Source organism: Dysidea avara, chromosome 2, assembly GCF_963678975.1.
Source record: "Dysidea avara chromosome 2, odDysAvar1.4, whole genome shotgun sequence".
In the NCBI taxonomy this organism is placed as follows: Eukaryota; Metazoa; Porifera; class Demospongiae; order Dictyoceratida; family Dysideidae; genus Dysidea; species Dysidea avara.
The window spans coordinates 17,926,459-17,998,547 of NC_089273.1; the positions used below are offsets into that span (position 1 = coordinate 17,926,459).

General features: G+C 37.8%; 1 protein-coding gene and 7 long non-coding RNA genes across 13 annotated transcripts; 2 read left to right on the top strand and 6 right to left on the bottom strand.

Annotated features, from left to right (window-relative positions):
- Positions 1–572: 572 nt before the first annotated feature.
- On the bottom strand, positions 573–4,223 carry LOC136246741 (uncharacterized). Its single transcript, XR_010696797.1, has 5 exons — positions 4,103–4,223; positions 3,101–3,209; positions 2,937–3,033; positions 2,364–2,548; positions 573–880 (listed from the first exon to the last, which is right to left on the bottom strand). It is a non-coding gene; the product is annotated as an uncharacterized lncRNA (long non-coding RNA).
- A 2,112-nt stretch (positions 4,224–6,335) lies between these two features.
- On the bottom strand, positions 6,336–15,231 carry LOC136246742 (uncharacterized). The gene is made up of 3 exons (XR_010696798.1): positions 15,119–15,231; positions 8,474–8,604; positions 6,336–6,552 (listed from the first exon to the last, which is right to left on the bottom strand). It is a non-coding gene; the product is annotated as an uncharacterized lncRNA (long non-coding RNA).
- An 11,832-nt stretch (positions 15,232–27,063) lies between these two features.
- Positions 27,064–27,641, bottom strand: LOC136246734 (uncharacterized protein C05D11.13-like). Of its 2 annotated transcripts, XM_066038298.1 has the most exons (4): positions 27,569–27,641; positions 27,381–27,500; positions 27,177–27,326; positions 27,064–27,109 (listed from the first exon to the last, which is right to left on the bottom strand). In XM_066038298.1, exons 2-4 carry the CDS (start codon positions 27,488–27,490, stop codon positions 27,079–27,081), a joined length of 291 nt encoding a protein of 96 aa, XP_065894370.1. In that variant the 5' UTR covers positions 27,491–27,500; positions 27,569–27,641; the 3' UTR covers positions 27,064–27,078. The 2 variants fall into 2 exon arrangements, with proteins under 2 accessions (XP_065894370.1, XP_065894369.1); XM_066038297.1 differs by having other exon boundaries at positions 27,381–27,635.
- A 285-nt stretch (positions 27,642–27,926) lies between these two features.
- LOC136246736 (uncharacterized) lies at positions 27,927–31,020 on the bottom strand. 2 transcript variants are annotated; one of them, XR_010696788.1, is made up of 3 exons: positions 28,930–31,020; positions 28,389–28,875; positions 27,927–28,325 (listed from the first exon to the last, which is right to left on the bottom strand). It is a non-coding gene; the product is annotated as an uncharacterized lncRNA (long non-coding RNA). The 2 variants fall into 2 exon arrangements; XR_010696787.1 differs by having other exon boundaries at positions 28,389–31,020.
- A 19,654-nt stretch (positions 31,021–50,674) lies between these two features.
- Positions 50,675–56,401, top strand: LOC136246730 (uncharacterized). Of its 2 annotated transcripts, XR_010696781.1 has the most exons (6): positions 50,675–50,935; positions 52,380–52,444; positions 54,549–54,595; positions 54,643–54,704; positions 56,022–56,080; positions 56,143–56,401. It is a non-coding gene; the product is annotated as an uncharacterized lncRNA (long non-coding RNA). The 2 variants fall into 2 exon arrangements; XR_010696780.1 differs by lacking the exon at positions 50,675–50,935 and having other exon boundaries at positions 51,719–52,444.
- Positions 56,402–59,584: 3,183 nt separating this feature from the next.
- LOC136246731 (uncharacterized) lies at positions 59,585–66,436 on the bottom strand. Of its 2 annotated transcripts, none has more exons than XR_010696783.1 (6): positions 66,159–66,436; positions 63,246–63,310; positions 61,155–61,198; positions 61,046–61,107; positions 59,782–59,840; positions 59,585–59,719 (listed from the first exon to the last, which is right to left on the bottom strand). It is a non-coding gene; the product is annotated as an uncharacterized lncRNA (long non-coding RNA). The 2 variants fall into 2 exon arrangements; XR_010696782.1 differs by having other exon boundaries at positions 61,155–61,201.
- A 757-nt stretch (positions 66,437–67,193) lies between these two features.
- On the bottom strand, positions 67,194–67,757 carry LOC136246732 (uncharacterized). Its single transcript, XR_010696784.1, has 2 exons — positions 67,441–67,757; positions 67,194–67,388 (listed from the first exon to the last, which is right to left on the bottom strand). It is a non-coding gene; the product is annotated as an uncharacterized lncRNA (long non-coding RNA).
- Positions 67,758–67,786: 29 nt separating this feature from the next.
- LOC136246733 (uncharacterized) lies at positions 67,787–71,972 on the top strand. Of its 2 annotated transcripts, XR_010696786.1 has the most exons (4): positions 67,787–67,901; positions 69,976–70,010; positions 70,942–71,030; positions 71,815–71,972. It is a non-coding gene; the product is annotated as an uncharacterized lncRNA (long non-coding RNA). The 2 variants fall into 2 exon arrangements; XR_010696785.1 differs by having other exon boundaries at positions 69,976–71,030.
- The last annotated feature ends 117 nt before the right edge of the window (positions 71,973–72,089 follow it).

Genomic DNA, 72,089 nt, shown 5'->3' on the forward strand with positions numbered 1-72,089 from the left:
ACTTGACAGCATGTGACAAGCCTACAAGCCTTATGTGTACCTTAGTGGATGATTGTGTTTTACTGGTGTATGCACAGGAAATCAATTAGTAGCTACATGACAATATAAGGGTAATAAACTACAGTTGCTTAATAATATATTAAATAGCCATAACTTACAAATACTGTCCTCTACCAAGTTGCAACTTACTCAGTGTATAGGCAAATCCATTGTTGGATATGTTTTGTCCTCCAGACCGTTCATATTTCCAGCATGAAGGCAATATGTGAGGAAACAAACTATATAGTGAACCACTTGTCCAATGCAAGGCAGACTATAATGTTCACATCTTCTGTCTCCTCGGGGGTACAGACATGGAACAAAGATTTTTGAACTCCTCTTGCTTTGGGGGTCACAGTGCTATCAGAATTTTGCCGTTAGCACCTTCCTTCTTTGCAAAACAAGTACTCAAAAGCTGTGCAGATTTTTTTTCAATTTTACCCGTTGGCATTGTGTTTATACAGTAAAAGGAAAGAAACCATGGCTAAATACATGAAACTACAAAACAAACTATGATTATAACAACTACAGACTATAAATACAGAAAAGAAAGATAAGGGAAAATCATAAAACCTTGTAGAGCCCAATATTACAAACACACTGAAAGTTGATGTATGGGTGGAACATCACTACGAGTAGTAGTACAATCAGCAATGGATCTAATAATTGACAGTGCAAAAGATGTCCTGACCACAAGATTCCACAACTAGTGGAATGAAATCACCTCCTACATTTTCCACAGCAGCCAGGTGCTTAGCATCCTTAGCCACCTCTCCAGCTGCAGCAGCCACTAAAGCACAGGAAGCCAGAAGAGGAGGAAATATGAGCAGGCTGAGTAGTACTGTGGACAAAGACATCAAAATAGTCATGTTAACAATTAGAATGAAATATATCTCCTGTGTTTATTGCATTTTATCATAAAATTAGGATTGCACAAACATGTAGTATTCTTGCATATCAGGTCACAATTTGGAACTACAAATCACTTCTTTATTGTGTAAACAAATGTACTATATACTTAGTGTTTAGGACGATAGCTTTTAAGATAAGCCAAAGAAAATTCTGACCTTTGAAAACTAATGTGAACATGGTATAGCTAGTTAGTAGTTTTACTCAATAGGACACCAAGCTCTGCTGCTGGCAATTACACCGGATATAAAGTATTGGTAAGTAGTCACCTATCGATTAGTTATAAACTTTCTTGCACCGTTTCGTTTGGAGTTGAAACAACTAGCCTGCCTGTCTATAAGATGCTACATAAAATCTGTTATGACATACTGTAATTTATGGTTGCATAATTATATGGTTGAATTTATTCTGTCAAGTTACAGGGAAACTGTTAGCTAAATCCTCTTAGTATAGCATAGGTATACAATTGGAAACCAAAATGATAATTAATTTGCTTATGTGCACAGTTCCCCTTCACTATACCAGCAGCAAAGAAATGCTGCACGTTATAAAGATACGTAGTCCTGCAAGCTAACATGATATGTATGTAAGTATAATATACACTCATTCCTCTGCCTCCTATTCAATGATAAGGAGCTACTGCTGTAGGAACCTAGCTCAATACATTCTGTTCTACCTTTCATGTCTTAAAGAGTTATATATATTAAACAGTTATTTTCGAATACATGCTTTATCATTACAGCACACTAGTTCCTAATCTCCCATCCTCCTCTGTGTGTTGGTAAAATCATCGGAATTTTAATTTCACAAACCTTACTTAGATATCTGAGAGATTGACAGTTCATGTTAAGTCTTGCTGAGATGTAGCACAGGTGTATGGTTCTTCAGAGTATCTCACCTACCCTGGTGCCAGCTTATCCATCAGTTTTATAAACTATCTACAGGCCTGCACCAATTATGCCAGCAGAATAATAGGTAAGCAAAAGCATTGAGCATAACTGAAGCATAATAGGCACAAATTTTGTTCATTGGTTATAGAAAAGCTGAAATTTTGTATATGTGACAGGGCCTGGCCTGCGAAAATAGGGCATGTGGGCACATCAAAGTTGTTATCTAAGTAATGCACACCTGTTGTAAATACTTGAAGGTAGAGTTTACATTCCAAATAACAAATGATCTATCTCAGCATGTTTGAAATACATTATACTCACTGTCATGTAGAGCTGGGTGATATACTGGTATTGTTAGTAAACCACAATATTGAAGTCATATTGGTTAACACAGGTGACCTTATTACACAGTGACCTTATCAAGCAGGTGGTTATATTGGACAGGTCACTTCACATACATTTTAAGTTGGCTAGCTCAGACAGATGACCAGTTACAGGCCACTCTTACAGCAACTTGTTACACACTTTTAAGTAATCATTCAGTTTCTTAGGTTCCTCATCCACCAACCACTCATTTGCGGTGTCTCCATCTTCTAATGCTTGTACTGCAGCTAGCAATGAGTCTGGTACATCAGCCATCCCACCTATGATACTCTTGAGATAACTTGTCCACCTCCTCAGTAATTCAAATCATTGTATTTCTCTTTGTCCTATAGGAAGTGACATGATCGTTGTTAATATTATATATCGTCAGTAAGAATGCTTATAGCCTGTAATTACAGGGTGTCATCAAATAAATTTATTTGAATAACACTCTCCAGCCCATATGGTCCCATTTGTAAATACTGTACACAAATCAAGATACACCAATTATGGGGACACTTATCTGAGACCAGCTTTGTTACAACAATAACGTGAATACTGCCATTATATGAGGTGTGGGTATTAAACAATGTAACACAGCACATACAAAATATAACCATATAATATCTGACTGGGGATGCTATATTAGAGTGTCTGTCTATGCATGCAAGCTAGGTAACAAGTACACATGAACACAGACACAACATGTCACTACAATACTACAGTACAGATCACCTGATACAAAGAATATCCCATAACAACCTTCCCAGCTTCAGTGGTCAGGGACTCCATATCATCAGACACTGTCAGGCTCATCAGGCTACTTGGATGTCTGTTAACAAGGGACAAGAACTCCAGTAGGTCAGAGCACTCTATGGTAGATGTGGTGTACTTCTTACAGAAATTGAGTCCATGCATTAGTCTTTCAGGTTGGGGGCTAGGCCAGTTTTACAGGAGGATACTACTTTGAGCTCATGATGGACTGTCAAGTGCTGCATTGCCTGTAGGCTATAGGGGAGAGTGATAAATACATTAATGTGAAACCCGTTATGAGATTTTATTACATCAAATAATGGCCACAATGTTAATTCCTATTTGAGACACATCATTTATGTATTTATCCTCACAAACTACATGGGACCATCCATAATCCAAGACAACAGGTAGACTGAGGTGTTACACAAAGCTACAAATATGTGTGATAGTTCCCAAGTCATGCATCTACTTTAACACACAAGAAAACATTACGTATATTAATACTGTGGACTAAATACATCATCACACATAGCTGCTGCACTTAACACTACAAGCACATACTCAGTTATCCTAACATCATATAGTTAGCCAAAAGTGTTCAATAACTGAAGCCCATTGATTTATATTAGAGCTGTGAAACTTTGCCGGGAAAACTGATTAAATGGCAAGTTATTCCAGTTATCAGTTATTTTTCTGCATAAACGGTTAACTGATTTCCAAGATATTTACTCAAAATATGTTTTGGGTCTTCTTCTCATGCTTTAACATTGATATCACACTTGTAGTAGGATTATAATCACTTGGTGTATTCAGTTATTACCAGATAACTAACTGTTATGATCTGCTCAGTAACCAGCTATGATATTCTCTCCAGTTTCACAGCTCTAATTTAATTATCAAGTTTTGTTCAATTACTCTGATAGAAAATTTATTTACTTTAATAGAGTGAACACTAATATCCTTTGCTCTGTATCAAAGTATTGGAAACAGTGGAAATTCAAAACTGAAGCTAAAAGTGAAACTGGAAAACTGAAAAACTCTAATAGAGCAGTCTCTTTTGGCATTTCGATAAATAAAGTTCAAATAGGCAAGGATCCACACTGTACATACATTGCTATACAATTCATAATCCCTACCACACATACCGTTCCTTATTAGTAGCTGGTATATCAATCTTCTTATCTAGGTTAACCATCTGAACTGACTTCAACAAGTGATCACTCAACACACTACCATCATTAGTACACAGGATGAGCAGACAATCTGTATGTGTGGGGAATGATGGTATATTGTGAGTTTACTTTGTAGAGGCTGTATCATGTCTCACAGGTGATGGTGTGTATCTGAACATCATCCATTATATGAGATGTGTCACTGCTTGAAGTTTCTTAGTTTACTAGAGTGGTATATCCCCAGTATATGGAACAGTTAATTGTTTGGAATTTTAGTAGCTTTTCAGTAAACCTGCATTCACTGATGTTTACTGAGAGTTTAAAACTTAGTAAAACAATTATGTTCCATATACTTAAAGTTACTGACATTTTACTATCAGTATAACTGGGCACAACTACAGTAAAGCAGCTTAACAAATTAGTAAACTAAGAACCTTCAAGCAGTGTGTACAGTTGGCATTTGCTTCCCCAGTTATCACCAGGTACACATTAATACACAGCTGGGTGGCCTAGAGAAGTATGAGCAAACATTTTCTCACTCAGCTAGGTATCAAATACATACAAAAGCCAACACTTTTGACTACCATATCTATTCAAGTATTTAAAATAACAAAATCAAATGTTTTTGGGGGTAACACATATGTACATGCACACAAAACATAGAGGATGCAATGAAACATCTCTTAACAAAATACTCAGACAAAATTTATTATAACAAATCCGACTCCATCTATTTTACTTTAAGTGTTTGTTATACCACCACTGGTCGGTCACGAAGTCCATTTAAAATCCAAATATAAAAAAGTGAACTTAAATACAAGCCATTACACCTGAAATACTAGCTCTACTCACATCTCAAGCACAAACCGTACTCAATATTATTAATAAGCGAACCTTTGCAGTTGTCTGTGTGTGTTGTGTGCACTTGATCAACATTAAAAGGTCCACTGAAATAATAAAATACACTTTGGCTATTATCAATCCTTGCTACTAGTGGGATAGGTTGGTACATGTGATTTAGTCAGATTTTGTTTTGTTTAGTAGATATAACACATTTTAGTGTAATTGTGGTTTGTCAATTATATTACGTCATAACGCATCAGACAAAGAAATTTTACTATGCATGAGGTGCCATTAAAGCAACAGAAGCGTACATGTACAGCTAGATTCAATTTAGTTTCATGTTATATCTGCCATAATAACTTCAAACATGGTAAGAACTTTTACTGCAAGCAGTTACAAGCTAGTAAGTGAATTTATGCTGGTCTTGTGGTGAACACTTGAGAACTCCTGTTAAAGAGACTGTAAATCAACAGCATAGTGGTCAAAACACGTCTGAATTTATTTCTTAAGATGTTTGAATACACTGAAGGGTCCAATACAAGTAGAGAAATGCAAGGAAAAATAATTGAGATGGCACCACTGGCAAGACATCATCCCTACCAGGCTGAGAAGTGACTCAGGAAAGTGTAACATAGATACCATTGTTTGTTCATGGTACTGCTAACCCAGCTTTGTAAACAAATCGAACTAATTTTACTTCAGTGAAGCATAATGAAGCATGAACTTCAATAATGTGAAGCACACAGACTGAGCTGCTACTAGTCTTGCGTGGCCAGACCCTTTCCATGCAGCCGCTTATAATCTACAATCAATAAGCAGCTGCGTGGAAAGGGTCTGGCCACACGAGACTAAGCTGCTACAGGCAACTACAGAACAACTCCGCTATTCCAGCAGAATGTTCAAGTAATGTTGGAACACTATGAAGTTAAAAAGGAGAACTTTGGCATTGCCACCTGCACGTTATACTTTCATTGTTTATCTACCTTTCCCATTGCAAAGTGTGTAATAACAATATCTCTGGTTCTTTGTCTTGCATCACAACGTGATGTAACTAGACTTTGTGGCTTAATATCTCGGTACAACAACATAATTGAATTATTAATAAGGTGTTTTTGTGCATTGCATGATACAAACAAGTGGCAAGTAAATTTTCCATTTCAGTGGACCTTTAAAGCACATTCACAGCACTTCTGGTGTACTCGCAGTGGTGTACTCTGTTCAGTTGCAGTAGTTCAGTTTGAGTGCAGTTCGATTACTGTTCATACGAGGGAAACTAACTGTGCAGAACTGATCTAAACCGTGCTGGCATGTCGTGTGAACAGGGTGTTAGATAACACACCACTACACTTACATACATCAGTCAGAAGCCTGGTCATCATTTATTTACTGGTCTCCACAATACCAGTGGCCTCCCCTATTAGTTTCCTAGCTTTTGCTGACCCCTCTTCACTCATCATTTTCTTTACAACTTTGTAGTAATGGTACTCTGATGTCTCCATACTTGTCCCTTAGTAGACCCACATTACTGGGTGGTAGCCCCTCCAGTAATAATGCCATTGACAACAAGGTGTCTTGACAACCTGTGCATAAGGTGAGGAAGCATCACACTGTAGTTATCATTATACAGTATAGTAGCACTATATATTAGGAATGATGAAGGTTAGGCTTTTCTAGCCACCTAAGCCCAAAAGTGCCTTAAGAATGACCTAAAATACTTCCTAAAAGTTGCTGAAAGATTCAAACATAATTAGTGGAATTTTCTACTGCCTGTCTGCCTGCCTGCCTGACTGACTAATGCCTTCAGACAAGCATAACTCAATAAAGGCTAAGGATACAGGCTTGATTTTTTCACTGTTCAACGTCACTTCAGCCTGTCAGGTGCTTTTTGGAATACTGCAGCACATACAATGCATGTATCTTGGACTTATGTCCCATTTCATTTTGCTGACATCCCAAGGTATTGATTTGCAGTAACACAATGGCTTCCCTATATTTGTAAACTGGAATCGTCCATATTTTCTGTGGAGATTGGATTGATTGCAGAGGTGCTTCTCTCAATATTCTTCTTTCGCAACGCTTTGGAACAGGATGAACATACTGTACACAGCTGAAACATAATGACCACTTCACTTTCGAATCAGTAATTGACAATTGGGGTGCATGAATTGTCCTTTTTTTTTTCCTCGTGATGACTGGATTGATTACAGAGGCTCTTCTCCTACTGTTCTTAGCACTATGTAACAGGCTGACAATAGCTGAAAATGAACCTTAATGTGGCAACTTCACTTTCCAGCCAGCAAACGATAGTTGGAATGTGTATTCAGATGAAAAAAATTAATTCAGACACCATTCATTCTTATGATGCAGTAAGTGCTGGTTCACTGGTTACAATAATGTTACAAAAAAGTAAACCAAGTATAAATAAAAAGTAGGAATATTAAGTTTGATTATGGATCATAGGAAAAAAGTGGGGATACTAGTGGACATTCAATCTCTAATTCAGTCTATACCCATGACCAAATTAGGGATTAAACATCCACTAGTCTATCTACTTGTTTCCCTACTTTTTCTATGATTTTTAAATTCTGTATTTTTCCTGATGTCAGGGGGGGTAGGTCATGATGCACGTACGCGTAATGACTATTGCACAAGTACTAAAAATATTTCATGTGGGTGAAATAGTCTCTGTACAAAAAGTAGAGGAAGGGGTGCATTGGGGCGTGATACATATCAATTCTACTCAGTTTGCTGTTTACAATGGTGTGAATCACGATTATAAAAATGCTGCCATTATGGAGTAATTGGACTTACAGGATGACGATGTGTGGTGGTCACGACTTTCATGTTTACAGTAGCAGTAATCATCAATGATTACAGTACAACCATTGTTGTGTGATTTATTACCTTCAACAGAGAGTATTACTATGTTTAAAAAATACTTTTGTTAGCGCTTCATAGTGCACGTGGTCTTGTCCTACCTCCCCCATCTTTATGTTGTACGTATGTACTAAGAACACAATTATCTTTATTTGTTAGTCTTCCTATGGGAGATCAGTAAACAGCTTGTACACTGTGATCAATTACTTTAGTGTGGCTAACAGGAATATTGGGGCAAATGTTGATAATAGAAGGCTGAAATTACTCCTATCAAACTGTATGATGTATTACTATTCAGCAGGGTTCTTCCTAAAATGATGGGAGCTGCCCAAAACATTCTCTCTAAAAACCACCATAGAAATACCGCTTATAATGAAAGTCACCTTTACAGAATATTCTTAATTGAAATCCAGTGTTAAAAATAAGAGAACAGTTATAGACAGCTGGACGTTGAATTTTTCCAAGTTATCAAAACTCAATTTTTTGTACTGCCTACCTGCTGGACCAAGCCCATTCCAACAAAGAAATGACAATGGCAAACTGTATTATTACCACATTGTAAACAATTGTTGATAACTTAGTACAAACACAAAACGCACATATAGTACACGTTATGTACTATACCGGGATGCCTTCTATAATATAGCATGACTATATGGTACTTCCTGTAGCTGGTGATCAACTACTTCCTGTTTAGTAGCCACTCCCTCGCCTGATGCAGCAGTTACTTCCTGTGTAGAACATCCATCCATTTCCTGTATGAGAGAAGTACATTCTATTACATTAGTATTGAATGCCTGAGCTGTACCCATAATGTTGTACACAAGATGTTGTATCATACTTACCAAGGTAATAACACATTGTGAAGGTTACAGTGTATCTCTATATCATTTTACATATTGATATCAGTAAAGTATTGAATTTCTCGATATTATTGAAATTAGTGCTGTGCAAACCTTAAAACATTAAGAAACCTTTAAACCAGTTTTTCCACCCACTTGGTAAACCATAAATTATCCCTGCTGACAAGCATACAGTGTAACCTCAAAGCATGTGATTGTAATAACTGTTCTGGTAAGACATGATGTTGATGGCCACTTTGGTACCTCCCTAAACCTTACAGCAGGCTTGTTGAGACTACCAATATCACTTTACTACACACAACCAATTAACCAGTTATTGCCAATTATTGGTAGGCAATTAACTGGTGATAAAAGTAGGTGTACAGCACTAGGAGCCTGATGGGATGGTATATTTAGCGGAATGGTGGAAACAGCGGAATTGGTGGAAACGGCAGAAACAGTAGAATCATCATTTGCAGATTATGGACAGCCTTAGAACACCCTTCACCAGTTACAGTAGCTGCTTACTGTTACACATATAAATACAGTCACGACGATTGAAGCGCATGCTTTTTATAGCACTGATTTTCTGTCTTCTTGCAACTTAACATCACCTGTGGCAACCAATTCTTAGAGTGTAGTTATATCTCAACCCTTAAACTCCGTATTTTGAAGCACATGTTACTAGCAGTGCCTTCAAGGGGGGCGCTAACAATTGAAAATCTGTAAACGCCACCCCGAGAAAACAGAGTATGGCCACCCAAGACTAGGCCTGACCATTCAACACCAATTGTTCCGCATTTCAAAACGTCACATAAGTTAAAGAACATTCTAGAATGCTCTTATCACGTGTTTGGTACCTAACTATAAGGCACTTCTAGTAACATGTGTTTGGTACCTAACTATAAGGCACTTCTAGTAACATGTGTTTGGTACCTAGCTATAAGGCACTTCTAGTAACATGTGTTTGGTACCTAACTATAAGGCACTTCTAGTAACATGTGTTTGGTACCTAACTATAAGGCACTTCTAGTAACATGTGTTTGGTACCTAACTATAAGGCACTTCTAGTAACATGTGTTTGGTACCTAACTATAAGGCACTTCTAGTAACATGTGTTTGGTACCTAACTATAAGGCACTTCTAGTAACATGTGTTTGGTACCTAACTATAAGGCACTTCTAGTAACATGTGTTTGGTACCTAACTATAAGGCACTTCTAGTAACATGTGTTTGGTACCTAACTATAAGCCACTTCTAGTAACATGTGTTTGGTACCTAACTATAAGCCACTTCTAGTAACATGTGTTTGGTACCTAACTATAAGCCACTTCTAGTAACATGTGTTTGGTACCTAACTATAAGGCACTTCTAGTAACATGTGTTTGGTAACTAACTATAAGCCACTTCTAGTAACATGTGTTTGGTACCTAACTATAAGCCACTTCTAGTAACATGTGTTTGGTACCTAACTATAAGGCACTTCTAGTAACATGTGTTTGGTACCTAGCTATAAGGCACTTCTAGTAACATGTGTTTGGTACCTAACTATAAGGCACTTCTAGTAACATGTGTTTGGTACCTAACTATAAGGCACTTCTAGTAACATGTGTTTGGTACCTAACTATAAGGCACTTCTAGTAACATGTGTTTGGTACCTAGCTATAAGGCACTTCTAGTAACATGTGTTTGGTACCTAACTATAAGCCACTTCTAGTAACATGTGTTTGGTACCTAACTATAAGCCACTTCTAGTAACATGTGTTTGGTACCTAACTATAAGCCACTTCTAGTAACATGTGTTTGGTACCTAACTATAAGCCACTTCTAGTAACATGTGTTTGGTACCTAACTATAAGGCACTTCTAGTAACATGTGTTTGGTAACTAACTATAAGGCACTTCTAGTAACGTGTGTTTGGTAACTAACTATAAGGCACTTCTAGTAACGTGTGTTTGGTAACTAACTATAAGGCACTTCTAGTAACGTGTGTTTGGTAACTAACTATAAGGCACTTCTAGTAACGTGTGTTTGGTAACTAACTATAAGGCACTTCTAGTAACGTGTGTTTGGTACCTAACTATAAGGCACTTCTAGTAACAGGTGTTTGGTAACTAACTATAAGGCACTTCCAGTAACATGTGTTCGGTAACTAACTATAAGGCACTTCTAGTAACGTGTGTTTGGTAACTAACTATAAGGCACTTCTAGTAACGTGTGTTTGGTAACTAACTATAAGGCACTTCTAGTAACGTGTGTTTGGTAACTAACTATAAGGCACTTCTAGTAACGTGTGTTTGGTAACTAACTATAAGGCACTTCTAGTAACGTGTGTTTGGTAACTAACTATAAGGCACTTCTAGTAACATGTGTTTGGTAACTAACTATAAGGCACTTCTAGTAACGTGTGTTTGGTACCTAACTATAAGGCACTTCTAGTAACATGTGTTTGGTACCTAACTATAAGGCACTTCTAGTAACAGGTGTTTGGTAACTAACTATAAGGCACTTCTAGTAACATGTGTTTGGTAACTAACTATAAGGCACTTCTAGTAACATGTGTTTGGTAACTAACTATAAGGCACTTCTAGTAACGTGTGTTTGGTAACTAACTATAAGGCACTTCTAGTAACGTGTGTTTGGTAACTAACTATAAGGCACTTCTAGTAACATGTGTTTGGTACCTAACTATAAGGCACTTCTAGTAACAGGTGTTTGGTAACTAACTATAAGGCACTTCTAGTAACATGTGTTTGGTAACTAACTATAAGGCACTTCTAGTAACGTGTGTTTGGTAACTAACTATAAGGCACTTCTAATAACATGTGTTTGGTACCTAACTATAAGGCACCTCTAGTAACATGTGTTTGGTACCTAACTATAAGGCACTTCTAGTAACATGTGTTTGGTACCTAAATATAAGGCACTTCTAGTAACATGTGTTTGGTACCTAACTATAAGGCACTTCTAGTAACATGTGTTTGGTACCTAACTATAAGGCACTTCTAGTAACATGTGTTTGGTACCTAGCTATAAGGCACTTCTAGTAACATGTGTTTGGTACCTAACTATAAGCCACTTCTAGTAACATGTGTTTGGTACCTAACTATAAGCCACTTCTAGTAACATGTGTTTGGTACCTAACTATAAGCCACTTCTAGTAACATGTGTTTGGTACCTAACTATAAGCCACTTCTAGTAACATGTGTTTGGTACCTAACTATAAGGCACTTCTAGTAACATGTGTTTGGTAACTAACTATAAGGCACTTCTAGTAACGTGTGTTTGGTAACTAACTATAAGGCACTTCTAGTAACGTGTGTTTGGTAACTAACTATAAGGCACTTCTAGTAACGTGTGTTTGGTAACTAACTATAAGGCACTTCTAGTAACGTGTGTTTGGTAACTAACTATAAGGCACTTCTAGTAACGTGTGTTTGGTACCTAACTATAAGGCACTTCTAGTAACAGGTGTTTGGTAACTAACTATAAGGCACTTCCAGTAACATGTGTTCGGTAACTAACTATAAGGCACTTCTAGTAACGTGTGTTTGGTAACTAACTATAAGGCACTTCTAGTAACGTGTGTTTGGTAACTAACTATAAGGCACTTCTAGTAACATGTGTTTGGTAACTAACTATAAGGCACTTCTAGTAACGTGTGTTTGGTAACTAACTATAAGGCACTTCTAGTAACGTGTGTTTGGTAACTAACTATAAGGCACTTCTAGTAACATGTGTTTGGTAACTAACTATAAGGCACTTCTAGTAACGTGTGTTTGGTACCTAACTATAAGGCACTTCTAGTAACATGTGTTTGGTACCTAACTATAAGGCACTTCTAGTAACAGGTGTTTGGTAACTAACTATAAGGCACTTCTAGTAACATGTGTTTGGTAACTAACTATAAGGCACTTCTAGTAACATGTGTTTGGTAACTAACTATAAGGCACTTCTAGTAACGTGTGTTTGGTAACTAACTATAAGGCACTTCTAGTAACGTGTGTTTGGTAACTAACTATAAGGCACTTCTAGTAACATGTGTTTGGTACCTAACTATAAGGCACTTCTAGTAACAGGTGTTTGGTAACTAACTATAAGGCACTTCTAGTAACATGTGTTTGGTAACTAACTATAAGGCACTTCTAGTAACGTGTGTTTGGTAACTAACTATAAGGCACTTCTAATAACATGTGTTTGGTACCTAACTATAAGGCACCTCTAGTAACATGTGTTTGGTACCTAACTATAAGGCACTTCTAGTAACATGTGTTTGGTACCTAAATATAAGGCACTTCTAGTAACATGTGTTTGGTACCTAACTATAAGGCACTTCTAGTAACATGTGTTTGGTACCTAACTATAAGGCACTTCTAGTAACATGTGTTTGGTACCTAACTATAAGGCACTTCTAGTAACATGTGTTTGGTAACTAACTATAAGGCACTTCCAGTAACATGTGTTTTAAAATATGGTGTGATAATTGGAAGGTGATGATCAATAAATCATTAAATTAATTGATGAGGCTCGAGATTACAGTCTAAGAATTGATTGCCACAGATGATGGTAAGCTGCAAGAAGACAGAAAATCGGCACTACAAAGACCATGCTATGTAGCTGTATTTATATAACAGCAAGCAGCTAACTGGCGATGGGTACCCCTAGCAATGTATAGCAATGTAATTGATGAATTACAAAATAATTGGTCAAGTGAATTACAAAATACATTTAATTTTACTGTACTACATGTATTGTTACAAAGCAAGGTGAGAAACAAAACTGTGTGTGATAGTATTTACTGAACACCTGATTTTTAGAAGTAACACAGCATCAACTTGTTTCCATTTACATTGTTCAAGTTTTATCACTTTGAAAAGGATGTGCTTTCCTAAAGAATTTATCTAGGTATCTGAGCTCTCAAATACACTTTATACTCGAAGGGCATAAACATACAGTATCCTGAGATTACATATAGAATAGCTGAATGTATGAATATCATTACCTATCCATGATCCAGTAGTCTACATGTACCACAACTAGTATGAATACTATTGACATCTCACAAGGTGAGATCCCCTCACCGTTAACTAAATTCACACATGAGACAATAATTTACCATTTTAGGCTGTATAGATACAGGATGTGTAAGATGTGTAAGTGAGGAATAGAAGAAGTAAGGGAGACAGCGAGAAATTACTTGATGCATAATTCAAGAACACTCTAGGGCTCAATCCAGGATGTTAAGTGTGTGTGTGTGTGTGTGTGTGTGTGTGTAGTGTGTGTGTGTGTGTGTGTGTGTGTGGGGGGGGGGGGGGATTTGGGTAATACAAATACGAGAGAGGATCACTACATCACTACACAGCACTCCGAAACGCGAAGCATGAGATTTCTGGGGGTCCACCCTCCTCCCAGATTAATCACTGTACTCAAATCAAAGTGGCCATAGAGCACAAGCATCAAAGTACCAAATCCACTCACACATGAAGAAGATCACATGTTAGTAAGTAGTGCCGTTAGGAGATTTCATTCAATCTATACATACAGTACTGGGTTAGTCCTGTGTTTAAAGAGTTCTGCTCATCACTTTGATGCCCACCAATGGAATTTGAGGAATGTGCTACAATGACTAGTTTTTTCTCAGCCAGTCAAATGAGCTAACTGTAATTCATTGTATTTTTATATTATAAATTTTTGGTTGCTATGGAGTGCAGCTAGAGCAAACTTTTTACAACATAAGAACTATCTTCTCAACAGTTGTAGTGATGTGCGATACTTATCAATATATCGGAATATCGCGATATATATCAATATATCGGAATATCGCGATACTTATCAATATATCGGAATATCACGTATCGATATTTTGATTGAACAATCACGGAAATACGAAGGTCTGGATATCTTCAATTTAAGAGTGTTGCTGGGTTTTTTACCTGTTTCCTAGACTCCTTAAACTTGTTATATAATAGTGCAATGGTGTAATGGCTGATACTAAACAATAAAAAAATTATCGACCACCCACGCACTTATTTAAACTTGGCTTCTTTGTACAAAGGATGCACTGTATCGCATATTGATATCATATCGCGACTACACAGCTGTTAGATAATTTCAGGCGTATCGTACATCACTAAACAGTTGTATATATTTTTTTCTATTCTAGGAAAACTTTCTTTGCAAAATCTTGATTCAGCCTTTCACTTTTATGGGATGGACACTCTTCCTTTCAACTCAAAGGGATCCTTCCTTTCTCATTCACTGGCTGCTTTTAGGTTTGGTTACATGAACGGACAGACACATATACATTAGACAAGACATTTATATTGAAAAAAAAACCTTACACCATATTGTATGGTATAGTGTATGGATGCAATACATAATTCAGCATAACTCAGTACACCAAAAACACCTCAATGTATGTACACACCTCATCACCTCCATCCCTAATTTCTTCACTACATTTAGGGCAATGAAATATCTTCTTATTTCTAAAAATCAATAAACAAATTGATAATGACACAGTATACAAACATAGACATCTATTTTTGTCTTTTAGGATATAACAAACACCATGTCCATATATATGAAGTAATATGTACACAATACAAGTATTAGAGCTGTTATATTGACATATTGTAATGATGGTATATATGGTAAACAAAGCAAAGGTTAATAAGATTGGAGACAAAAGCAGAATACTGTTGCATTGGTGAGAACTTGCTCACAAACACCCTGTTTATCAAACAACTAACAATGCAGCATTTTCTAGTCATCATTTTCAATACACTATTTTAATAGAGATATACATATGTAGATAGACAGACAGGCATACAGATGGGACAGGCGGACTGACAGACAGATATACAGATGGATGGACTAACAGACAGACAGACAGACAGATAGGCACGTACATACATGCACACATTTTAATGAGTCCTTTGAGACCTGAAAAGTGTACAGTGTGCATTGTAGTTTTGTTAGAGTATCCATAGACAGACAGACAACTAAGGTAAGCAATGTCTGTAACCAAGTAACTATGGTACACTGACATGAATGCTATATCTGTAGATAGGTCATCATTGTTGACCCATAATTCAACTTTCTGTTAATTCAGTTAACTCTTAAACCCACAAAGGAATGAGTGTTTACACATATGGGCACACATGGTGACAGTAGGTGGGGAAACTTAATTCTTTTAGCCTAAAACAACAACACAATATGTAAACATGTTCACTGGGCTACTTGGAGAAGCTTAAATGAACACTGTAACTACAGTGGCTTACTTGTTATGAAGTGATGAACACCAGTGAGTTGCATCTTTGTGTTTTGAAATTTTGCCACATTTTTAATTACAATTGTAAGTTTACTCACGAAAGTTATATATATATGGCCTGATAGAAATTTTATAGCAAATCGAACAGAACTTGTTGCAAGCTGATAGGAGCAACCACTATTGAGATATAGATCATTTTATAAAGGTGTGTAAACAGTTTGCTTATTTTCTTGTCTAAAAGTTGTTTTTTTTACATGGTTGGTTTTGACATAAGTGTTTAGCATTAGGGAAAAACCCTTGGTATCATTTTAATCCTTGTTACATCACAAGTAGAATGACATAATTGCATAGCCATAGGATGAATGCTTCAAGTCACAGCGCTTTGTGCAAGGCATGCACATTTGGGCCAGTTTTCTGGTCTATGTGGGTTTAAGGGTTAAATAGACACATACTGTACATACAAAAGTTAATGCCCTGCTAATGTTTATAAATGGTGATTGTAGTAGACTAGTTGTCACTCTCAAACCAGTCTGTTATAGTTCTACCCTAGCTTGTAAGCATAAATTGGAAATGTGTCTTAATATACACTGTATGGTACTTTGTGTGGGAAGATCAAAGTACTGAAGAGTACTTTATTAGTCATAAAGAAGCAAAGGTTTTTAATACTACTACAAGCACTGCTGTGAGTGCAATATGGAAAAATAACATGCAGGTGTGGAGGTAGGTGAGAAACCAATATAACACGAGGTGAAACCAGGTGCTCATATTGGACTAAAGACCATGCCCAAGTGCTATTTCATACTGGATGAGTGTGGCAGTGCTTACTGCACTAAACTAATAGCTGCAAAGAGTGAAGGAGATGCTAAGTAGTAGGAGGTGACCTTGTACTACTTAGTAGGCTTGAGACTATTCTATAATGCTTTATAAATGTCTGGAGGAGTGCAGCAATGCAGTTGCAGCATTAAGTGGTTTAAGTTGACAAGAGCAAAAGTGGTTAACTGCTTGTGCCTTGGTCCACACATTTTGGTTTCATCACTAAATAGAATCCAAAATTTAGTCTACTTGTGGGCCATCATGATTAGCAGGTGCTAGTGTGTAACATGTACAGTATAATCTGGGTGGTGTGGCAACAGTGACAACGAGGATGACAATGACACATAATATGACAGGAAATGAATTCCATGCTCCACCTGGCTTTGTAAATCATGGACAGGACCAAGGATAAACACTGAGATGTGACAGTGTTATGATGTATCCATTAAAAAAAATCAAGTCATTTTTTAATAATTACCTGTGCCTGGTGGTCCTTGCTTGAAGGATGACTGTAATCCAGGTGAGCAAGCTTAGAATGGCCCCTAAGGCTGTCAAATATTATAACAAAGGTGATACATTATTGTAGGAGGTTGTTCAAGAAGAACCACTTTGTTTTAACATCACTCCCAGTTCTGACAATAAACATCACTTCTGGTTATAACAACCCACCTGGTTGTGATACCTGAACACAAGCTGTTGTATAGCGTTAACTACTCCCCACTGCTTGTTTATTCTTTTACAGCCATAGAATAAAATCTGTGGCGGTTTGTACACTCATATCACACCTAATTTTTCTTTTCACTAAAAACCATGTGTATATACAGCTTTGCTATGCTTTAGATGATTTCCATATTAAGACACTGTGGTATTGGTAAGATCTTATTTGGTTGATGAACCATTGTACTAACTGTAAATGACGCAAATAAAATTATAGCATCAAATAAATCATAAATTTTGCAAAGTATAGAATTAATGGGATCATAAAGACATCAAACGATTGTCGATTATGATTGCCAAATATAGTAGGAACTTACAGTCAGAGAAATGTGGATGACGTATGACTTGTTTAATAGAGCAGTTGAGCCATAGTTAAATTACTACATAGATTTGGGCCACAGAAGTTGAATCTTGTTGTTTGAAACTGGAAGAGCACCCAATACTTCAATAGAATTTATACTGCTGATTGAAAATCTCACAAGGGTCCAGAGGACCTGATGTGAGATTATAATTCAATTAGTGACCAGGTAAGTACATGACAGTGTATGTGGCCCCAAATATAGTTCAATACTCAGCAAATTTTAAAGCGCCTCTATTAACAATCAAGCTCACGTGATAATAGTTGGCCTCTAATGCGAGGCAAGGATGTGTTCCTCTTGGGTGAGCATTTTGCGAGCCCCAACATACAATATGGAATAATTTGTTAAATTCTTGTGGTTTTCATAGTAATAATGTGCGGTAGAATGTATGCAGGCTTGCCGTGTGATGCTGATAGCATTTGTACAAATTTCATCATATATACCCCTAAGCTAGATTAGCTCACGAGATCCACACACTAATCATTATGTAGCATCAAGTAGCAACTCTTAATCATTTACAGTGTTAGTCTAGCAGTACATAGTAGTACCATATGAGCTAAATTATCCAGCTGGATTAAGTCTCAGGCTGTAAGATAACCTAAAACAATAAGTATATCGTTGGAAAAAAAGAAAAAAAGTAATAGTACATGACAGTGTAGCTGAGAGGGTATTATTTCTAGGGAGGGAAATACACTGTCATGTACTTACCTGGTCACTAATAGAATTATAATCTCACATCAGGTCCTCTGGATCCTTGTGAGATTTTCAATTCTATGTCGTGACAAGGTTGCGTGCATGACAGTGTATGAGTTCAAAGCCTCCTGAGAACATCTTTATTCCATGTTTAATAAACATGTTAAACAAAAACCTTGAAATGAGAGTTAAGCTTCTCAGGGATGTCATGAGGGCAGATTGTCTGCAAACTGCTGATCATATTCAGCTATGGCTTTTATCATATTGAAGTGCATGTAAAGTACAGAATAGTTATTTCTTATATTTTAAATATTTTGCATTTTGATGCTGCAACGTCATCACTGCAGCCCCGCAAACCAAGCCTTTGTGTGGCAGCACCTGGCTAGTAGTTATGCTCTAGTTCATTTGGGAGTATGGTTGAGTTTGTATTTATTTATTTTCAAACATTCAGTACCACTTGTGCTGTGGTGCTAAGAAAAAAACTTGGCCAGAAGATAACGGTTTAGTCAAGATTCTGCTGTATTTAAATTTGGATAAAATGTCTATGAAATCCAGGAAAATTTATCCCACAATAATGTGACAATATAGTATGGCACAACTTGCAGCATAAAACCAAACTGCACAGTGCCCAGTTGTCTTGTCTTATGCTTTCTCCATTTATACACAGCCAGTACTTTTCTGAATATATTCAGTAAAATTAATTTCATTTGTTGGAAAATATAAAAACACAATAATGTTGTTCCCAAGAATTGGTGAAGAATCATCCATTCAGTCAGCAACCACCTTCCTACACAGGGGTGTATATATATGCACAAAACTTGTAATTCTACAATATGCATCTGTTTCGTAGCTGGTGTGAATACAGGTCTTCCAGTAAAAAAAAAAAAAATGTACTGAGACACCGTACCATTAGATACAGTAGTTTGAGGTCCAAAAATCATGGACTAACTTTTATTGCATCTAATTGCATGTGACTCACATGCTGTAATTCAAATTACGTTTGGGTACTATCGAATAGATGCCACTAAGAGGGTAAGATTACTAAGATACTTTTCCACTTAAAACTCGCGAGAGTACCATCTGCAAACTGATCACATCACATTATATTGTAATGAATGAAACAAAACAATGTTGGAGTGTGCATAAGTCATCCTTGATTTAAAAAATAAGGTAAATAAGTATAGTCTTCCCAACTGACAGTTACTATATATAAGACACTCTTATACAAAACATTCTGTTGTCTATATTAGTTCTGAAATTTGACCGAAAAATGTCCCCTTGAAAGCAACATAATAAAATTTAGCATACTAAAACTACATGTAGCGAAATGGGAGCCAGACTAGTACAAGAGGATTATCAGGCTAAGATATTGCAATGTTGGGAACACCATTCCTCTGCATGGACGCCACAGAATCTGTTTCACAGTAATTCTCAATTTCTGTCTTTGTTATTGTTGTGTGGTATAAAATATTTTGCATATTGCATGCATTCATTTCACATAATAGTCCGATACCTTTTTAATGTAACGACACCTTTGGTGTGGTTGTTAGCAGGCTTATAATGTAGGCCTGTAGTAGTTGCTTATTTGAGAATGTATATGTATATTTAAGATCTTCACCTCTCAAATACACGTGCACTTTATGAGACATCAAATGTCCTTGAGTTTTAGACATTTGCTAGAATAAACTATTCTTTGCTGTAAGTGATAGTGGGTCAAATTGGTATTAAATACACACACACAGTCACTGCTAGAAATAAGCAGTTTTCCTAAAATAAAACTGGCATCAGGTTAAGTACCATGGAGGTACTATTTCATGGTGCTGACACAACCCAATCACTGATGAGTGGGTGCCCCAATGCTTGATAATATACCCTCTCATGTGATGCTTTTGGTGTAGTGGTATGGCTCATATTTCAGCTAGAAGCAGTCCTGCTGGATAGTACTACTATATAGACACATGCTTTGATGTGTAAGGTCCGATAGCATTTTGACCACATGAACTAAAGGCTATTTGTCATGAATATACTTCATCCAGAATATGTCTTGAAAGCTGCATGACTAAAACCTTCTCCTTGTTACTCTGTGTGTCACCTGGCTAATTGATAGCCAATTTTGGTGTTATATCTGTTAGCTACTTAAAAGCATAATCTTATACATGCACAAGAGACTGTATCATGTAGCTACAGTGTAAGATTACAGCAATTTGCAACAAAAGAGCTGAATAAAGCATACTTTCTGATTGTCTACTGGACCTGATGCTGAGGAAATCAGTTTCAGATAACTCAACATCAGCAGATACCCAGCTGGCTTTCTAGCTCATGTAGGCAGGCACTTAGAGGTGCTTTACATCTCTCAGGGTAGCCATATTCTGGTGAGCATTTTTCTAACAAGTCCAGCACCTTTGTAACTGGTGAGCTATTGCATGTCCATATGCAAGCTCGTTCTGACCTGCTATAACAGGTCCAAAGCTGTGATACCTGTACACTGGCTCGATCTGACCTATGTACATCCCTAAGGGTAAGGGATCATATTTCCAACAGACCCATCACTTTCGTAGTTGGCAAACTATTGTATCAAACTTGTTCTGACCTGTTATAACATAAGTCCAGCTTGGCTGGTGAGCTGTGATAGTTGTACACTAGCTCAATCTAACATCCCTCCAGGTAAGGGATCATATTACCAACAGGTCCAGCATTTTTGTAGCTGGCGAGCTATTGAATCAAGCTCATTCAGACCTGCTATAACATAAGTCCAGCTTGGCTGGCGAGCTGTGATTGTTGTACACTAGCTCGGTCTGACCTATGTACATCCCTCAAGGTAGGGGATCATATTTCTAACAGGTCCAGCACTTCTGTAGCTGGTGAGCTATTGTATCAAGCTCATTCTGACCTGTTATAACATAAGTCCAGCTTGCCTGGTGAGCTGTGATAGTTGTACACTAGCTCGATCTAACATCCCTCAGGGTAGGGGATCATATTTCCAACAGGTCCAGCATTTTTTGTAGCTGGCAAGCTATTGCATGTCTATATGCAAGTTTGTACTGACCTGCTATAACATAGGCCCAGCTTGGCTGGCGAGCTGTGATAGCTGTACACTAGCTCGATCTGACCTATGTACATCCCTCAAGGTAGGGGATCACCTTTCTAACAGGCCCAGCACTTGTAGCTGGAGAGCTATTGTATCAAGCTCATTCTGACCTGTTATAACATAAGTCCAGCTTGGTTGGTGAGCTGTGATAGTAGCACACTAGCTCGATTTGACCTGCATATTGTCGATGTCCCGCAACCAATCCAATACAGTCCTGCAGTAGCTACAAAAGACTATCACAGAAAATATCAAGCCCTCTGAGAGGCAGACTGGAATAGTCGTCAAGCTGAATTATTGCCAATTCAACTGTATGATTGGTGGACAGTACTATAAATGTCAGACCAGATGAATGGCAGACTGAATCACTGTACAAAAATCAACTGTACTAGTAGCACTGCACTAATTTTCAAACCGGTCAAATGTCAGGGTATAGACTGAATCAATCACCACACCAACGAAGTGAAAGAATATATATATCTATGGATGGTGCCGGACATACTGAGTGGAGTCCAGAATCAATTGTCAGGCGAACTGTGTGGTAGCGCGTAGTACAGTCCAATTGGCAACTTGGCTAAATACCAGTGGGTAGATGGTGGCGATCCCTCACTCACACTGGCCGGGGTTCCTTAAATCTCCATGCCAGCATCGATGAGTCATCATATATCACAAATAGAGCTATCAGTCCGAGTATCAGTCCATTCTCAATGGCCATAGGGGAAAAGGCGGGATTTTGAGACAATCAACAAATTCTGCGTTCCTTGATGGACAAGATCTCTCGACGATTGATAATGGTTGACGAAGCACAAGTAATGCCATAGGAGTGATATTATGGCTGAAATACACATTTAAAATAATGGCGCCAAAATAAACAACCACCTCTGCCGAGGAAAATAAGAGGCCAACTATTATCACATGAGCTTGATTATTAATAGAGGCGCTTTAAAATTTGCTGAGTATTGAACGATATTTGGGGCCAAATACACTGTCACGTATGCAACCTCGTCACGACATAGAATTACAGTACAAATTCTGTGAGTGTACACACACACAATGTATATACATTGAGACTTCTAAGTCATACTATAAAATTGTATGATACACATCTGTATATTATGAATATGATGTGTGCATGCACACACACCCCTGTAGGTATACAAAACATTTTCACTGTAAATGCATAGGTTATAATATGTGAGGAGGCATAGGAAAAGGGACCTACAGTATAGAGACTTTTTAAAAACCTTTTGAGTAAAAGTCAGTAAATTTCCGTTTACTTTTAGGTAAGTATAGCAAATTACAAGAAATTACACTTGTTTGTCATATTGACTTGAATACTGTATGAATAGCTGGCCAGTTGTGGAATTATTTGATTAGCATAACTCAAGTTCCATGTATAACTGCTATAGGTCACTTATGCATGTTGATCATTACTAGGAGTTCATAAGCACCAAGCTCCTGTCATTACTAAGAGGGTGGAGAAGATTTACTATACCATTCATGGGTTTCATGGGTTAAAACACATACCATATAAGGTTTTGTGATGCATATCAAACATACACAATGTTTCTTAGTATGAGACAAGTCAAACAGACAAACATCCTTTGTATTACCATGTATGGATAGTGTTTGTGTAGCAAAGCAAATTCTAGAAGGTGAAAATTACATCCCATTACCCACTAGTTTATAGTATGTTCACGTTGAGCTGAATCCTGAAAAACAGGTAAAAATTAAAAGTGGATTTTTTCTCAACAGAGTTAACATTTCAGCCAACCAGATGATTATTAAAGGTGTCAACAACAGATACGGCTCCACTACAAGTTCGGGAAAGGGCTGTAATGGACACTGTACTTATATGGCTTCTCCATAGGAAATGTATTGTGAAAATTTTGATTGGCGATAAATATTATGTCAAACATTTGAACAAAAAGATTTTGAAATATTTTTAGTGGGTCAAGCAGTACTACAAATGAACCAAATTTCAAGATTATGTGTAATTGCATCCACGAGTTATTAAATGTTTTTGAGAGTTCAGCTCAACGTGAACATACTATAGTGGGAGGACCCAGGTGCCACATGCACTTCAAATCTTTCTTATCTGAGCTTTAGGTCACATCTTTTTGGTCTAAAACTTCTTGGGCTTTATAGGCAAGTGGTTTGCTTTGTACAGTGTATAAAGTAAATTTCTCTCTTAGAGGATTATAATAGGATTTTAAGAGAGGTGGTCTATATACACAGTTGGCCACTACAAGTTCCACATGTACTGTACATGCTTGTAGGGTTGGGTGATATTGAATTGTGTGACATGTGATTATTGCAATATTGCATGTAAAACTTGAAACACAACCACACAATTGGAATAGTCCATATGACTGCTTGTTTTCATTGCGAATTAGTTTACACACAACTTCTTTGCTAACAAGTTAACCAATTGACATAGTTAGCAATAATATGCATGAATTATATAAAATATTAGGTCTAGAAGAGACAAAAATTAGATGATAGTTATTGCAAAATGCGATAAATATTGCCTATGCAATAATATCGCGATGGCAAAATACATGTGATAATGGTAATGCGAGCACTTGCTTAGATGATATTGACAATTTATTGAAATATTGCCCAACCGTATTTGCTAGTATCAAAGGGGACATAGTCTCATTGACAACCATGATGTGTTCCCATGGTGTGGTTTAAGGCAGGTGAACACTAGTTAAATGTATTGTTAAGAATATGAAGCTAAATTGCATTCAGAGTTCATAGTGATAATTTAGTAATTAATATTAACATTTTTAGTCTACAAAAAGGTGAGTTGGTCAAGCCTTTGAAGTGACAAATAAAAGTTGAAGTGGACTAAAAGCACAATAATTAATATTGACCGCCATTGTGTATGGCTAAAAGAAAATACAACTGATAATCTGAGACAAGTTCTCAATTTAACAGTTGAACAAAAACAAATATAAACAGTTAGTCAGTTACAAACAGTATAGCCCTCCTATTCACCCTAACATTTTTGATGTAATTGTCTACTGAAAACCATAAAACGTCACCAAACAAACTCTACAAAATATAGACATGCAAAGCTTAATTCTAAATAATGGTACATCTTTTAAGTTTTTTTTAATTTTGCGGGCATACTTGAGTGCAACATGAATTCTATAGCAGTTCACTAATTTCCTGTAGTAATCTGGTTAAAAGTCAAAGTCTTTCAATTTTTTAAAAACAAGTCTTGAAAAAGGCTACCTCTATTTTGGGGACTCTAACATAATTATTTTAAAGCACTAGATCTTGAGTAAACTCTTAAATTTTGTAATATTTCTCATAATGATGTAATTTTGATCGGATATTGTGGCAAAACAAATTGAATACTAATTCTACTCTACTTAAAATACCAGCAGAAAAATTTGTGGCCTTCATAAGACATTTTAATTTTCCCTTGTGCTCAATATGTTCTTCCAAGTTAATCAATCTTCACTTATCATTAAAAATACAACAAAATAATTTTAGAAAAGGTCTCTGCACACTTCAAAGGGTGTGAGGGAGTGTGTGCGTGTGTGAATGTACACATGGAGTGTGTAAGGAACTTTACTCACTGTCTACCCAGCTGGTGTCAACTGGGGAAGCAACCCACCCATCAATGGTAACCACCACACTGTATAGTGCAAACTGTCCATGTATCACATGTAGGCAAGAGTCTATTATGTTTTTTAATCTTCCAATTATTCTTTCTGGCAATTCTTTTTAAATTTACTTAACAAAATTATTACTGTAATTTGTGCGCAAAAAAAAACAACATAATAGTTAGAGTTTTACATAATAGTTAGACATCAAAACACAGGTTCTATGGAATTTAGAAACCCAAGAGGCTCTGTGTTGTGGAGCATGAGCAAAGCGAGAGCGCTACTACAGGGCCTGCGGGTTTCTAAACTCCAAAGAACACTGTGTTTTGATGTCTAACTAATTTAGACCACCTTCACTGCTGCTTGTAACATGAGAAATGTAGCGTTCTTGAGTAGAACAAGCCCCTGTCAACTTGTAACCATGCTTGGTATTCAGCTTGTATCCAGCTCAACACATAATTGCCATGTTACAGGGGTGTAATTGCCTTGTTTTGTATCACCCCAGAGACAGGGATCTACTGAGACATGAACAAGAGATCTACAGGATTTAGATACCTGTAAGTAGCCAGTGAAATTTGAATATTTCACCTTCCTATATAAGTGACTGCTATATTAGAATTATGAACTGGAAGTTGACTGCTCTATTAGAGTATTTCAATCTTTTCAACCATTTTTATGTTTGCATTGTTTCAGTGTATCCAGATTTTAAATTTGCATCACACTACAAGACAAACTAATTAATCATTCCTAGAACTCATCCGATTATTCCAGAATATTCCCCAATTCTTTCCACTACCAATGATTCCTAAAAATATTCCGGTATAATAGACGCATCCCTACTAACATGACAAGTAAAAGTGGGACTTTGGGTACCACACCTTTATCTGTGAGATGTGGTACAGCCTATGAATGATTTAGATAAAATTAACTATTACTGACCCAATTAACATGTAATGTTTTTACTTGCACATAATCCACTGGTTAAACACCCAGTCTTAGCTATCATACGCATAGCAAGATATTTTAGATAAGGACTCTAGTTTGGTATTGAAGAAGAAAATAAAAGGTCAACACCTGCTAAGAATGGCTGTCCTCCACTAAAATTAATAATACAAGTACACGAAAAAATTTGGAATTTTCAACTAGAGTAGGGACAACAGTACATTGATAAAAAGTACTGAAACAAGTGCATAGGGGTAGTGAACAATACTAAAATACAGTTAAATAATAAGACGTGTTATATCCCTACTGTGCACTTGTTTATTTGCTTTTTATGGAACATGATTATAACCTAAGCCTAATGGTCATATAATGTTGTGTTTGTAATGTACATCATAGCTGCAATGTGTGAAAATGTATAGATAATATCAAGAGTACATTGATTTCTGCTGAAATACACTATGTCTCTTGAGTTGCGCCCTTTATGTTGGGAGTCTATTGTAGTAGGACACTCTCTCTTACTCTCTATATTATGTACTCTTGATAATATGTATCGGTTCCCCACTTTCTCTTCTATAAGCCCTACTCTACCTTTTACACATTTGTTAGCTATAACGTTGTTAACAATGATGTTACCAAATACGCTATGCTGTCTTTGTACCTGTCATAGGTTAGCTATACAGTACACATTGATCATCGTAGTGGAATATGGTGGAACACAACAAGTAATTGCTGCACATAAGGACGATGCTACTGGAGCGACTGACAACTGACAGGGAATTGTGAAAAAACATAATATGCAGGGTTTCTATGAGATTATGTATTTAATACATTATTATTCATGTATTTAACTAGACAAATGCTAAAAGCATTGTGGGGCGAGCCTGATCAATTGATGTTGATACTGACATTTGCCGGTCTGTATGAAGTAGCAGAAGTACCAGTACATGTAGGAATAAAATCAAAGTACTGTCCTGCAAATTTACCTTGATTCTCTTTCTTCAGCAGTTTCGGTCCGTCTTGTTGTCCTAGCCTGCTCTCTTCTTGTCCTGAGGCTCTCTTCTATTTCTGACTGACTCTGCTGTAATCTTATAGTAGTACATCTATTCCTATCATACTCTCTGCGCCTAGCCAATCTATACAAAATGGTTGAGTAATTCTACTAGAGTTGTAAAGTGATTATATTAAACCTTGCATCTCTTTGTTCAGGTGTTTCTGTCTGTCTGCGAATTCGGTCGCGCTCTCTCCTTCTTCGTAGCCTCTCTTCTCGTGCTTCATCAGTCTCCACATTACTTGCCATGTGGCACAATCTGCACACGTGGTAGCATGGACTGGTAAATTCTTGTTCGCTATCCGTATACGTGACGCTCGTACATACCTTGGACCGCTACATTCTCGTTTGCCATCCGTGTTTGTGACGCTCGTACATACGTTCTACCGTTACATTCTCGTTCAACATCGTAAACGTGACGCTCGTACATACGATGATCGCCGCATTTGATCGTTCACTATGTCCGTATACTTGACGCTCGTACACACGGGTTTGACCAGCTAGTGTGGGGCTCGCTCAGGCTCGCCCCAATTAGAAGTTTTGTATCTGCATTCTTACACTTAATAGTGTTAACAGCTTTAGATAGTTATTTGACTATTCCAATCATGTATGTATATGGTTTTGCTGACTGTGTAGACAATAGTAAGCACATGCAAGGATACATAAAGAAGTGTTAAATAGGATATTGAGTAATCAGCATTGTCATGATGAATTTGAAACATAACATGCCTAATATATAGTACAAGATCTAGATGCAAGTGCCAAACCTCTGGTATACCAGCCAGCAATGTAAGACTGGACCCTTCCACATACTTATGGTTGCACACATTAGTATATGTATAGCTGCTATATAGTCATAATATATTCTATATGCAGAGTTTATGAACAATTATCTTGCACGAATACCATTTTACAAGCAGTCCTTTTCCTTGTGGCAGGTGACATGTGGTCTACAAAGGAGTCAAACAATTTTGTAAAGGTTTCGACAATTTGTAAACATGTTTCTTTTTGCTGTATAAGACCTTCACACATAGCATCCACACATACATGAATTTGGGATTCAGTCGGTGGCTTAAGCAAGTACCTACAGCAACAGGAAGAATGTTTGAATTAAGCAAGATATTAACGTAATACAACAATAGCATACCTGTGTTTAGATGCCTTGCACAACTCTTCTATATTATTAAAGTAGTACTTGCTTGAGGAAGATCTAGTATTAGCTTGTGATTTTTGTACATCTTTATGTTAGCATGTTTTAGAACTACAGCTACATCTTCCCGGGATTTCTCCAAATCTTTATGGTAGCATGTTTTAGGGCATTCAGCTGCCTCTTCCCGGGATTTCTCCAAATCTTTATGATAGCATGTTTTAGAGCATTCAGCTGTGTTTTCCTGAGACTTTTCCAAATCTCTATGGTAGCACGCTTTAGAGCGTTCAGCTGTACCTTCCAGAGATTTTTCCAAATCTTTATGGTAACATGCTCTAGAATGGTCAGCTGTATTTTTACAAGATTTGTCCACATCTTTATCATAAGAAGCTTTGGTGCTTTCAGTGGATTTCATACATGAACCTGTCACATGTTTGTAATATTCATCAAGATGGCGCTGTGATCTGTCTTCACTGCTGTAGTTTTCCTTTTATTTAAGAGTATGTCATCTTTGTGAGCTTCATAATAGGCATTATTTTACTTTTCCTTCTGTTCCTCCGTGCCGCTTCCTTTGAAGGCATTATCACTTCAAATATTACCTCAGAAAAAACACACAAAGCAATAATGACAATAAAACTCTTCAATTGTTTTTTCTCACACACAATTATGTAACAACAAGATTAATACTTTAATAGCGAAGAATGTGTTCGTTGCAAAGAAATGCGTTTAAAAACGCAAGCAGTTAAACCTAGCCGCTTAACTTTGCTAACAACAAACACACACTGATACAAAACAAGATGTCTTACGCGTGCATTTTGTCGACGATGTACGATAGGTCCTGTACAAACCAAACGTCAAATCACAAACGTATTCTAAAAGTTTGGTGCGATAACACGTGTATTCACAATGATTACAGAAGCCCTATTGATATGGAAGCCCTACTGATGAGCAATGGCCACGATAAAGAAGGATCAAAGGAAAATCAGTAAGCGATAGTGCATACATTGTTTGTAGGATATTTAAAATACTAAAAGTTTCATCTCCATGAAATTTGAAGCATTTCCGCCAAAGAAGTAAGGCTGTAGCTGTAGCCAATTTTCCGCTACGCTTGACTGAACGCATCAGGCAGGCAGGCAGGCAGGCAGGCAGGCAGGCAGGCAGGCAGGCAGGCAGGCAGGCAGGCAGGCAGGCAGGCAGGCAGGCAGGCAGGCAGGCAGGCAGGCAGGCAGGCAGGCAGGCAGGCAGGCAGGCAGGCAGGCAGGCAGGCAGGCAGGCAGGCAGGCAGGCAGGCAGGCAGGCAGGCAGGCAGGCAGGCAGGCAGTGAGGCAGTAGAAAATTCGCGAAAATAATAATTTTTTAAAATTTCGTAGCACCTAATCGAAAATGCTTCTGGTCATTCTGAAGGCATGTTTGGGCTTGGTTATACCTGACCAATACTGTCAAGTGGCCGTGAAAGGTTTGCAAAGATGATTTTGGCTTGATTTATCTTTGTAGACCACGCCCACACCTTCGTTGTCCCTACCATACAGTACTATCATACTGTATGATATAATTGTATTACTGATAAAACACATAAAAATCCTTATTCACAACTTCATAATTTTGCTTCTTTGAATACTGTGACTGTTTTATTAGAGTATCTTGATCTTTTTTCATTTACAATCACAAAATTGCAAGGAGGGCTCCAGCTTCCCCCCCTTTGGGGTTGCTACGCCTATGGCTATCATCTTGCATGGCCTTCATGGCCAGTCCTAAAATGGTCAGACAGCTTTCCATCATTCAGTAGGAAGATAGTACAGTTTGAATCCCCACAATTACCTTGACAATAGTGTTGTGCACTATGTGCAAATAACTGGTTATTAACCAGTGTTGTATTGGTCAGCCAATAACTGGTGAAGAAACCTTTAAACTGGTTATTGCCCACCCACTTGGTAAACCATAAATTATCCCTGCTGACAAGTGTTAACATCATAACATAACCTCAAAGCATGTGTAAATATGTGATTGTAATAACTGTTATTGCAAGACAGGATGTTGATGGTCACTTTGGTATGACCCTAAACCTTACAGCAGGCTTGTTGAGTACACATTATTGTTATTGTTATTAGTGCTTTACAGTGACCAGCACTGAAAACATGTGCTGCAGCCTTAGGATTACCTAACTTAATTTATGTCTGCCAATATCACTTTACTACACACAACCAATTAACCAGTTATTGCCAATTATTGGTAGGCAATTAACCAGTGACAAAAATTTCTTAGATGTACAGCATTACTTGACAACACTTTTTTATTAAGGGCTTTACAACACAAGTGATGAAAGTCTGTGGGACAACTGGTCCTACAGCCGGTTTAAGGTCGTTACAAGTATGTTGAAAAGGTGGAGAAAAATCCATGACTGGACCTTGGCTACATGTCTAACTAAAGAAACATTTCAAACAATAGCTAGCTACATCAATCTTATTTATAATAAAGATCTAATAGGAGTGCACATGTTACAAGCAGTTTAGTGATACAGGTATTAAAGCAAGAGGACCTTGCAAGCTTCTTCTCAAGGTCCAAGTAAATATCTGTGAGCGTATCATCCTCACTAATAAGTCAGTAATCTTATAGTATACTAAACCCTTGAAATTGTAAGTACAAGACAAATATTGATTTTTTTTTTGGTAAATTAGACAGGTCTATACTGGTATTTTTAACAAAAGGTTGTGTCCCTTGTGACATTAATATGACCAGGAGCTCATAAGTGCCACAAGGCACAAACAGCACTTATAAGACTTATTGGGTGCTGCATTGTCTTTTCAATATTGAGACTTTTCCCACCAAAACAACTGGCTGATATTGATACCAGTCAGTTACCATTACACAGTAGAGGCTGTAGATTACTGTGTACAGCTCATATGCCAGTTGGAGGTGAACTTCATACATTGTACACAAGACTACTACAGTACATGTATGAGTGGAGCCAGTATAATACAGGAGTATGGACACCTTGGGACCAACCAATAGTGTCCTGATTATCAAGGTCAGTTTAGATACTTTGGGACCTTAATCCATTAATGGCCACGGCATATGGCAACATGACATCACAACTCACTCATAGAAAAAACTTTAGCCTATAGTAGCTCATTATAAGTTGTAAAATATGTTTCATACCAAGATGTGCTGGAACTGAAGTGGACACGTCCATAGATGTCCCATTTCTTGGATAACCAAATCCTTCCCAGACTAGTGTGTGTTGTTAAGCAATGCCTACAGGTTACTAGCAATGTGACAGGAGAATTTGCCTATACTACCTCACACCAACTTGCTGGTGTGGAATCACCCAAACTTGCCCACACACTACATATACATACAGTACTTACCATAATATTATTAGAACTTACGTAAGGATTCTGTGGCATTGACTCTACCTGAGGTAGGTGTTACTATGGCAAGGCATTTTACAACGTCCTTAGCAAATGACCATTGAGATGTTGGCTTCTTTTTGGGGGTCTCACCAATCATATCAGCAGAAACATCCAGGAGACTACTATCCATATCATCATTAATGCTACTTATGTAGTAGAGAAAAAATGTAAATAATAAAATGTTTAATTTAAATACTGTAGTAACTAGTGGTAACTGTTATGATGTGTGTTTAGAGGTAGATGGTGAGGGAGAAGAAGGTAGACGGAACTCTGTGACATTGTTCAGAATTCCAGGAGACTCTGACAATAGTATTGTCAATAGTCAGGTAACTAAGAACTTAATACTATAGTCACAATGCATTGACACATTCTCAGGTCACAAGCAGTGGCATAGCTACCATTGAGGCAACCGAGGCAGCTGCCTTGGTAAAAAAATACTCAATAATTCAGGCTGAGCAGGCCTGAGTTTTGGCATCTTAAATTTTCTATACTCAAACGTTTCTGGACAGCATTATTGTACTACATATAATAGAATCTATGGCTGTAGTGTATATACTAAGCAGGGCCAGAGCCCATGGAAGGTGACACAGTATGGCATCGGCTGGAACACTTTTCAGCTACTTGAATTTGATAAAGATCGAGATACTCTAATAGAGCAGTCATCGTAATATACTCTAATAGAGCATTCAGTATAGATTATAGCCACTATTTTTATTACACTGAATGTTAACTGTCTTTATCAAAAGTTACAATGCGTCAACTGCATGGCATTGTGTTGAGTTAATTGATCATGCATATCATACATTAGCAATTACAATAAAAAAATAGCCTCCACATGCCATTTTAAAGTATATTTTCAAAATTTTCCTTGATATGTAAGTCAGAGATTATCTCTTTCATGTGATGCTCAACTGCATGTGCCAAGCACGTCAAGCTAGGGAGTCTGGGAACATGCCCCCTCAACACCACAGACCAATAAAAAGTGGTGTGCATGACTGTCAGTGACTTCCACTGCAGTCCATGGATGGCCTGACCACTCAAGAGCAAGTCAGTTTTTGGTGTTGAGTACGGTATACTGTAGTATTAGCTAAGCTGCATCATTACTTATGACATGTAGAAAAGCACTCAGAGTCTTCTGAAACAGTTTCTTCCATCCAACCAGAGTCAACCTGCAAATGCTGTACTACCCATGCTTGAAAGTATTTGTGAATCAGTCAAGTCAGAAGCACATCCTCTCAATTAGGTCAGTGTATAAACTTTGCCTCGGTAAAAAATTTTCCTGGCTACGCCACTGACAAGGATGGAGAAAAGAATGTATGGAGTTGTATGTATAATGTTAAGTAAGTGGAAATAAATTTATTGCTTACCTTGTCATGTTAACCAAATTTGCTTTTATTTTAGTGGGTTCAAGGAAGGTAGCTAGTTGCAGCGATGACTTAGAGCTTTGAAGAACTGGTGACATAAATTTTATGGTGAAAAGTGTAAAAATGAAAATTATTATTTATCCTCCACCTCACCGCCTTCATGAATAGACTCTATGGGAATAGAATGACTGAAAAAGCAATGTGTTAGAGTGGAAAGGAGGCATATTCTTTTCTGTTGTTATGCATAACAAAATAAAAATCTGCAAAATGTTTGCAAAACAAAAGATAGAGCAACTACAGTATATAACAGTTCAGAAAATTTCAGTCTTTACATGTGGTTTAAAATGATTACACTTCCTTAGACGTGCATAGCAACACATTTTGATAAATTACAAAACTACTAATGAATTATGAAATACTTTAAATTACAATAACTGTTACATTTGCTACTTCTAAATACCAGGTGCATCCTTAACACCATCCCATAACAAATTAATCAATAATACAATACAAACAAATCACTTTAAGTTACAAATTAAGAATGTAACAAAATATTATAGCTTTCAAAGCATACTTGAACATAATACCTAGAGTTTTTACCCTCACATTATAGCACAAACCAATGCTGGGTTAACATTTAACAAGTATACAAAACATTTACACAAGATGATCCATAACTCAATAACAGTTGTTCCTATCCACGGAGATTTGCCATTTAATTTCCAATCAGGACACATACGAGAGACTCATGTGATTAAGCCCATAACTGAAGTGAAACACATGGTGAGAAGTTTGAAACAAGGTAAATGTGAGTCACCTTGCTCATTGCTTTAGAACAAGCAAGCCACTGCATATTTAAACTTCTCCAAGCAGCCTAGTGAATAGACTTTTGATCATTTTGTAGTGTTAGGCTAAAGAAGTAACTTTAATGTTACCATGTGTACATGTGTTGAGTAAACAGGAATTCTGCACAGTGGCATCCTATCCAGGAGCACGTCAAATCCTATAGGCAAGGAAGCATGCAACTAACTCTGTAAAAAGCAAAATTTTATAAAATGGCTGCCGTGTGCTATAAAAAGTAATTTTATAAAATTCCTTATTGGGATATTATACACGTACTCAAGTCACATTGTCATGTTCTTAGCATAACTCAAACAAAGCTATGGAAACAAATTTGAATAGCACAACTAGTCTGGTCCCTTATGTCAAAATTTTGGCAAAATCATTACATGGCGGATCAAGGCACCAAACTTGGTATAGTTATTCCTCAGCACGTATAACCAAATTTCAGAGAGGGTACCATCACCCAATCCCTTTGTACCCCTAGTTATACCCTCATATTTAATCTCTAGTGCAGACAAGACAATTTGTTCATTTACATGAAAACAAATCACTAAACCATGTTATTAAGCTTGTTGCAACTGCTTTGTACACAGCGTGCTTTTCATTTCTCTGGTTTCTGTGGTGAATGAAGCTCAAGAAATTCAAGAAAAGGAGCGCTTTAGCCCTTTTACAGTGTTTGTAAGGTAAACATTCATTAATTGTTTAACATTGTAGCATAGCAACAAGTATCACACTCCAATTAACGATCACCATAATTTACAATAATTATGTTCTATTTTTATAGCTGCCTTCTGAAACTAGCTGCACATAGCTTTATGTAGGTCTTACTTAACACCTATGGAAGCCATAGACTGGGACTCATGAACTGTATGCAGTAAACACACTGGAAATTTGAAATGTCCAGTAGACAGTTATGAGTATAATGGTTTGGAAGTTCCCAGAAATTTTCTGGGAATTGTTGAAGAGTTTCACAGTTTACCGGGGTTTTCAAGTCCGTTGTCCTATGTATTTTGGCGCATGCGCTTAGCAGTGCAAAAGAAATGGCAGATTCAAGTGAGATCAGGTAACTGTGTGTGCCCTATTATGATGGATGATTGTAAATGTGGTAAAACTATTACTCACTGTATTGTTGTGACTCCTTTATCACCAGTGAATGGCCCTTCGGTTAGTAGGTTTTTAGTGCATGCGCAATTATAATAGGACAACAGACTTGAAAACCCTGGTAGATGCACCCCCAGTTGATGTCAAATTTGAAGGTGACAACTTGGCAGAAGTGCTTTATCAAAACAAAGCTAAATAGCACAAATCTTGTCATTTAAATTCTCTGCTTCTAAATTGCTTCAAAATTCTCTGCTTCTAAAATTTTCAGCTTCTAAATTGCTTAGAATTAGAGCACAAAGAGAAAGAGAGAAGGAGTGTGCCTCTATTAATGATCAAAAGGCGGTCAAAGCGCCATTCGATGGCAAATACTGTAAATGAAGAGTGCTGTATATTTTGTTCACTGCCATCTGGTAAGCTTCATGAGTGTGCAACAATGGAGCTTGATTCTGATCTGCAAAAAATGGCAGAAGATCTTCAAGACACAACATTGATGGCAAAGCTTTCGGGTGGAGATCTGATAGCAATTGAAGGCAAATACCACAACAAATGTCGTATAGCTTACCGGAATCAGCACAGAAGTATTATGTGGTTCCAACAGTCACATGACAATATTGGTGAGAGCATTTGTTGAGCTTGTATGTTACATTGAAAACAGTGTAGAGAATGATGAGTGTATTTTTAAGTTAACTCAATTGCACAGTCTTTATGTGGAACGTTTGTAATGCTTGGGTATCAGCAAGAGTGTTAACAAAACCAGGTTGAAGAAACAGATACTAGATCATTTTTGTGGTGAGTGTCAAGAGCAATCAGATGGAAAAAATTCTTTGCTTGTTTCAATGAAGGTTTAACAAAAGTTTTAAAGGAGTCAATGAAATCTCGAAATTTTGAATCGGAGGCATTTTTAATGACCAAATTAGTAAAAATCATGAGGCAGGAAATTTCTGACTGAGATTCTTTCCGTTTCTCCGGTACTTTTCCACCCAAATGCCAAGAAAACTCTGTGCCAACTGTCTTGAAGAATTTTCTCTCAATGTTGCTCAATGGACCTCATGTACGGAATCAAGATGATGATGAATCTCAAGCTTGTCTTACAAATTCTCAACTTGTGTGCTTTAATGTCAAATCGAAAAGATCTGCTGAAAGCAGTCGACATTTCAAAGACAGAGAAACTCCACTTCCTCTCTATATAGGTTTGAATATTCACTCTCAAACAAGGAGCAAGAAGCTTTTAAATCGTCTCCATAGATTAGGGATTAGCATTAGCTATAACTTTGTCATTGAATTAGAAAATTGTTTAGCGAGTAGTGTCTGTACAAGATTTGAACAAGACGGTGTGGTGTGTCCTTCTCAGTTGCAGAAGGATTTGTTTACAGTTGGAGCATTTGATAATACTGACCACAATTTATCTTCTACAACCGCTCAGGGCTCGTTTCATGGCACTGGAATAAGCATATTTCAATCCCCCACTACAAGTAATGGTGGAGTGTGTAGAGATCCCATCATTGTCTCATCACATGGTGATTTATGTAAGTTTTCTTTACCAGAACGTTACACCAATGTTCCAGCTGTCACTTGCAAACTCAGTGAGACAGTTGTACCTCAGATACAGTATCATGAAACCAAAGGCCGTTTAGAAAATGCTAAAGCTGAAGAAGTAAAATGAACCAAACATGCTACAGCATTGTTGGCAAAGGACAAGCTGGAAGTTGATGATTATGTTTCCTGGGCTGCATTTCATGCTGAAAATTAGCCTAATCTTGTTGATCCCATTTCTGTGGTTGCTCTTTTACCCTTATTTTATATCTGCAACCATTGCCATGGTCAAACATGGCATGGATGTTCTGCGAAAGATTACAGCTTACCTCAATCCAGGTCAGACTCCAGTAATGGCTTTCGATCAACCATTGTTTGCTCTAGCAAAATATGTTCAGTGGTCATGGCCACAGTCTCTTGGAGAAGATGGTTTTATAGTTATGTTTGGAGGTCTTCATATCAAAATGGCTCTGTGGAATATTATTGGTGATTTTCTAGATTGCTCTGGTTGGACAGCAGCTTTGTGTGAAGCCGGTATAGCTACTGCTGGAGTAGCAGATTCCTTCTTGAAGGTGTCACATCTCACTAGAACCAGACGTAGCCATCAGATCACAGCATTGGTGTTAAGCAAGCTTCAGCAGGAAGCTTGGGAGAGTGTGAGAGCTGAAAATGAAGAGGTTACGTTTGAAGAATGGCAGCAAACAATGATAAAGAATTGTCCCACTTTTCAGTACTGGGATCTTGTTTTAGAGTTTGAAATTCTTGCTTTGATATTCATCCGTGCTCATCGCATAAATGATTTCAACTTGTATCTAGAATCTCTGAAAGCTCTCACTCCGTGGTTTCTTGCCTTAGACCATATCAACTATGCACGCCGGATTCCAATTCATATTCGAGATATGGAATCACTTTCGGATAACTTTAGAAATGACTTTGAAAAGTGCTGGGTGCTGAGATAAACCCATAGCAAATTCTCGTGCATTCCAATTGACCAGGGTCATGAGCAGAACAATGAACTGGTAAAGGGGTCTGGTGGAGCAGTTGGACTTACAGAAAATCCAACAGCTTTTAGAAGATGGATGTTTGCAGGACCAGAGCAGGCTAGATTACTGACTGAATTTGGGAGCCAGTTTATGGAAGAGGAGAATAGTTGGTGCAAGCAACATGAACAAGGTCTTTCTGCTCAAGGCCTATTCCAGAAGCATGCAAACAGCATGTATCAAACCATGACAGGTATGGGCAATCCTTTCAAAGACAATTGTTTAGAGCTTTTAGCTTTGGATTCCCGTAATTGTGCTACAGAGAGTGTAGTTGAAACAGTTAGGAATATCAAAAGCATTGGAGAAACTCAGTACCAAAATTATGTCAATGTTGTGATTAAAACTAGAACTGTTTCAATCCATAAGCCCATCAAGAAAAACTCATTACTTTACTAAAGAGACAATCCTCCAAGCCTGCTACCAAAAGTGTACAAAAGATAGCAATCCTTAGAAGAGATTGTAATCTGTTCGGCCATTTGTTCATAACAAGCAAGTTTCAAGATGGTAACTTAGATGACTTCTTTTCGCATGAAAATCACCCTTGGCTTCCTTCTATTTCAGAGCATGGAAAGCTTCACTTGCCCAATAGAAAAGCAGAATTATTGAGTTGTTTGGTGGATCATTTGTGGAAGCTCCTATCACATTCCATGCTAAAATATTTGATGGCCCTGCTGTTGTCCACTGTCTTCCTACTAAGGTCAGCACATTTGAGGAATATGCCAATGAAGTGTTCTTGCCATGGACTAGTCAACAACTCTGTCTCTGTGACAGGATCGACATTATTTGGGATCAGTATGTATCTGGCAGTCTGAAAGACTCTACTAGAGAGAAGAGAGGCAGAGGCATTAGACGAAAGGTACAAGCCCAGACTAAGATACCATAAAAATTTTCTGACTTTCTTCGAGACAACACAAACAAAGCAGAATTGTTTGAATTTCTAACACAAAAGGTGTCAACGCATGAATATCCTAGTGCAAAGCAGGTTTACATTACTTCAGGTTAGTAAATTTACATGTATTATATGGTTTTACATACACTTAAAAAATTATACTTTTTCATGCTATAGTATGTTCACGTTGAGCTGAATCTAAACCAAAACAGCCAAGCTGTAAAAAAAGTGTGCGGCCCTCAGAAAGGCTATGGTGAAAAAAGATGTGAAATCCAAGGTGGCGGCCAAGAAATGGCTGTGATGGTAGGTTAATGGTAAAAATTTTAATAACGACAATTCAGGTGAATTTTTGTGCCGCTTCACAAAATTTACCTAAATTGTCATTATTAAAATTTTTACCATTAACCTACCATCACAGCCATTTCTTGGCCGCCACCTTGGATTTCGCATCTTTTTTCACCATAGCCTTTCTGAGGGCCGCACACTTTTTTTACAGCTTGGCTGTTTTGGATTAGATTTCATTTCTTTTTGTATTTGTATACCCCAAAGCCGGCCTATGGCCAGCTTTGGGACTTTTTAAACCTATGTTTTTTTCTTTACTACAGGAAGAAGAAAAGATGAAGTAGATGTACTTTAAATATTTTATCAGTAAATGTACAAATTATATATACTGTATGATACATATGTGACCGGATTTGCGAAAAGGGGTCTTCCACACACATCCAATTTGCCAACTTTGACAACTGATAACTTCAGATTGGAAAGAGCTATTGCCTTGAATTTTGGGCAGTGGTGAGCACCACTATAGCTGAATACATGGTGAAATTTTCAGGTTAATATGTTACTTGAACATTGAGTTATGGTCTCCAACGGTTACAGAATTGGATGTGTGTGGAAGACCCCTTTTCGCAAATCCGGTCACATAATATTATATTGATTACAGAAATCTCCATGGTGGTTTCTTTGTAACTGAACACTCTACAAGGTGACTTCTTCTAATTGCTCTCTCTACAGGGTGAATTGTTTGTAGCTGAACGATCTACAAGGTAACTTCTTCTAGCTGATCTCTCTACAGGGTGATTTGTTTGTAGCTGAATTCTGTACAAGTGATTTGTTTGCAGCTGAGCTCTTTACAGAATGGTTTCTTTGTAGCTGAACTCTCTACAGGGTGATTTGTTTGAAGCTGAAATCCCTACAAGGTAACTTCTTCTAGCTGATCTTTCTACAGGGCGATTTGTTTGTAGCTGAGTTCTCTACAGGGTGTTTGTTTGCAGCTGAATTCTCTACATGGTGGTTTCTTTATAGCTGAACTCTCTACAAGGTGACTTCTTCTAGCTGATCTCTCTACAGGGTGATTTGTTTGTAGCTGAACTCTCTACAGGTGATTTGTTTGTAGCTGAACTCTCTACAAGGTGATACTTCTAGGTGATCTCTCTACAGGATTCCTTGTTTCTAACTGAACTCTCAACAGGGTGATCTGTTCATAGCCGAACTTTCTACTGGGTGATTTGTTTGCAGCTGAACTCTCTAAATGGTGGTTTCTTTGTAGCTGAACTCTCTACAATGTGACTTCTTCTAGCTGAACTCTCTACAGGGTGACTTGTTTCTAGCTGAACTCTCTATAGGTAATTTGTTTGCAGCTGAACTCTCTACATGGGAGTTTCATTGTAGCTGAACTCTCTACAATGTGACTTCTTCTAGCTGAACTCTCTACAGGGTGACTTGTTTCTAGCTGAACTCTCTATAGGTAATTTGTTTGCAGCTGAACTCTCTACATGGTGGTTTCTTTGTAGCTGAACTCTCTACAAGGTAACTTCTTCTAGCCGATCTTTCTACAAGGTGATTGAGTTTTTTGCAGCTGAACTCTTTACATGGTGGTTGCTTTGTAGCTGAACTCTCTAAAAGGTGACTTCTTCTAGCTGAACTCTCTACAGGATGATTTGTTTGCAGCTGAACTCTCTACGTGGTAGTTTCTTTGTAGCTGAACTCTCTACAATGTGACTTCTTCTAGCTGAACTCTCTACAGGGTGACTTGTTTTTAGCTGATCTCTCTACAGGGTGACTTGTTTCTAGCTGAACTCTCTACAGGTGATTTGTTTGCAGCTGAACTCTCTACATGGTGGTTTCTTTGTAGCCGAACTCTCTACAAGGTAACTTCTTCTAGCTGATCTTTCTACAGGGTGATTTGTTTGTAGCTGAATTCTCTACACGGTGATTTATTTGCAGCTTAACTCTCTACAAGGTGACTTCTTCTAGCTGAACTCTCAACAGAGTGATTGATTTTTTTTGCAGCTGAACTCTCTACATGGTGGTTTTTTTTGTAACTGAACTCTCTACAGGGTGATTTGTTTGTAGCTGAACTCTCTACAGGGTGATTTGTTTGTAGCTGAACTCTCTACAGGGTGATCTGTTCATAGCTGAACTCCCTATAAGGTAACTTCTTCTAGCTAATCTTTCTACAGGGCGATTTTTGTGTAGCTGAGTTCTCTACAGGGTGATTTGTTTGCAGCTGAGTTCTGTACAGGGTGAGTTGTTTGCAGCTGAACTCTACATGGTAGTTTCTTTGTAGCTCTACAATGTGACTTCTTCTAGCTGAACTCTCTACAAGGTGACTTGTTTCTAGCTGATCTCTCTACAGGGTGACTTGTTTCTAGCTGAACTCTCTACAGGTGATTTGTTTGCAGCTGAACTCTCTACATGATGGTTTCTTTGTAGCTGAACTCTCTACAAGGTAATTTCTTCTAGCTGATCTCTCTACAGGCCGATTTGTTTGTAGCTGAACTCTCTACATGATGGTTTCTTTGTAGCTGAACTCTCTACAAGGTGATTTCTTCTATAGCTGATCTTTCTACATGGTGATTTGTTTGTAGTTGAACTCTCTACATGATAGTTTCTTTGTAGCTGAACTCTCTACAAGGTGATTTCTTCTATAGCTGATCTTTTTACAGGGTGATTTGTTTGTACCTGAACTATCTACATGGTGGTTTCTTTGTAGCTGAACTCTCTACAAGGTAACTTCTTCTAGCTGATCTCTCTACAGGACAATTTGTTTGTACCTGAACTCTCACATGATTGTTTCTTTGAAGCTGAACTCTCTACAAGGTGATTTCTTCTAGCTGATCTTTCTACAGGGTGATTTGTTTGTAGCAGAACTCTCTACAAGGAAACTTCCTTCTAGCTGATCTCTCTACAGGGAGATTTGTTTGTAGCTGAACTCTCTATACATGATTTGTTTGCGGCTGAATTCTCTACATGATGGTTTCTTTGTAGCTGAACTCTCTACAAGGTAACTTCTTCTAGCTGATCTCTTTACAGGGTGAATTGTTTGTAGTTGAACAATCTACAAGGTAACGTCTTCTAACTGATGTCTCTACAGGGTGATTTGTCTGTAGCTGAACTCTCTACAAGGAAACCTCTTTTAACTGAGCTCTGTACAGGGTGAATTGTTTGTAGCTGAACTATCTACAAGGTAACTTCTTCTAGCTGATCTCTCTACAGGATGATTTGTTTGTAGCTGAACTATCTACAAGGTAACTTCTTCTAGCTGATCTCTCTACAGGGTGATTTGTTTGTAGCTGAATTCTGTATAGGTGATTTGTTTGCAGCTGAGCTCTTTACAGAATGGTTTCTTTGTAGCTAAACTCTCTACAAGGTAACTTCTTCTAGCTGATGTAGCTACAGGGTCACTAGTTTGTAGCTGAATTCTCTACATGGTGGTTTCTTTGTAACTGAACTATCTATAAGGTGACATCTTCTATCTGATCTTTCAACAGGGTGATTTGTTTGTAACTGAACTCTCTACAAGAAAACTTCTTCGAACTGATGTCTGAACAGGGTGAATTGTTTGTAGCTGAACTCTCTACAGGGTGATTTGTTTGTAGCTGATCTCTATACAGGTTACATATTTCTAACTAATCTCTTGAATTCTGTTCAGGGTGACTGCTCTATTAGGATGACTGCTCTATTAGAGTATCTCGATCTCGCACTTGCTACACCAAGTTGGATTTCGTGTTATAACTCCGTGGCTTTAAGTCTGATTCTTCTACACCATTGAAGAGCCTTTCTAAGATGATAACTCCATCTGTACAGCGATTTTCAAAGCATTACCCCAAGTGGTTTATCTGGTAGGCGTGGCAAGCATAATAATAATAATAAAATAAATAAAAATTAGCTAATCTCGATTGCGTAATTGTTACACACTGTTGATTTTTTCGCTGTATCTTCCTGGTTTTTAGCTCGATTTCTTTCAAACCACAAAAGGTTTGAGGTTCAATAGTTAACCTATTCACCTACCGAATTTCAGCTTCTTCCCATACGCGGTTTACCCTGTAGGCGTGACAACATATTGGTGTTATTTTTCGTGCATAATCGCTCATAACTCTTTGCCTGTTTATGGTATTCCAGCCAAAGTTGGTACAGAGATGCGCCTTTATACCCCCCTTCTGTGTGCCAAATTGCAAGGCAATCGGATAACGCGTTCGCGTTTTATAGCAGTTTTTGTAAGTGTGCGAAAAGAGCAAGAAAAATAAGAAGAAGAAGAAGAAAATAAAAACGAAGAAACTAAGCCAATTTTTGAAGTCGCATATCTCAGGAATGCCTGAAGCGATTTCGCTCAAATTTGGAATGTAGAGTACTGAAGTTGGAGGGAATGTACACAGCAAAATTCGTCTTGTTTCATTTAGGCAGCACAGAGCTACGGAGGTGCGAAAATTGCGTTTTCTTTCTTCCTGTCAATATACTCACGGGGTTGCGCGCCGGCTTCTTGGGCCGCACGACACACTACCGTGTGTCTTGATCCTCAAAAACATTTAATATCTCATGGATACAATTACACACGATCTTGAAATTTGGCTCATTGTAGTACTGCTTGACCCGCTAAAAATATTTCAAAATCTTTTTGTTCAAATGTTTGCCATAATATTTATGGCCAATCAAAATTTTCAAATAAATTTCCTATGGGGAAGCCATATAAGTACAGTGTCCATTACAGCCCTTTCCCGAACTTGTAATGGAGCCAAATTGTACGTGTCTGTTGTTGACACTTTTGCTGTTACCAATAATCATCTGGTTGGCTGAAATGTTAACTCTGTTGAGAAATATCAACTTTTAATTTTTAGCTGTTTTTCAGGATTCAGCTCAACGTGAAAATACTAGTATTTGTGCTGATGTGTTACTGATTGAATGGTTTGTTTTAGCCCTGTTCTAGTAAAAATTTTTGCTGAATAGTTTGTTAGCACATTTTAAATAATAGTTATACGGGCACAATGTGGAGTCTATGAAATTTATAAACCTGAAGGCCCGGGCTGTAGCGCACGAGCAAAGCGAGGGCGCTACTAAGGGCCTGAGGGTTTATAAATTTCATAGACTCCACATTGTGCCCGTATAACTGCTTTAGACTCTATTTCTCATTACACTCAGATTACTTACCTCATCCACGGCTGTTTCTGCTGTAGGCTCGGCTAAAGCGGCTGGTTTTCTTACGATAATAATAGCGCCATGGCAACTATACGTCCTCACGTGACTAAATAACCGCGCTAGTTAAATCACTGCACGTGAACAACGCATAGCGATTGGACAAACCCGATTTTGAGCATATGTTATATTGTGCTTGAAGGCGTGGAGTATATTAGAAAAACAAGGTGGAGTATATGAGATTTATTACCCACCCAAAACAGCCTAAATAGAGTCTAAATGCACATATTTGTTCCTTTAAAATTATTTATTTTGTTCACATTTAGAGTATTCATTTGGTCCTGCTGTCCTGTAGGAAAATCAGTCATTTGTAAAGGAAGTGATCAGCCTATGCAGGACTGTGATCATGAAGACGCTGACACAAGAATATGTACTCATCTGCATAATGAATGCTCTTGAAAGAGGAGCCTGCAACATCCTGGTCAGCACAGTTGATACAGATGTCATTGTCTTGCTAATCAGCGTTTACTTCCAACTCATTTACTTCCAACTCAACGATAAATTCTCAGAATTCAATGTTTGGGTCAGGTTTGGAACTGGCAACCATATGAAATTTTATGATATCAATTCTATCTGTGAACATCTTGGAGAAGTAAAATCCAAAGGCCTGCCTTTCTTCCATGCTTTTTCAGGCTGTGATACCACATCGCAGTTTCTGTAAATAGGGTAAAAGTCAGCCTGGGAAGCATGGAAAGCATATCCAGATGTTTCAAAGACCTTCCTCTTTCCCCTAGAGCATCCATTTGACATCCTACAGTTGAGATCTACTGAAATGAAGCTGATTGAGCGATATGTGTGTGTGTCTTATATGATAAAACAACTTCACTCTACTCCATCAATGAGCTACGAAAGGAATTGTTTTGCAAGCAATCAAAGACAATGGAAACCATTCCACCAACACAGGTATTCCTTTAGCTAATAAATTCTTTACTTCACATCAATTTTTTTGCAATAGCAGGGCTCCCACTAATTTTATTGAGTGTACTGTCGAACTGCCAGTACAATACAGATGTTGTCCTGTCAAAACTTTAAAATGTCCTGGTACCAGTTTTGAGTTTATCAATACTCAAAACGTAGTCATGCCAAAAGTAGTATAACAATGTACACTGTTTCTAGTCAAGTGCAACAGGAAACCAGTGCTTTAAGCTATTAAAATGAAGTTTCATGCATCCCACAAGTCAAAGGTAACACTGGTAACAAGGTTTAAGTAGGGATCGTGGTGAATGTTTCGCGCGCCACCCAAAATTCCGTCTTTAAAAATCATTCTACAGACATTGTATGTGGTGAAAATCACCTTTACGGAATAGTACTAGTCCATATAATACAAAAAACAGCAATAAATACAACAAAACACTTGCAGGCGGCCGGATATAATTTTTTTTTTAAATCGCCAAAAACTCCAACTTTAGTATCACTGCCTCACTCACTGACCAGTCGCAAGCCTAGAGCCCAAACAAAGCAGCGCAGTGCCACCATTTTACGCTACAACAACAAGCTCACTGGTGGGATGTGCCTTTTGGGCAGGGCCACAGGGGGGACTGGGGCATTTTGCCCCAGGCCCCAGCCTGAAAGGGGCCCCAGGAAGCCCCATGAAGGGCCTCTTGAATACTTGTTTAAAAGATCGATATACTCTAACAGAGCTGTCAGATCTAAATACTCTAATAGAGCAGTCACAGTATTCTTCAGAGGAGCAGTATAGGAAGGTTATAGATAAGGAGATATGGCTGGTGAGGGATAGCTATTGTCATTGTTAGCAAGTCACAACCATTTTTCTTTTCTTTCTTTTTTGGTCTTCAACTTACAACTTGGGTGAAGTTGTGATTCAGAATAGAAACCTCCTTGCCTCTGGGGCCCCACTTTAACTCTTTGCCCTGGGCCCCTTAATTTCTCTGGGCTTTTTAGGTTCTGACGAGTGTACGTCCTGTGCGCCTTGTCTTCTCTTTTATCTTCAATCAGGTTGCTTAATTGTCTTCTTCTTCATCCAACGAAACCATATCGAGGCATTAATTTTCCATATCAACACTTTCTTTAAGCAGCATAATAGACGCCACAAAATTATTTAAGGTGCTTAGAGTATGTTACTGTACGGAGGAAAATCATGCCCATTCTTTGTTTTACATATATCGATCTATCGATCGAGACCACGCCCCTTTTATGCTAGCTTTATTTGTGACCACACACCATCAAGTTGGTAGACCAATTCGACATACTCTAGTTTAACAATCAATCGAAACCACGATGAACACACCCTTTTTGAGCAAGCACACATTTTGCAGGCTGACTTGAGATACTCTAATACAGAGTCATCCTAATAGAACAGCCACATGTTTATAGCTAGCTGTATGCTTTAACAAACAAAACTAAACATCACACATACAGACACTGTTAAAAATTTCTTACTTCATGTTGGTGCAGATAGAAAACTAAACATGTACACAGACAAAGTTTCCCAAAAGATGTTATTTTAGAAAAGCGACATACACCCACTGTATGGGAGTATACAGGGACAGACTCCCATCCACTAACCTAGAAAATGTAGCATATCTAATTGATATCCACACTACAAATGACACTTTACATTTATATAGTCTCAATGTACACAACTTAACACTGCTATACCGTTTTAGTTCTGTCAACACAGTCTTCATTGTGTACTGTCTCTGTCATCTACCCAATACTTGGTGGCCTTGTTTATCAACCTGTAAACATTGTAACCATGGTAACTGCACACACATATATGAAGGCTGCACATACACACTATAGGAGACACACAGTACAAACATACTACCCCATAAACATGAATGTATATGCAGACTACTGTACACAGAGACATGTACTATATTTGACTGGCTAATGGCCACAGCTACTATAACTTGCAGCAAGGAAAACCATGTGGGTAGCATTACTATCCAATATGGGCTTGTGTGGCAGAAGCCTGTGGTGTTTAAATGGATCCATGAATGACTGACCTCTTTTAATCATTCTTCACTACAATTATTCATTTCAACTTCTTTCAAAAACACTATTTCCTCAACTCCTTTACCTGGTTTCTGCTTCAAATGTGTCTTATAAACACTTGCATTAGTATATTCATATTCAAGCTGTGGCTCTTAGTTGAGGGCAGCTGTTCGGTTACTATTCTGGGGTAGCTATAATACGAGCCACAGCTATTAACCAGTCAAATATGCACAGCTATTGCTATCCAGCGACTTACAGCAGTGGGCCAGTACCAGGGTACCTTTGATTCAAGTACTAGAGTCAAATCCCATGGTACAGGACTATCCACAGGAGTACTCTGTCCAAGTGTTATGGATACACAGAGGCTGTAGAACACAAAAGTTTCACAGGGACCCCAACACTGCTAAATTGAGTGGATAATTGGTCATTTGCTTCTTTAGTTGACATCAGACCACCAGGTCCCCATTATACAACTGAGTAGACTGGAACAATGTGTTCCTTGTGCTTAAGGATCAGAACAACTGACCAATACGGCACTTCAAACCTGGAACCTTACAAGCAATTACCAGGCTGGTGCTCTTAACCATCTCGTGTGTGCACACACACACACACACACACACACACACACACACACACACACACACACACACACACACACACACACACACACACACACACACACACACACACACACACACACACACACATACACACACACACACACACACACACACACACACACACACACACACACACACACAAACATGAAGTACAAGGCCTACAGTATTGCAAAATTATGTATAATTATTTATATGATGTACAAGCTTTTGCAACTGGATATACTTCCCAGCTGAAAAGTGTAGTTCTATTAAAATTCACAGTGGCCAGATTGCTAATAAGAATGAGTACAACACAGCCTCAACATTTGGTCCTATAGGTGATCTAATTACAACACATTACTGTACAAGTCTTACTGTTCCATCAGCATTGACACCATTTAAGTTAATCCTTGTGACAAACCGAACAACGGCTGGATCATATGGATAATTTGGACCACATTCTACTTTAATTCAGACTGTATATCCGTCCTTCATAGTTAGTCTAGTAATAGAAACCCACAATAAAAATTCTAGAAAACTGAGTAGTGACTCTTAAGCTACAAACCATGAGTTACTAATTACAGATGATAATATTCCTTTAATTAAGGTGGTTGCTAAGGTGTACCTTGTGTATCATGAAGCCATATAGTACACAATGGACAAATTTAACTAATACACAAGGAAATGTACATATTTGGTTGGTCTATTACTCAAATGTAGTGGAGTACCTCCATTGCATTATAATGAATTCTACTATAAAATTTGTCATGCACATGATGCGGGATTCTTGTAGATTCAGTCACAAACGTGTTAGACATGTCTGTCCCAGCTGGCCACTTTGCATGAACAAAGTATTAGAATTAACAATTATATGATATATCATCATCTTTCATTTATCTGAGGAACTCTAATGAAAGAAAAAGTTGACAAATGCTCACTTTATCAGCTTTGATGTACTTAACGTTGATGATACTAAACACTTAATGTTGATGATACTAAACACTTAAATGTTGATGATACTAAACACTTTTAAAGGCAATTTGACCAGTAAAAGTTGTGTATTGCACAGTTGCATTAAAAGTCAAGATTGAAGGAAATATTCAAGAATTACAAAGAAAATTTTTTGAGCACTCGTTTTGCACTAATGGCATAAAAGATGGTAGTATTGTGTTCCCAAAGCAAGAGGAGTTCGAAAATTGAAAGTGTTTTGTTTCATCTCAATCCTATCAAGGAGATGGAAAATAACAGCATTAGTCTGCCTTGCATTGGGGGGAGGGGGATGATTTCCTCTATTTTTCCACTCAAGCTTTACCCTCATCTTGATCGTAGGAAGACATAACTTACCCAGAAATGGATTTGCTTGTTCATAAAGAACATGATGGTCTAAGTTGCATCTCTGTAGAGGATTGCTATGACTGTAATTAAGCATCTAGGACTGAAACTTTGGTTGACCATTCTTTTGGTCATCTAGATAAAATAAAACAGAATTAAAAAATGCTCTAACATGTGGGGTTTGACCACATTAGCTACTGAAAACCTACTGAAATGAAATTATTAATTGTGTACTGCCTGTCTCATGTCTGTCAGATAATTTTCTGAGTGTGGTACATGTAGAGCAACTAACTGCAACTGATACTAGAAACTTCTGAAGAATGGATAAAAGGTTTGTTTTGGGCATGCATAACAATCGTGTAGCTCACTAGCTGTCACTTCACGACTACAGATTAGCTAGCTATTGTTATGAAAACTCAGGCTCGCCCTAACATGCTTTAACATCTGTCTAGTTATACCATCATCACTAACCTGCACTTACCGTCAATGCAAGAATGGTATAATCGGCGTCCACAGCATGATAGCTGAGACGGTTGTCTCAAGAGCACGCAACAGATGAAACATCAGTAAGCTTCAACCTCAACCAGGCTTAGTGACTTTGGACTTTTTCTTAGAAATATCTTAGTTAGATTGGTGTCAATTCCAATTTAAGTGGTAGACTCCTGACTAGCCATTTATCAGTGGTGTACTAGGGTTGGATCAACACTTGAGCTTTCACTATCATGTTCTACACAAAAGAAAAGCACAACTTATTAGCTACTAAAAGAATATAACTTCTACTATATACACTTGTAACTATAGCAAGTTTTAATTATACCATCCAGTGATGAATAAATAACTCTCCTAAACACCAGGCAGTGGCCAAAACAGTACATACATGCACTTAATAGAATAGGGATTAGTGTGGTATAACTGTGACAGGAAATTGTAATGGGGAAAAAACAAATAAGTTAATTTATCACATTTTAATTTGTCAAAAGCACCTTTAAAATATGTGATTTTTTGTCAAAATAAAATTCTTAAAAGAGCCACAAGTCACAAAACAAGAAGGGATACCTGGGGTGGTAGTGTAAACCATATCCCTATTATTATTATTACTCAACTAATTCAAAGGATAAATGAAGTCATTGTGACAGAGAATAAGAATAGGATTTGTGAGGATAATTGCTGGTGATCCCTTCTTGTTTTGTGACTTTTCCTCTTCCTCTTAAATTTTCTTTATTTTTTAGTACTAATTATAGCCTTTGCCATATTTGTGCTTACATGCAAATACCTAATAGACCAGGACACTATGGCCCAACAATATCAACCCATAACAGCCTCACCTAGCTTTCCTTTAACAACAGTTTGGTAGTATTGGCTAGGCATAGCCAAGCCCATAAATGTCTTCAGAGCAACCCTAAATCTTTCCAACAACTTTCCATGAAAACTTAAAAATTGTCTGTTTAACAAATTTTTATGTTGACTGACTAACTGATGGCTCCAGCCATAGCCATCCGCCAAGCACAACTCAACAATGGATAAGGCTATGTGATTAGTTTCTTCACTGTTCCAACGTTGCTTCGTTATGAGGCATGTCTTTTCACCAACCGGCTCAGTACATACACACATCATCAACTTCCTTTTGTCCTCCTTTGTCCCAAGTTCTTTTTGCTGACAATTCAAAGTGTCAATTTGCGACAGCACAATATTGCGTCACTACAGCTGTGTTTACTAGTTGTCATGATTATTGCATTACCAACTATCCAACCTATTCTCGTACTTATTTTGACCATATAGTTCAATAGTGCACAAGGCCTTATTTTGAACTATATGGTCGAAGTGTCTGGTAGAGGATATACGGATACTATCTGGGCGCTTGTACTGTTGTAGATCAGGATTCTCTAGCGGATACTGATCAGTTCAAATGTTTTCGTGATGACCGGGTGAACTGTATGTGGTAGTGATTGTGGAGAAGTGAGTCAGGGTGACTATGACAGTGATTCCAGACCAGAAGCTGAGTGAAGGTGAATTCTCATTATAAAGGGAATGAGGGGTACGTACCTTGGTACGTACGGTCCAGCTTTCATGGGTATAGCTCCTAGCCTCCATCCTACCCATGCAAGTTTATGCTTTTCAGTGAGCTGGTCTATGGTGACTAGATCATTTACTAGACTGATGAAAATTAAGAAGCACTCCCATTTCCCCGCTTGTGTTGTGTTGGAACATGAATCTATGGTTGTAACTTCTGAACTTTGGGTACAGACAATTAAGAGTTGCTTCATCAGTCTGCAGCTAGTAGTGGCACAGGTATATCTGCTACCACTGAGGTTGGCTTCCACATTAGCAGATAAATAGGGTATGGCTTATAGCTAGTTGATACTTGAAGTGTAGGCTTTCTTTTTTCATTGTTGAGAGCAATGTACCTGTCATGTGTTATGCACCTATCAGTGTCCACCTCCCCACCTTGGAGTAGGGTGGGGCAGGGGATTTAACAAACTCTAGTGTCAAATTTCCTAGTGATGTGCCAATAAGAGATTTATCCCATTAGCCGATATTGAAATCAATGGCCGATACCGATCCGATGTTTGCCAAAATTTCATACATTTTTGTTATTTTATTTTTGATGAAAACAGTGGCAGTAAAGTTAATCAACTAAGTAATCTGCTAATAATTACTGTTACTGATATTGCTGAAATTTGGCTGATAAACTGATTTCTGATTATTTACCAATTAATTGGTGCATCGCTAAAATTTCCCAGTGCTGGGACAAAGCAGCTTGTTGAAACCCCACTACGTCCCTACCTTTAAAGAGGGATGTTTGAGTTATCTGTAAAAAGGCTTACACTAGACTGATCCCAAGTCAATCACACAGTAGCATATGGAAAAATTGCAGCCTCAGAACCTCAAAAGGAGCAGAAATGTTTGTGAGGTATGCTTGACCATACCTTTTATATTACACTTGGGGTGGTTTTTATAGTGTTTAACATTAGTGGCAAGTGATATGTACCCTTTGCTTCCTTATATGTTTAGTATCCATGACTACTTATGTGTCTAGAATTGGTATTCCATAGCAGAAAGCATGGACTTGTTTTTGCACAGATTGATGGCTTACATGTGTGCTGTACTATAGTAACAGTTGTACTATCTTGTTGTGCTCTCTTGAAAGTCTGTGTGTATGTGTGTTTTCCGCACAGAAATGTTTTCAACAGTTTTGCAATGCAGGTTACTGCAGTCTTCTACATAGCTATAGAATCTTAATTTTTTTGTAACCTCTTCCATGGCCATTTTGTGTACATATGTAATGATATATGTATCAAACACACACACACACACACACACACATTTTATTGCTGTACTTTGTATTGGTGAGGTCAAACGGAAGTGTGTACTTTATATCCATATTGTGCATCCGGCTGCACACTTCAAAGCTGCTAATCTAATCTGTGTTTGTTACACCTACATCTGTAGGAAAAGAAGTGCTGTATTAGCAGATCATGGACTGGTGAATCATGGATCAATGGATCATGTGAAAGGTAAAAGTGCATATAATTATTTAGTGTGTGTTTATGTGGCCGTATATTGTCATATGATCACTTAACAGCTGGACATCCCTTTTTCACTGAATCTTCACAATTGTTCACCAACGCCTTGTGTAGGCACTTTGGCAAATAATGTAACGTTATGTGCTTGTACCCAATTTCTTGCTTGTTTGAACAAAAAAATTATTGTGCATACCTACCCAGCTGTATTAGTGGGACCTGGCATTAACTGCAGTAGTAAATTCCAACTGTTACTGTATGTTATGTCGCTAACTTAGTGGGTTAATACCCATGCGTGTCTTCACCTATGTGACATGTTATACATAGCGTCCTACTTATTACCAGTCCTACCCTTGATGCTGGCATCTGAGCAGTGCATCCCCAGTATTCCGGTGGGCAGAGACAAAGGAACCTTACTTGCTTTAAGCGTGAATAAGCTCTTCAAACCCACCAAGAATTACCCAGAACTTACATGCACACAAGTTTAGCAAATAAAGTTTGACTAATTTCGTATAATCATTATTGAACATATTGTAGCTAATAGGCAAAAAAAGTTTTGGCAACTTAGTCCCTCTAAACTCCCATTGTTTATGTCAAGTATACATGTATATATTTGTACTGTGTGTGTGTGTGTGTCACGTGTGTGTGTCATGTGTGTGTGTATGTGTGTGTGTATGTGTGTACGTGTGTGTGTATACGTGTGTGTGTGTGTGTGTGTGTATGTGTGTGTGTGTGTGTGTGTGTGTGTACGTGTGTGTGTGTGTGTGTGTGTGTGTGTGTGTGTGTGTGTGTACGTGTGTGTGTGTGTGTGTGTGTGTGTGTGTGTGTGTGTGTACGTGTGTGTGTGTGTGTGTGTGTGTGTGTGTGTGTGTGTGTGTGTGTGTGTGTGTGTACATGTGTGTGTACACATGCATGTGTACAAGTGCGTGTGTGTGTGTGTGTGTGTGTACACGGGTGTATGTGTGTGGGTGTGCATGTATCTCCTGTGGGTTACTTACTTGTCCTGCCTCACTGAGAATTGAAGTTATAGCAATTACCAGGTTGGTGAGCACACACAGACACAGACACACATACAAACACACACACACACACACAGATCCTTCGCCTACTGTGCTAGCACAGTCATACCTATCCAGTTATCCAGCACTGGGACACTTGTACACTACTCAGGCACTATGAGTCAGTGCAGACAAATCCTCCCGGTGCTTGGTTGTTGTCATTGTTGTTGTTTTCTTGAGAAAGAAACTTTGCATGTCTCGTATAATAGTGGAACTTTGTGTACCCACACATTTGTTTGTAAAGCACTCCTGTGGGGGCCCTATCGTGTACATGAATGCTTATACTGTAGCACCTGAGTAGTGCACAGGGGTATCCCAGTTAGAGCTGAGCGATAGTACAACTATCACTATCACGATTGATAGTAACTTTTATATCAGGATAACGGTAGTATCACGATAGTTATTAGCAGTTATTAAAGACACTCAACTTCACGTATACAGCACATGAATACTCCAATTATGTACACACCACTTATCTGCTTTTCTAACACTCCACTAATAAATGTTATGTGTCAGTATTACAATTGTTATCTTTGTTGTCCACGTTCAAGCTACCAGTCTTATACAGTTTTCTGAAGTTCAACACTATCATGTTTGCTTTTGTTATCCATATTTTTGACTAAGCACAGATATGAAGAAGTAATCATGATAGCACGATAGTATACTATCAAGATCACGATTGTTAATAGCTATCACGATAATCGACTGATTGCCACTATCGCTCAGCTCTAATCCCAGTGCTGGTACCTGGGCCAGTAGGTGTGACCACACATACAGCAACCCAAATTATTTTTGGTTTTGCCTGCATGTTTTAGTGTAGTCTGTTTATGTGTGTTAGTATGTGACAATGTGAGTAGTGAAGGGTAAATGATGTGGCTGTGAAATTTTTATGTGTACTACGGCACAGTAGTTGTTACTGGCAAGGTAACTACCATATAGTGTTGCATATAATACCATAAATTTCACCAAATTATCAGTGTGGGTGTTGCTATAGTAACTGTTGAATACTCATTCAAATAAGTATGTACATCTTTATTTAGTAGTGCAGTCCCCTGCGTACGATGACTACTCCAGGTAAACAAACAAGGTGTGTTAAATCATGGTGTTTGGATGCCTTTACTTCTATGTATACAGTTGTCCAAGTAAAGTGACAAGAGGTTGTCTCGGTCAAGAATCCCAAAGAGTTTGTTCAGTTGGTGAGCCATTGACTGGATATGTGACCAAGTCTGACAAAACCAGGCTTATAGCCCAAAAAATGCATAATACTTAATTTTCTTTATAAGTTATAACAATTCTGTAAAGTTCCCACACAAGTGGTCGAAATGTTAATTTGTTATCATGTTCGGCGAGAAAGTTATTATTATACATATGTTAGACTTTTGAAAAGTGGTCAAAATGTGACAGGCTATATAAGCCTGGGTGATCACATTATATTGTACATTAGATGTGATCATTAATACCTACCATTGAAAGTGATTTGTTACTATTCAATGTGATCAAAAATTTCTTTGATGTTCTTGCTAAAATCATGTTTCATTGAAAGTAGCTAGCAGGCTTAACACTTGTTATACTGATTCCTTAAAATGTGTTAAATCATACGTCAAACATTTACAGGGCACCTTAGATTTCTAGTAATATGGTATTCTGAACTTTTGTGTCACATCATGTGAGGTTGAGGCTGCATGTTGATGTACGCATGTGGTACTGACCTTATGTAGCACTGACAACTTTCAGTTGCGTATTATATTATTATTGTAATGCCTGCCAATCTTGGGTCGTATAGAAAGTTTGCCTTATGCACACTGTAGCTTCATTCACACTCTAATAATGGTAGTTGAAGTGTGACTTACCTGTATGTACTCCAATAGTACGTGGTATTTTACTGTTGGAGTATTGGCTTACATACGTTAAGGGGATTGTAATGGTAGCTTTTTGGTAGTGTCACAGTGTGTTTGGGTAATTGTGTGCGTATGTGCTATCTTACTATATGCCATTTGCATGTGTGCCATAGAGAAGGCTACTAACAGGATTGTGAAAGTGTGGCTTGGAGAAAAGTCTCCTGCATGTGTACATGAGTTACTTACGTACTTTGTAACAATTGTGTGCCATTTTCATGTGTATTTTTTTGAGTGTGTCCCCTGCATGCATTGTTTGAAACATAAGATTATTAGTTAGATGTCTTGAAATTGGTATCCGTACATTAAGAATTGGATTTGTACAATACACTTGTGAACAAGAAGTCTGCTAGCATGGAGTGTACCATCATAAAGAAGTCTGGCTTACCAGTTGTTAGCCTGAGTTTGTAATGAAAGTGGCTAACAAGTTATAAGCCTTATTTCACCACATAGCTGTATTTTGAGACACCAATTGCAATGTATCAAAAATTCATAATAATCATGCATGGTAAGTACATACTGGAAATGTTTTTTAGCAACTGTCATGGCAACAGTTGCTAAGCAATTGCTGGCAGGGATTACCAAATTTATGAATTTTGCTTTTTTTCCCCCTTACAGTTAATTGTGGTCATGTCACAAACTGAAGACTTGCAAGGAGAGATCGATGCAATTATTAGGTAAGCTGATACAAATAATTGCGTATGTAGACTTTAGCTTATTGTCATTGTATATTGTATAGGAGGAGAATAGCATACTCAGTTTCAAGTACCATCCGAGTTCTAAGAAATTTGAAAAATGTTTCATTATACAGTACTGTTACTGTCATTGTACTGTATGACTGTAGTACTTTTTCATGTACTGTATGTTAAAGTAGTTGTAAGGAATCTGAAACTCAATGAAGTTGTATAGTGTTGTACACGTAAGCTAAGCAAGATTCTCAACACTGCTGTTAACCATATAATTACCTAGCCTACTATACATCATTTATAATATTTAACTTGGTGTTAATCATATTGCATGTTATTGGATCTACGGATGTCGTGATTCGCATTAATTTTGGTCACAAGCCAAATGGTTTGTTTCTAAAAGTAAAAGGTCTACATGTATGCATACAGGTCTACATACAATATAAGGTCTACATTAACACTTCAGTCTCAACTTCAATTCCTTCATTATACACACGGAAGCAGCTAAAAAACTCACATGGATTCTAAAATGTTAAACTGCAGCTGCTTGGCTCTACAATGGGCTTAAAACTAGTTATCCAAAATCTATTGTAATAGTACACACAGTGAAGTCTGTCTGATCAGGTCACCATCTGCTGAAATTGTGCCACCCATGAGCCAAATGCATAATCCTCTGTGAAAAATAATCTACATCATCTAGCCTAATACAGCCACCAGCTTATAAGGTGACTCAGGTGAGCATCTGAAATTTTGATCATGACTAGTATATACATGGTATATACCTGCAATGAATTTGAATATTACTACAATACAGTTAACAAAATTAAAAAATTCCTCAATATAATACATAGTGCTAACTTAACTTTTGGTTCTAACTTCTGCCTTGCAGTTTCCTTAAGGCCACTTCATGTCAAACTTTAGTTTCTGGTCACCCGCCTGTATGGAAAACCTGGAATCCCAGTTTATGAGGACTATTTACAGGTACTTAAATGCATGTGAAAACCAAGGACACAAATTTTTTTAACACTGCAAAATATTGAGATACTCTGATAGGACGGTCACTCTACCCTTAACTCTAATATTAGGTATAATTATGCCGCACTACTAAAACGTTACGTTTCTGACTATACACCCTGTAGTTTTGTCCTATTATTAATGTTTCTGTTACCAGTAACCAAAGTAATTTCAATATGTAGCATTAACTATAACATCAGATAGCTTCAATTTCCTAACAATTCAGATGTACGTAGTCCTCTAATGATTAATCTAGTAACTTTTCTAAATTTCAACTTCCTTATCACTGAACACAGGTACACTGATTTGAAAGCTGGTAACATTTGATGAGCTCAAATTTCAACTTTTCCATGACTAAATAACTGTATAGTCCTACACTGACAAGTGGCAATCCTTAGTTTAAACATTAACTTCCCACATGATAACTGAAAAATACTATAGCCTGGAGCACTCAATGATTCAAACTTTGACGGTCACTTTTCTCTAGGTTCACTGAAAAGGAGGCTGGAAACAGATAGTGGGCTAAGACTTCACATTTGAATGGAGACTTTCTGGTGTGTACGTAATAGTTTAATGCCATTTTGGACCATTTGAAGACTTAGATACTTTCCTAGCATATACGTAGCTAATGAGACATTACACTTGGAAAGTAAAAACATGTTATAGCTATATACAATACGTACATCAGCAGACCTTTAATTCCTATAATATATTGCTTAGCTATACATTGTTGTGCTCAGTTCTTTTAAAGCAGTATAACTAGCCATCAACAATTTTCCTAGTGCATTTTGCAGAAGCATAAGTATGTGACTATAAGAATGTTGGTTAATAAAATCAAGATAAATTGAGCAAATAATAATACTATACAGTGTGTTATCACAGTATATTATATTACTGGTGTATATGTAAGATTCTATAGTTCTGATCATCCGCCCGTCCGCATCCTTTTTGTTGGCTAGGGAGTGACCAGAAAACTAAGGTATGACTTGTAATTATGATTCCTATCTAATTTTTGAATTTATTATGTTTGATTATTGTGTGATAATTATCTATACTGTATGTTGTCAATACTTGCTCAACTTTTTATTAAACAGCTGCAGTGTTCATGTGGTACATTAAAATTAACACGCATACTAGCACATGTACAAAACACACATTGCATTGCATGGTAAGTTGTATTACTAAGTTTATCATACTGTGTACAAGAGACATAATGGATGGTAGCTAGCTAGCTAGTGATTGTTCTATTGGAATATAATTGACTGTTTCACTGATAACAAAGTAATCCGGCCGATATTACCCCATTAGTTAGATAATCTATATTCTGTATCACTGCAGTGGATAAATATTGTACATGTCAAGTTATAAGTGCACAATTTGTATTTGAAATTTCACATTATAATCCATTAACACGAAACCAATAGGCTTCATTCAGTCTATTATGATTTAAAATTTACCCATTATGATTTATGGGATTGCCAGCAAAATCAGCCCACTATATACCTTCAATTATCATGTACACATGCTGTACATGTACAATAATACAGCTGAACATCAAAAAAAGAAGAAAAATTGACCGGATTTGCGAAAAGGGGTCTTCCACACACATCCAATTTGTGAACTTCGGCTATTCATAACTTCAGATTGGAAAAAGTCATTGCCTTGAAATTTGAAGAGTAGTGAGTACCAACTTCAGTTAATAGATGTAGAAAATTGCAAGTTTGTACCTTCCTTGAACACTGAGCTATGGGCTTCCAAGTTCATAGAAATGGATGTGTGTGGAAGACCCCTCTTCGCAAATCCGGTCACATATGCATTACACAATTTTACATAAATATTGTTGTTTGAAAATTCAACCCATGGCCAGAGCCCAATACCAGAACAATCATTATGATAATTATAAATTCTTATACTGGGATTGGTTCTTCTATATATGAATTTAACTGCAAACTTTTTTATTTGTGGGAAGATACTGTGAAATTCTGCTTATTCTATCTGAAATACTGCATTACAGTGTTTATTGTGTATGCCTCCCGCTAAGGCAGAAATACTGCCATGCAAATTAAGTACATTTTAATATGAGTTACGATTGGGTAGGTGTCACATTATAATAAATACAAGTGTATGAGCTGATGAAAGACTGAAGACTACACACATACTGGCACATGCATTTTCTGCTGTAGTGACATGATAAAAATAAGTATGAATATAAAATATTGAGCCACCAACTGTACAATAATGTACCTATCAATGTTATTCCCTACCTACCCCAGGTAAGGGAATTGCAAAGGCAATTTACTCACCGAGACCCTGGGGACAACTTCGAGTTCTAAATCTCTATTACTTCGTATTATTTATCTCGGGAATCATTAACAATATGGTGATTAGTGTTGCAAATGCCCCTACCCTGGGGATGAGTTAATCCTTGCAAATTCCTACCCGTTGCCCAATCTGGGGTAGGTGCATGGGGTGTGACATTGATTCGTGTATAATATAATAGTAAAAAAGTACTACAGTCATACAGTACAATGACAGTAACAGTACTGTATAATGATATATTTTTCAATTTTCTTTAGAACTCGGATGGTACTTGAAACTGAGTATGCTATTCTCCTCCTATACAATATACAATGACAATAAGCTAAAGTCTACATACGCAATTATTTGCATCAGCTTACCTAATAATTGCATCGATCTCTCCTTGCAAGTCTTCAGTTTGTGACATGACCACAATTAACTGTAAGGGGAAAAAAAAAGCAAACTTCATAAATTTGATAATCCCTGCCAGCAATTGCTTAGCAACTGTTGCCATGACAGTTGCTAAAAACATTTCCAGTATGTACTTACCATGCATGATTATTATGAATTTTTGATACATTGCAATTGGTGTCTCAAAATACAGCTATGTGGTGAAATAAGGCTTATAACTTGTTAGCCACTTTCATTACAAACTCAGGCTAACAACTGGTAAGCCAGACTTCTTTATGATGGTACACTCCATGCTAGCAGACTTCTTGTTCACTAGTGTATTGTACAAATTCATTTGGACTGACTAATTCTTAATGTACAGATACCAATTTCAAGACGTCTAACTAATAATCTTATGTTTCAGACAATGCATGCAGGGGACACACTCAAAAAATACACATGAAAATGGCACACAATCGTTACAAAGTACGTAAGTAACTCATGTACACATGCAGGAGACTTTTCTCCAAGCCACACTTTCACAATCCTGTTAGTAGCCTTCTCTATGTCACACATACAACTGGCATATAGTAAGATACCACGTACTATTGGGGTACATACAGGTAAGTCGCACTTCCACTACACCATTAGAGTGTGACTGAAGCTACAGTGTGCATAAGGCAAACTCTCTATACGACCCAAGATTGGCAGGCATTACAATAATAATAAACAATTAAGAAAGTTGTCAGTGCTACATAAGGTCAGTACCACATGCGTACATCAACTTGCTGCCTCAACCTCACATGATGTGACACAAAAGTTCAGAATACCATATTACTAGAAATCTAAGGTGCCCTGTAAATGTTTGACGTATGATTTAACACATTTTAAGGAATCAGTATAACAAGTGTTAAGCCTGCTAGCTACTTTCAATGAAACTTTTGATCACATTGAATAGTAACAAATCACTTTCAATGGTAGGTATTAATGATCACATCTAATGTACAATATAATGTGATCAGGTCTGACAAAACCAGGCTTATAGCCTGTCAAATTTTGATCACTTTTCAAAAGTCTGACATATGTATAATAATAACTTTCTCGCCGAACATGATAACAAATTAACATTTCGACCACTTGTGTGGGAACTTTACAGAATTGTTATAACTTATAAAGAAAATTAAGTATTATGCATTTTTTGGGCTATAAGCCTGGTTTTGTCAGACTTGGTCACATATCCAGTCAATGGCTCACCAACTGAACAAACTCTTTGGGATTCTTGACCGAGACAACCTCTTGTCACTTTACTTGGACAACTGTATACATAGAAGTAAAGGCATCCAAACACCATGATTTAACACACCTTGTTTGTTTACCTGGAGTAGTCATCGTACGCAGGGGACTGCACTACTAAATAAAGATGTACATACTTATTTGAATGAGTATTCAACAGTTACTATAGCAACACCCACACTGATAATTTGGTGAAATTTATGGTATTATATGCAACACTATATGGTAGTTACCTTGCCAGTAACAACTACTGTGCCGTAGTACACATAAAAATTTCACAGCCACATCATTTACCCTTCACTACTCACATTGTCACATACTAACACACATAAACAGACTACACTAAAACATGCAGGCAAAACCAAAAATAATTTGGGTTGCTGTATGTGTGGTCACACCTACTGGCCCAGGTACCAGCACTGGGATTAGAGCTGAGCGATAGTGGCAATCAGTCGATTATCGTGATAGCTATTAACAATCGTGATCTTGATAGTATACTATCGTGCTATCATGATTACTTCTTCATATCTGTGCTTAGTCAAAAATATGGATAACAAAAGCAAACATGATAGTGTTGAACTTCAGAAAACTGTATAAGACTGGTAGCTTGAACGTGGACAACAAAGATAACAATTGTAATACTGACACATAACATTTATTAGTGGAGTGTTAGAAAAGCAGATAAGTGGTGTGTACATAATTGGAGTATTCATGTGCTGTATACGTGAAGTTGAGTGTCTTTAATAACTGCTAATAACTATCGTGATACTACCGTTATCCTGATATAAAAGTTACTATCAATCGTGATAGTGATAGTTGTACTATCGCTCAGCTCTAACTGGGATACCCCTGTGCACTACTCAGGTGCTACAGTATAAGCATTCATGTACACGATAGGGCCCCCACAGGAGTGCTTTACAAACAAATGTGTGGGTACACAAAGTTCCACTATTATACGAGACATGCAAAGTTTCTTTCTCAAGAAAACAACAACAATGACAACAACCAAGCACCGGGAGGATTTGTCTGCACTGACTCATAGTGCCTGAGTAGTGTACAAGTGTCCCAGTGCTGGATAACTGGATAGGTATGACTGTGCTAGCACAGTAGGCGAAGGATCTGTGTGTGTGTGTGTGTGTTTGTATGTGTGTCTGTGTCTGTGTGTGCTCACCAACCTGGTAATTGCTATAACTTCAATTCTCAGTGAGGCAGGACAAGTAAGTAACCCACAGGAGATACATGCACACCCACACACATACACCCGTGTACACACACACACACACGCACTTGTACACATGCATGTGTACACACACATGTACACACACACACACACACACACACACACACACACACACACACACACACACACACACACACACACGTACACACACACACACACACACACACGTACACACACACACACACACGTACACACACACACACACACACACACACACACGTATACACACACACGTACACACATACACACACATACACACACACATGACACACACACGTGACACACACACACACACAGTACAAATATATACATGTATACTTGACATAAACAATGGGAGTTTAGAGGGACTAAGTTGCCAAAACTTTTTTTGCCTATTAGCTACAATATGTTCAATAATGATTATACGAAATTAGTCAAACTTTATTTGCTAAACTTGTGTGCATGTAAGTTCTGGGTAATTCTTGGTGGGTTTGAAGAGCTTATTCACGCTTAAAGCAAGTAAGGTTCCTTTGTCTCTGCCCACCGGAATACTGGGGATGCACTGCTCAGATGCCAGCATCAAGGGTAGGACTGGTAATAAGTAGGACGCTATGTATAACATGTCACATAGGTGAAGACACGCATGGGTATTAACCCACTAAGTTAGCGACATAACATACAGTAACAGTTGGAATTTACTACTGCAGTTAATGCCAGGTCCCACTAATACAGCTGGGTAGGTATGCACAATAATTTTTTTGTTCAAACAAGCAAGAAATTGGGTACAAGCACATAACGTTACATTATTTGCCAAAGTGCCTACACAAGGCGTTGGTGAACAATTGTGAAGATTCAGTGAAAAAGGGATGTCCAGCTGTTAAGTGATCATATGACAATATACGGCCACATAAACACACACTAAATAATTATATGCACTTTTACCTTTCACATGATCCATTGATCCATGATTCACCAGTCCATGATCTGCTAATACAGCACTTCTTTTCCTACAGATGTAGGTGTAACAAACACAGATTAGATTAGCAGCTTTGAAGTGTGCAGCCGGATGCACAATATGGATATAAAGTACACACTTCCGTTTGACCTCACCAATACAAAGTACAGCAATAAAATGTGTGTGTGTGTGTGTTTGATACATATATCATTACATATGTACACAAAATGGCCATGGAAGAGGTTACAAAAAAATTAAGATTCTATAGCTATGTAGAAGACTGCAGTAACCTGCATTGCAAAACTGTTGAAAACATTTCTGTGCGGAAAACACACATACACACAGACTTTCAAGAGAGCACAACAAGATAGTACAACTGTTACTATAGTACAGCACACATGTAAGCCATCAATCTGTGCAAAAACAAGTCCATGCTTTCTGCTATGGAATACCAATTCTAGACACATAAGTAGTCATGGATACTAAACATATAAGGAAGCAAAGGGTACATATCACTTGCCACTAATGTTAAACACTATAAAAACCACCCCAAGTGTAATATAAAAGGTATGGTCAAGCATACCTCACAAACATTTCTGCTCCTTTTGAGGTTCTGAGGCTGCAATTTTTCCATATGCTACTGTGTGATTGACTTGGGATCAGTCTAGTGTAAGCCTTTTTACAGATAACTCAAACATCCCTCTTTAAAGGTAGGGACGTAGTGGGGTTTCAACAAGCTGCTTTGTCCCAGCACTGGGAAATTTTAGCGATGCACCAATTAATTGGTAAATAATCAGAAATCAGTTTATCAGCCAAATTTCAGCAATATCAGTAACAGTAATTATTAGCAGATTACTTAGTTGATTAACTTTACTGCCACTGTTTTCATCAAAAATAAAATAACAAAAATGTATGAAATTTTGGCAAACATCGGATCGGTATCGGCCATTGATTTCAATATCGGCTAATGGGATAAATCTCTTATTGGCACATCACTAGGAAATTTGACACTAGAGTTTGTTAAATCCCCTGCCCCACCCTACTCCAAGGTGGGGAGGTGGACACTGATAGGTGCATAACACATGACAGGTACATTGCTCTCAACAATGAAAAAAGAAAGCCTACACTTCAAGTATCAACTAGCTATAAGCTAGGGTTCCACCGATACAGAAAAATAACTACCGATCCGATACCGATACCTAGAAGCAAATTTTCACCGATACAGATACCGATACCGATAATTGCTATACAATTTACAATCATCTCAAGCTGGCTATGTGTGACTGTTCTAGTAGAATATATTATTGTGCAGTGACTGTTCTATTAGAGTATTTCGATCTTTTTCATGCAAACATAGTAAGTAGCAGTTGCTTGATGTTTAGCAAAGCAATTCCTGTACCTTTTATGCTAGAATAATACTCAACACTATTTCCAACTTGTTATACCTCACGTTTTGCTAGCATAGGATTTATGATGATAGTTATGGTTATGACGATTGGCGCGAGTGGCTATTAATCGGTATCGGAATACCTGAATAACCGATACCGATCGATACGAAAAGCCCAATATCGGCTCCGATACGATACCGATCCGATTATCGGTGGAACACTACTATAAGCCATACCCTATTTATCTGCTAATGTGGAAGCCAACCTCAGTGGTAGCAGATATACCTGTGCCACTACTAGCTGCAGACTGATGAAGCAACTCTTAATTGTCTGTACCCAAAGTTCAGAAGTTACAACCATAGATAGGCATTCCAGACTGATCGTAAAACTTTGGAAAAACAGGCTTTTTATATGCTCAATAGATAGAGTATTGATTGCTGATCTCAGAAATATATAGTTTGTTGGGTTGGAATTAGCTACTTTGGCATGCACAGTGCTTAAAAACTGAAAAAAGGTACATTTTTTCTCCAGGGCTCCCCATACATTTTACAGGGGAAAATGGCACAATTGAATCAGGAAGCCATCTATCAATCTGGACTATCTTGAAACTGCAGTTGCTTCTAGCTACAAGTTTGTACATGTAATGAGAGTAACTTCAGGTCTTATTGGATCTCAGCGATCTTTGTATGCTATGTGGTGAGCAAATATGTTTCACCTACTGCACACTTCTCAATACAATGGTGTATGCTCATAGGCAAGTGGCTATCTCAAGTTGGTAAAAACATCAAGTTAACAACTTATAAAGGTAAACAACTAAAGTGGAGGTGCCACAATGATGCAACAATACCTAAGGTGGAGTTGTGGTTTCAATTATGGCATTGTTATGCCGACTTTGAAGTGGTTTATACTTTGAGCTGATGAAACAACCATCAGAAAATTGCTCTGGAGCTGAAAATCGCTAACCCAAGCGAAGTAACTACGCACTTTAAAGTAAGCACCAGTGACTACCTTCCACCCGACCGTACCTTTTTTAAAGTTTTAAAGTATTCTACATACATTACAAGGCTTGAAAAGATTACAAAACAACACAAAACTTACTTATATGTAACGCGCACGATAAAACTAAGATTTTCATGATGATCAGCGTGTGGACAAACCCCACAGCGATTTTCACCCTCATTGGAGCTCGGACGACGGAGCAATCCCAAGTTAAATACGAGTTGTCATTTTGTGCCAGGGTTCTATTGGGGAATATACGGAGAATTTTTTTATTAAAAAAATTCGGATACTGGAATGCCTACCATAGATTCATGTTCCAACACAACACAAGCGGGGAAATGGGAGTGCTTCTTAATTTTCATCAGTCTAGTAAATGATCTAGTCACCATAGACCAGCTCACTGAAAAGCATAAACTTGCATGGGTAGGATGGAGGCTAGGAGCTATACCCATGAAAGCTGGACCGTACGTACCAAGGTACGTACCCCTCATTCCGTTTATAATGAGAATTCACCTTCACTCAGCTTCTGGTCTGGTTCAGCAACTGAACAATCACTGTCATAGTCACCCTGACTCACTTCTCCACAATCACTACCACATACTGTTCACCCGGTCATCACGAAAACATTTGAACTGATCAGTATCCGCTAGAGAATCCTGATCTACAACAGTACAAGCGCCCAGATAGTATCCGTATATCCTCTACCAGACACTTCGACCATATAGTTCAAAATAAGGCCTTGTGCACTATTGAACTATATGGTCAAAATAAGTACGAGAATAGGTTGTTGAACTATCCCATACATTTTTGCGACATGTGCGCAATTCTAATGGAGTAGTCGTGCGTTCTATTAGGGATAAGTCATCATAGAATAAATGACACGATACGGCGTTTATATGATTCTAATAAAAGCTAGCTAGCCTTTTTAAAATGGAAAATCACTTACAATGGCTGGTATTTTGTGCGAAGTAGTACGCATGCGTAAAAACGCACGACCGCTTGGCACTATATATTAAGGGTGCTAGCGCCTTTTTGAAGCCACACAAATGCTGTTGTTTTTACTTTTGATACAGGCAAAAAGGAAGCTACAGAAATCTAAACTACTGCTTCGAAGATTGACCTAACTTTCTACTATACAGAGACCAAAGTATAAGATTGTACCTTGTTTCATTCACGCGCTATAGTCCCTCAAAGTCAACCCATACATTTTTCTTATTCCGAGATACTGGCTGCTTGCACAGGCATCAAATTCGCTGTGAAGGTTCTTCAACAAACTTGTGGAAACTTAGCGCAGGGATTTGTCTTTGCACTTCTTCTTTCTTGAGTTATAAAACAAAGAGTGAGTGCCCGCGAGCGAACTTCGACTTCCGGGCCTTGTAACTCCGTGCTGGATCACAACAATTATAATTCCATGCGCTAAAAGTTTACAAATTTATCACTGATGGTCCACCAAAAGTTTGGTAAAGATCCGACTATCGTGTATTCCAGAATATCGCCTTTTACAATGCAGTGTAGAACATGCGCACGCCGACCAGTTATTACTACAAATTCCAATAAACCACAAATGCCAATTTTATCAAATAACCAGTTATAAATGAAGTTCTAAACAAAATAAAAGCTCTTGTTCCTTTTCTTTACACACTGGGACACCTTCCTGTTGCTTGTGGAGTCGCCAAGCCTGCTCTTCGATAGGTAACGCCTCGTAACGCACCGTCAGTGTCTTGTTATGTGTGATAAATCCAGCTGGAACATCGTCACTACCTAAGAACAGGTGTACAATACAAATATAACTTACCAGCGTACACTATCACTCGAGAAAACGCAGGAAGAACGTGTGTTGGCTACAAATCAGCTTGTGTCTCGGCTTGTGTTCGCACGTATATTCAAAACTAGCAGTAACTTTCAGGCTAATTCACTCTATTTTCACTCTTGGACACCCAGACGATCATTTTCGTGATGGTTTTCAAACGAAACAGGCTGTTTCTTGGCCAATTCCTTTGGCGCAAAACACAGTCGCCTAACACGGATACTTTGAGTATGCCAATTATGATGTAACAGCCGCATGTGGTTATGTGGGTTGTCCCTTGAATGGCTTCAAAAACCCGCTAGCACCCTTAAGCGCACAGAACTCACAACAAATAATTAATTTAGCGTCTTCAAAGGCGAAGGTATCCTGCGCACTGAGATGATGGTGGATTGATAATCTATGATCTGGCGTAGTGGACACATTTACAGACAACAAGAGGTGTTTGTGTGGTAAAGTAACTGTCTATTAGTTGTTCTGTCTCGCGTGACCAACACTTTTGTTGTTTACGCTATTGTCCTGTCCCAGTTTACACTCCTTACAGCCTAGCCTGGTTCACGTAAGGCCGTGTAAGGTACCCAATGACAGGGCCTAGGCCCAGTAGATACTATTTATAGGCCACTCCAACTTCATTTCCTGTTTCCAATTCTGGCCAAACAAACTTCTTCATGCGGGCGGGCGGCAAATTCCCATTATTCCATTATGTTAAACTACTACGCATGAACACAACTACACGTCTATTACACAGCTACAAGGAGGACAATGTTACTACTGCTTCAGCTGTGATTGTACATGTGGCCTAAGGCCAGGCAAATTTGATTACTTGTTTCTCATCCACAAAAATACGGATTTCTCAGAGCTCTCAACCTGTATGTAACCTTTGCCAAGAGTGAGATCAGCAAAGTTCTGCCAGTGCAACCTGATGGAGAGAACAAGCACAGCATACATAAAATGTGCTCTTAGGCTGATGTGTAGTTGTGTACCTATGCTTTCTATCTATCCACCTGTTTATGTAGGCATAGTTGTGATTAATTGTATCTCTGCACATAGATTCTGCCACCATCTGTTATACCACACACTAGAATTAGTTCAACACACTGACATGTCCATTGAATTCTGTTAGTGCACTTTTATCTTTTGAAGGTCACTATATATCTTTTAGTGTTCAGCCACACGGGTCGCTTGTTCTCTATTTTCGCCTTTCAGTATATCCATGGCATCACATGATTATTTTATGACACATGGCCCAGCACAAAATATAATCTTGACTTGAATAACACTTGTTGGTGCCAGGCAGTCGAAACATTCTGTTACTTTTATTCTACATGTCACTCTGTTGTCCCCAGCCATGTCTTAATCCAGTGCTCTGCCATTTCCTCGTTTAAATACCTATAATCACGTGACACAAACTGTGTACAACTACATAAATATCCAAAGATTTACAGATATATTTTGGTTCTAATTATAATACTGAATGTTTTTGTGGAAGTTTAGCTACATTGTTTGTAGGCGTGAGATTCAATATCTTGGGTGTGAGAGCATGAGTTTGCACCTCAAATCGTAAGAATCACGCTGGAGGCGTGACAGTTGAGAGGTATGCTTTCTATGCAGGCAGGAGGTCATTTTTCATTATTCATTATTAAAGAAAACACTCCAAATCAAGCTCTCTGTTTCTGTTAAGGTTAGCTAAAGCCTTTTACTTGTGTTTTACCACTGTTTCTGAGGTGTAAGTAACATTTGCTGTGTTGCAAAATGATAGCCAGTTTTCTTAGCATCAAAATAAGTGTGCACATAATTGATAACAACAAAAATGAAAGTAGAGGTGGTGGGGTACAAAGGGATGTGGGTGGGGATGAGAAACAATTAATCAAGTTTGTCTGGCCTATCTCACTACACTTTAATAATATCTAACTACCTACACTCAGCTGATGGGGCGCCATTCAGCTGATTGCTCAACACATATATGTGAGAATATGCCTTGATTGTACCCTATTAACTGGCGATATACTTAATCCGACTTTCCTGCAGCATTTATCAACTAGCAGCTCACCTGTCCTGTCAGATTAAGGTATCACAGCAAAACTACTGGGTATGGTTATTACAAAAATAAATCAATTCCATTCCTACTCAACTTTGAAAATACCAGCTGATAGCTAAATGAACGTTCTATCTTTGTAACCATACCTGTTAGTTTCAGGTCAATACCTTCTTCCAGAATTGAAATTAAGCCCCACTAGAACTAAAGCTCAGATATACACCTGTATTATCCCCCAAATATGTGATATATACACCTGCTCATATGGTGCTGCATATGTGGCTATATGCATTGTGTGTATGTGTGCCACATGCTTAAAAAGTTTGTGTTCGATAATAAAACTTCTATTTCATACAGTAATTCAATGTAACTTCTATATACACATAGTTTCATGAATCATTTTGTTGTATTGCATTATTTGGAATGGAAATGAAAAGTGATTATAAACTTGATGTATCAATGAACTTAATGGTGTTTCATTTCTTCTACAGAGACCAGCACCCAGTTTCAATGATAGAGAAATAGAGTGAGTCAATTATACATTTTATGTACTTGATTGTGAATCACTTTGTAATCTTTTGTGCATTGGTTTTTATAAGTTACTTCATAGTTGTGGTGCCATGAAGGTATAGTGATGCTAGTTTCTGATCACTATTCTTTTGTGAATGTTAAGGTAGAAACCTCCATGATCCCTACTATGGTTATGGAACATATAGGAGTTACATTGAAACCTGGACAATTGTAGCATTGTACAGCCAAGTAAACAATTCATGTTGATATGTTTTAATTTGTCATGATGACATCATTTTTATTGGAACATCACAAGAGCTACCTTGAGTATGAATCTCAGTAACTATGTAATCTGGGCATTAAAATGGCCTTGCAAAAGTTGGGTAAAACTCTACGTTAGTAGTTAGTTGCTGGGATATTCATTGCAATACACTAGCTAACTCCTGTCATTTTTATAACAACATAGTATACAACTGATTGTGGGTTTTGGATAAGGCATGGATGGACTAGAGGCAAATTCCATGTGTAAAATACGCTAAATCCACACCACTAACACAGACATGTACACACCAACACATGACTACATGTACAAAACACATACACATTACTTGTAACATCTTTACAGGGACACAAAAGATCAAGGTTAGCAAACTAGTCATGTACAAATCGACATTCTCATTCTGAAAATAATTCCATGGGTCAACAGTGGGGATTTGACATGATAGCTTTGCCCTACTATGGGGCATTTTACATTCGGCTGTCTCAATCCCCACTGCAGCCCCACATATGCCCGATGGAGAGGGAGTGGGGAAATACATTGATAGGTGGATAATTTTCAAATAAACAGCTTGCCATCATGACACGGCGTATTGTAAAAATGTGCAGTGGCATTCCAACATTTGTAAGCAATACCTTTAGATATGGTTGCTATGTGTTATTCCTTTTAGGTGGCTTTTGAAACTCTTATCCCTCTATTTTTCGCGGCAAACCCGATGGTTAGAGGGTTACACAAGTACGTATAAAGAAGCAATAGTACGTAAGTATATGATGTCTAGTATATATATATATATATATATATATATATATATAGGGGGTATGTGCAATGTGATTGATTTCCATTTTTTACTTGAAGCCAACATTTGTTAATACAGTGAAACCTTACTTTGCGGCCACCTCTTTAATAAAACGACCTCATTATAGTGACCACCTCTAGTAGGTCTCAAACATAGCACCTCTATAGTGACCACCTCATTGTTTTGCCTTCGACGCACTAGATGGAACCAGAACATACACCTATATATGTTGTCTGTCTGTCAATATCAAGGTTATATTTTGTGTACCTGGAGTGTCTTGGTAATATCATTTTGACTTGTTCATTTAAGGGTGCTCTGTACAGTTCCGTGTATGGCTTCTGAGGTTAGCACAGCTGGGATTTACTAATGGATTCCCATGGTCACCAGTAATTATCTAATTAGTCTGTGGCTTGTTTAATGTGGCCGACGAGAAAATGTCTTTTATGATGAAATAACCTGCCACAAACGAAGAAAGAAGAGCAATGTACATGAAGGAAGCGAAGTAAGTGTTGTATGTTTTTCATCGTGGTCTAATGAATATAGCGATCCATAATTTACCGATTATCTTCCCGTTATTCAATTAAGAAACAATATCTGTGGCCATAGAACAGCTGCGGACGCCTCAGTTTCTACACCTTGATACTAAAATTAGAACTAGTTCGTCATTTTAGACCCAATAGGCATAAAAATTTCAGATGGGCAAGCATGATATTTATGTATTAAAGGAGTGTTTGTCGTTTTTTATAGCTCCTTCTGGCAAGGAATGCCGTGGAGGTAAAGAAGACTGATTAGTGCCAGAACAAAAGTGGAACAAGAGTATCTGGTAACTGAGAAGCCAGAGAACGAAAATAGAAATGTATGTTTGCTTGTACAGTTTTCAATAATGTATTTTTAAAGAATCAAGTCTCTAGGGCGTAAACTGTGGGACTAGTTCTAGCTTGAAGTGAAATTTATAACTCGCCTTCTACAGTGAGTTAAGACATGGAATTTGGACTAAACTGTGCAGTAGTGATAGCTTATTG

Excerpts from the sequence above, each read along its gene's own strand:
- LOC136246734 (XM_066038298.1), bottom strand. The coding sequence starts at position 27,490 with ATGGCAAGTAATGTGGAGACTGATGAAGCACGAGAAGAGAGGCTACGA. Across the intron at positions 27,327-27,380 it reads CCTGAACAAAGAGATGCAAG|ATTGGCTAGGCGCAGAGAGT; the intron begins GTTTAATATAAT and ends CATTTTGTATAG. Across the intron at positions 27,110-27,176 it reads GCTGAAGAAAGAGAATCAAG|ACCGGCAAATGTCAGTATCA; the intron begins GTAAATTTGCAG and ends TACTTCATACAG.